The sequence below is a fragment of the Anomalospiza imberbis genome, unplaced genomic scaffold (assembly GCF_031753505.1).
Source record: "Anomalospiza imberbis isolate Cuckoo-Finch-1a 21T00152 unplaced genomic scaffold, ASM3175350v1 scaffold_314, whole genome shotgun sequence".
Classification (NCBI taxonomy): Eukaryota; Metazoa; Chordata; class Aves; order Passeriformes; family Viduidae; genus Anomalospiza; species Anomalospiza imberbis.
Window position 1 is genome coordinate 53673 of NW_027099935.1, and position 59073 is coordinate 112745.

At 57.5% G+C, this 59073-nt stretch overlaps 1 protein-coding gene across 1 annotated transcript; it reads left to right on the forward strand.

The window, feature by feature from the left end:
* Nucleotides 1–8373: 8373 nt before the first annotated feature.
* LOC137466606 (protein Wiz-like) lies at nt 8374–45830 on the forward strand (the record flags this gene model as incomplete). The annotated part of the gene is given in 11 exon segments (XM_068178285.1): nt 8374–8459; nt 12293–14565; nt 16399–16950; nt 28792–28862; nt 28864–28957; nt 31460–31924; nt 35420–35977; nt 38756–39244; nt 40986–41384; nt 43386–43578; nt 45573–45830. Coding segments are annotated over 11 exon segments (5334 nt in total), but the record flags the coding sequence as incomplete, so codon positions are not given.
* Between the last annotated feature and the right edge of the window lie 13243 nt (nt 45831–59073).

Sequence of the window (59073 nt, forward strand, 5' to 3'; positions counted from 1 at the left end):
CCCAAGGACTTTTGGGGTTGGGAACTCTTCCCAAATCTGTTTGGGGTCAGGAACTCTTCCCAAATCTGTTTGGGGTTGGGAACTCTTCCCAAGGACTTTTGGGGTCGGGAACTCTTCCCAAATCTGTTTGGGGTTGGGAACTCTTCCCAAAGACTTTTGGGGTCGGGAACTCTTCCCAAAGACTTTTGGGGTCGGGAACTCTTCCCAAATCTATTTGGGGTCGGGAACTCTTCCCAAATCTGTTTGGGGTGGGAACTCTTCCCAAATCTATTTGGGGTCAGGAACTCTTCCCAAGGACTTTTGGGGTCAGGAACTTTTTCCAAATCTATTTGGGGTCAGGAACTCTTCCCAAGGACTTTTGGGGTCGGGAACTCTTCTCAAATCTGTTTGGGGTCGGGAACTCTTCCCAAATCTGTTTGGGGTTGGGAACTCTTCCCAAATCTATTTGGGGTTGGGAACTCTTCCCAAAGACTTTTGGGGTTGGGAACTCTTCCCAAGGACTTTTGGGGTCGGGAACTCTTCCCAAAGACTTTTGGGGCCGCGGGGAACCCCCAAATCCGCCTTTGGGGTCAGACCTTGACCCCGTGACCACGACACTGCTCCTCAAGTTGCCCCCACCCCTTCGTGCTCAGCGGCGTCCGGAGCCGATTTTTGGCTTCCTTCTCCCAAAATTTCGGCGGCGCCTCGGAGCAGCTGCCGTGCCCGTCCTGTGGGGCTATAAATAACATCCCAAATCATCCCAAATCCAAATCCCCTCCCCGGTGCCGGAACGGGGCCACGGTTTAAAAATAAACCCGGGAGGGAAACGCCGCCAGAGGTTTGGGATTTCCCAAAGTAGGACAAGGACTGGGTTTAACTCCCCAGTGGGCCCTAAAATCCTGAATTTTGGGCCATGAAATCCTGAATTTTGGGCCCTAAAAATCCCCATTTTTGGGCCCTAAAATCCTGAATTTTGGGCCATAAAATCCTGAATTTTGGGCCATGAAATCCTGAATTTTGGGCCCTAAAATCCTGAATTTTGGGCCCTGAATCCTGAATTTTGGGCCCTAAAATCCTGAATTTTGGGCCCTAAAATCCCCATTTTTGGGCCCTAAAATCCTGAATTTTGGGCCATGAAATCCTGAATTTTGGGCCCTAAAATCCTGAATTTTGGGCCCTAAAATCCCCATTTTTGGGCCCTAAAATCCTGAATTTTGGGCCATGAAATCCTGAATTTTGGGCCCTAAAATCCCCATTTTTGGCCCTAAAATCCTGAATTTTGGGCCATGAAATCCTGAATTTTGGGCCCTAAAATCCCCATTTTTGGGCCCTAAAATCCTGAACTTTGGGCCATAAAATCCTGAATTTTGGGCCCTAAAAATCCCACTTTTTGGGCCCTAAAATCCCCGGTTTTAGGCCATGAAATCCTGAATTTTGGGCCCTAAAAATCCGACTTTTTGGGCCCTAAAATCCTGAACTTTGGGCCATAAAATCCTGAATTTTGGGCCCTAAAAATCCCACTTTTTGGGCCCTAAAATCCTGAACTTTGGGCCATGAAATCCTGAATTTTGGGCCCTAAAATCCCCATTTTTGGGCCATGAAATCCTGAATTTTGGGCCATAAAATCCTGAATTTTGGGCCCTAAAAATCCCACTTTTTGGGCCCTAAAATCCCCGGTTTTAGGCCATGAAATCCTGAATTTTGGGCCCTAAAAATCCCCATTTTTGGGCCCTAAAATCCTGAATTTTGGGCCATGAAATCCTGAATTTTGGGCCCTAAAATCCCCATTTTTGGGCCATAAAATCTCTGTTTTGGGGCTATAAAATCCCGATTTTTGGGCCATAAAACCCCGGTTTTAAAATGGTAAAATTCCAGTTTTTGGGGCAAAAATTCCCAGTTTTTAAATTGTAAAATTCCAGGTTTGGGCAGTAAAATCACAGTTTTTGGGCCTTAAAAGCTTTGGTTTTTGGGCTGTCACATCCTGATTTTGGTCTGTAAAATCCCAGTTTTTAACCCATAAAATCCTGAGTTTTGGGCTGTAAAATCATGGGATCGTGTCCTGGAGTTTGGGGTTGGGTCCTGAAATCCAGAATCATGTCCTGGATCCTGGGATCATGTCCCAGAGTTTGGGATCACCTCCTGGAGTTTGGGATCTTGTGCTGGAGTTTAGGATCAGGTCCTGGATCCAGGATCACATCCAGCAGTTTGGGGTTGTGTCCTGGACCTCAGGATCGCGTCCTGGAGTTCGGGATCGTGTCCTGAGATTTCGGATCATGTCCTGGATCCCAGGATCCCGTCCTGGAGTTTGGGATCGCATCCAGGATCCCAGAATCACTTCCTGGAGCGTGGGAGCACATCCTGGAGCTCGGGATCGTGTCCTGAGATTTTGGATCATGTCCTGGATCCCAGGATCCCGTCCTGGAGTTTGGGATCGTGAACTGGATCCCAGGAGATCCCCTCCATCCTGGCCCTGGCTCTCCTCCCTCCAACGCCTCCCTTCTTCCCGCGGGAAAAGCTTTCCCTGGAGCTCCCCCGTCCCACCCGGAGCTGCCCAAACCCCGGAGCAGCCCCAAAACCCTCGGAAAACTCCGGCAGCGCTGCGAGCTCCGGCTTCCGGGGCCGGTGCCAAGGCAAACATTCCCGCTGGGAATCCTCCCCCTCATTTTTGGGATGAAATTCCATCATTTTGGGGCATTTCTCGCCTCGTTGGCACTGCTGGAGTTTTTCCAGGAGCTTTTCCAGCTTTTCCGTCTCTGCTGCTTTTTCCCCGCGAGCTGCAGGTGCCAAACCACGGCCGGATTTGATTTTTTTTCCCCTGATTTTTGAGCTTTCCAGGGATTTTTGACGTTTGTTTTTCGCTGACTCACGGCTCCCGTGTGATCCCTGAGCTGACGAGATTCCCATCCCGCCGGATTCCCGGGATTCCCCTGGAATTCTCGGGCACCCATCCCCCTCCCCTGCCCTCCCCCCCCCCCCACAGAACTTCTCCAGATTTTCTCCCAGATTTTTCCTGGGATCTGGAGCGGGGTCGGGACGTCATTCCCCCTCCGTGGAATCTCCCACATCCACGGATCTCCCTCTTCCCTCCGGGTTTCTCCCTCCTGTGATGTTTCTCCTCCTCCTCCTCCGGATCGGGTCGGTCCCGAGGGGCCTCCAAACCCTTTTGGGGACATCCCAAATTTTCCTGGGAACGTTTCCCGGCTGCGGCGGGAAGGGCGCGGCCGCTCCTCCGGCAGCCGGCCCGGCCTCTCCTGGAGCCGGCCCCAGGTTGGGCCTCTTTTCTTGGAAAAGCAGCGGAGCAGCTGTTCCCGGGAAGAGGAGCCGGGAGAAGTTCGGGAGGGACGAATCCATCGGAGTTTTTGGGTCCTTTCTGGGGAATTTGTGGCACCTGGAAGGGCCGCGTTGTCCCGGGAATGTCGAAGGGAGACGAGGCCTGGATCCCATCGGCGTTGGATTCGGCCCCGGAGGGATTTTTCCAGCCCCTGGTGAGCGGTGGGATGAGGAACCTCCTCCCTTTTTCCATGGATTTCCTCCAAAATCGGAGCTCGGGAGGCTTGGAGCGGCTTCGGCCGGCAGGGATCATCCCAGGAACATTCCAGAGCTCGTCTGGGATCGATTCCATGATGTCACCAGATCTTCTGCGGATCCTCTCCAACGGGGACATTTTGGGGTTTATTTGGGATCGATTCCATGATGTCACCAGATCTTCTGTGGATCCTCTCCAACGGGGACATTTTTGGGTTTATTTGGGATCGATTCCATGATGTCACCAGATCTTCTGTGGATCCTCTCCAACGGGGACATTTTGGGGTTTATTTGGGATCGATTCCATGATGTCATCAGATCTTCTGTGGATCCTCTCCAACGGGGACATTCCAGAGCTTATTTGGGATCATTCCGGGATGTCACCAGATCTCCCATGGATCTGCTTTGATGGGGACATTCCGGGGCTGATTTGGGATCATTCTGGGATGTCACCAGATCTCCCATGGATCCACCTCATCCCAGTCCTCCAATGGGGACATTCCAGAGCTCATTTGGGATCATTCCGGGATGTCACCAGATCTCCCATGGATTTGCTCTGATGGGGACATTTTGGGGATTATTTGGGATCATTCCATGATGTCACCAGATCTCCCATGGATCTGCTTTGATGGGGACATTTTGGGGTTTATTTGGGATCATTCCATGATGTCACCAGATCTCCCATGGATCTGCTTTGATGGGGACATTCCAGAGCTTATTTGGGATCATTCCATGATGTCACCAGATCTCCCATGGATCTGCTTTGATGGGGACATTCCGGGGCTGATTTGGGATCATTCCGTGATGTCACCAGATCTCCCATGGATCTACTTTGATGGGGACATTCCGGGGCTGATTTGGGATCATTCTGGGATGTCACCAGATCTCCCATGGATCCACCTCATCCCAGTCCTCCAATGGGGACATTCCAGAGCTCATTTGGGATCATTCCGTGATGTCACCAGATCTCCCATGGATTTGCTCTGATGGGGACATTCCGGGGATTATTTGGGATTATTCCGGGATGTCACCAGATCTCCCATGGATCCTCTCCGATGGGGACCTTCCAAAGCTCCTTTGGGATCATTCCATGACATCACCGGCTCTCCATGGCTCCGTGTCTCCGATGGGGACGTTCCAGGACGATCCCGTGGATCTGGGTCAATCCCAGCTTTCCATGGGAATTTATTTCGGGTGGATTGGAGAGGGCGGAACTTCCATTTCCCCTTTCTTGTGGAATTTCCGTGTTTTTCTCCGTCCGTCGCGCTCGTTCCCCGGGAACGTCGGGATTACCGACCCTGGGCGCCTTTGCCTGCCCGAGGGTTGGGTTGGACCCGCCCTGGGAGCTCCTTGGAGCTGGAAGAGCCAAATTTGGGGCCGTTGGATGGATTTGGGGCCGGGCTGGGATGTGGGGAATGGAATTCCCACTTCCCCGCGTTTCCAGAGGGAATTTGGGAAGTCAAACAGCTCCGACGGTGCCGGGGACCGGAAACTCCCAATTTTTGCGCATCTCATGGTCCTGGGTGACCAGGGGAGGGTTGGGCTTGATCTTGGAGGTCTCTTCCAACCGTGACCATTCCGGGATTCTTCCTTGGCAACCTTAATTATTCCATGGCTAAAAATTTCCATCATGGAATTCCTCATGGTGCTGGTAACGACCCCAAATCCGCGCCGTCCGTGGCAGGAATCCCTGTGGTTGGGTTGGGTTGGGTTTGGATGGATTGGGTTGGGTTTGGTTTGAGTTGGGTTGGGTTGGGATGAGTTGGTTTGGGTTCATTTTCATGGAGTTGAGTTGGGTTGAGTTGGGTTGGTTTTGGTTGAGTTGGATTGGGTTCATTTTCGTTGGGTTGGGTTTGGTTGGGTTGGTTTGGGTTGTTTTTCATTGAGTTAGGTTTGATTGAGTTGGGTTGGGTTTGGATGGGTTGAGTTGAAGTGGATTGGGTTGAGTTGGGTTGGTTTTGGTTGAGTTGGGTTGGGTTAATTTTCATTGTGTTGGTTTTGGTAGAGTTGGTTTGGGTTCATTTTTGTTGGGTTGGTTTTGGTTGAGTTGGGTTGGTTTTGGTTGAGTTGGGTTGGGTTAATTTTCATTGGGTTGGTTTTGGTTGAGTTGGGTTGGTTTTGGTTGAGTTGGTTTGGGTTAATTTTCATTGAGTTGGGTTGAGTTGGGTTGAGTCGGGTTGGGTTCATTTGGGTTGGGTTGAGTTGGTTTGGGTTTGGTTGAGTTGATTTTGGTTGAGTTGATTTTGGTTGAGTTGGGTTGCGTTTGTTTTCGTTGGGTTGATTTTGGTTGAGTTGATTTTGGTTGAGTTGGTTTTGGTTGAGTTGGTTTTGGTAGAGTTGGTTTGGGTTAATTTTCATTGAGTTGGGTTGGGTTGAGTTGGATTGGTTTTGGTTGAGTTGATTTTGGTTGAGTTGGTTTGGGTTTGTTTTCATTGGGTTGGGTTGGGTTGAGTTGGGTTGGTTTTGGTTGAGTTGGTTTGGGTTAATTTTCATTGAGTTGGGTTGGGTTGAGTTGGATTGGGTTTGGTTGAGTTGATTTTGGTTGAGTTGGGTTGGGTTTGTTTTCATTGGGTTGGGTTGGGTTGAGTTGGGTTGGTTTTGGTTGAGTTGGTTTTGGTTGAGTTGGGTTGGGTTTGTTTTCGTTGGGTTGGGTTGGGTTGAGTTGGGTTGGGTTTGGTTGAGTTGGTTTTGGTTGAGTTGATTTTGGTTGAGTTGGGTTGGGTTTGTTTTCGTTGGGTTGGGTTGGGTTGGGTTGGGTTGAGTTGGAGGCCAACTCCCCGGTGGCCACCCAGCCGCTCTCCCGGCCCTGGGACGGAATTTTGGGTGCCGTCGTTGGGTTTGGAGGGATTTGGGAATCCCTCGTGTCGCTTGGGGAAGTCGAGTCACAAATTCCCGCCCAACTTCCGCCATTTTGGGTTCTCAGGAATCAATTTTGGTCTCACCCAAGTCCCTGTCCGGGATTTTGATGGAAACCATCCCAAAAAACCACATCTTGGGGTCAAACTCCGGGATTTTGGGAATGTTGGGGTCAAACTCCGGGATTTTGGGAATGTTGGGGTCAAACGCTGGGATTTTGGGAATGTTGGGGTCAAACGCCGGGATTTTGGGAATGTTGGGGTCAAACTCCGGGATTTTGGGAATGTTGGGGTCAAACTCTGGGATTTTAGGAATGTTGGGGTCAAACTCCGGGATTTTGGGAATGTTGGGGTCAAACTCTGGGATTTTGGGAGAATTGGGGTTAAAATCTGGGATTTTGGGACAGTTGGGGTCAAACTCTGGGATTTTGGGAGAATTGCAGTTAAACTCCGGGATTTTGGGAATGTTGGGGTCAAACTCTGGGATTTTGGGAATGTTGGGGTCAAACTCTGGGATTTTGGGAATGTTGGGGTCAAACTCCAGGATTTTGGGACTGTTGGGGTCAAACTCCGGGATTTTGGGAATGTTGGGGTCAAACTCCAGGATTTTGGGAATGTTGGTGTCAAACTCCGGGATTTTGGGAATGTTGGGGTCAAACGCCGGGATTTTGGGAATATTTGGGTTAAACTCTGGGATTTTGGGAGAATTGGGGTTAAAATCTGGGATTTTGGGACAGTTGGGGTCAAACTCTGGGATTTTGGGACAGTTGGAGTTAAACTCCGGGATTTGGAGAGAATTGGGGTTAAACTCTGGGATTTTGGGAATGTTGGGGTCAAACTCTGGGATTTTGGGAATGTTGGGGTCAAACGCCGGGATTTTGGGAATATTTGGGGTCAAACTCTGGGATTTTGGGAATGTTGGGGCTGTTCCCCGTTTTTTGTGGTTCCATCCTGGCCACCTCTCCCCAGAGCTGGGACAACGGGATCACAGAACAGGGATTTTGGGAATGCGGAACTGGGATTTTGGGAATGTAGAGCAGGGATTTTGGGAATGCGGAGCGTGGATTTTGGGAATGCAGAACTGGGATTTAGGGAATGTAGAGCGGGGATTATCAAATGTGGAGTGGGGATTTTGGGAATGTGGAACCGGGATTTTGGGAATGTAGAGCGGGGATTTTGGGAATGCGGAGCGGGGATTTTGGGAATGTAGGGCAGGGATTTTGGGAATGCGGAGCGGGGATTTTGGGAATGTAGGGCAGGGATTTTGGGAATGCAGAGCAGGGATTTTGGGAATGCGGAGCGGGGATTTTGGGAATGTAGAGCGGGGATTTTGGGAATGCGGAGCGGGGATTTTGGGAATGCGGAGCGGGGATTTTGGGAATGTAGAGCGGGGATTTTGGGAATGCAGAACTGGGTTTTTGGGAATGCGGAGCGGGGATTTTGGGAATGCGGAGCGGGGATTTTGGGAATGCGGAGTGGGGATTTTGGGAATGCGAAGCGGGGTTTTTGGGAATGCAGAGCAGGGATTTTAGGAATGCGGAGCAGGGATTTTGGGAATGCGGAGCGGGGATTTTGGGAATGTGGAACCGGGATTTTGGGAATGCGGAGCGGGGATTTTGGGAATGCAGAGCAGGGATTTTAGGAATGCGGAGCGGGGATTTGGGGAATGCGGAGCGGGGATTTTGGGAATGCGGAGCGGGGATTTTGGGAATGTGGAACCAGGATTTTGGGAATGCAGAACTGGGATTTTGGGAATGCGGAGCGGGGATTTCGGGAGCGTGGCTCCGTGCCGGGGCTCTCCCCGGGCCGGGCTAACGGGTTCTCCGGCAGCTTTCCCGTTAAACCGCTTAGGAAGGCTCATCCCTCGGGTGCCGCTGCCGGCGCTGAGTCCTCGCCGGGCCAGGCTGGGAAATCCGGCGCTAATCCGGGCTCGGGCGTGCCGGGAGAAGCTCTGGGAGCGCCGCCGGCCCCCCGGGGCCGCGCCTTTCCTGGGAAACCATCCCGGCCCCGCTGACCCCGGCGCTCTCCGTGTTTTCCAGATGAGCCCGACCCCGCCCTCTCCGGAGCCGTCCCGGCCGCGGCTCACCGGACACAGCTGGGGTGAGTTCCCGAGGGACACGGAGCAGCCGGAGCGGCCAGGGGCTCCCAGGCCATCCCAGTTCCCCTGGAGTGATCCCAGTTCCCTTTGGAGTGATCCCAGTTCCCTTTGGAGTGATCCCAGTTCCCCTGGAGTGATCCCAGTTCACCCTGGAGTGATCCCAGTTCACCCTGGAGTGATCCCAGTTCCCTTTGGAGTGATCCCAGTTCCCTTTGGAGTGATCCCAGTTCCCTTTGGAGTGATCCCAGTTCCCCTGGAGCCATCCCAGTTCACCCTGGAGTGATCCCAGTTCCCTTTGGAGTGATCCCAGTTCACCCTGGAGTGATCCCAGTTCCCCTGGAGTGATCCCAGTTCCCTTTGGAGTGATCCCAGTTCACCCTGGAGCCATCCCAGTTCACCCTGGAGTGATCCCAGTTCACCCTGGAGTGATCCCAGTTCCCCTGGAGTGATCCCAGTTCACCCTGGAGCCATCCCAGTTCCCTTTGGAGTGATCCCAGTTCCCTTTGGAGCGATCCCAGTTCCCCTGGAGTGATCCCAGTTCACCCTGGAGCCATCCCAGTTCCCTTTGGAGCGATCCCAGTTCCCCTGGAGTGATCCCAGTTCACCCTGGAGCGATCCCAGTTCACCCTGGAGTGATCCCAGTTCCCCCTGGAGTGATCCCAGTTCCCCTGGAGTGATCCCAGTTCCCTTTGGAGTGATCCCAGTTCACCCTGGAGTGATCCCAGTTCACCCTGGAGTGATCCCAGTTCACCCTGGAGCCATCCCAGTTCACCCTGGAGTGATCCCAGTTCACCCTGGAGTGATCCCAGTTCACCCTGGAGCCATCCCAGTTCACCCTGGAGTGATCCCAGTTCACCCTGGAGTGATCCCAGTTCACCCTGGAACGATCCCAGTTCACCCTGGAACGATCCCAGTTCACCCCGGAGTGATCCCAGTTCCCCTGGAGTGATCCCAGTTCCCCTGGAGTGATCCCAGCTCCCCCTGGAGTGATCCCAGTTCACCCTGGAGTGATCCCAGTTCACCCTGGAGTGATCCCAGTTCCCCTGGAGCGATCCCAGTTCACCCTGGAGCCATCCCAGTTCACCCTGGAGTGATCCCAGTTCACCCTGGAGCGATCCCAGTTCACCCTGGAGCCATCCCAGTTCACCCTGGAGTGATCCCAGTTCACCCTGGAGTGATCCCAGTTCCCTTTGGAGTGATCCCAGTTCCCTTTGGAGTGATCCCAGTTCACCCTGGAGTGATCCCAGTTCACCCTGGAGTGATCCCAGTTCACCCTGGAGTGATCCCAGTTCCCTTTGGAGTGATCCCAGTTCACCCTGGAGTGATCCCAGTTCCCCTGGAGTGATCCCAGTTCCCTTTGGAGTGATCCCAGTTCACCCTGGATCCATCCCAGCTCCCCTTGGATCCATCCCAGTTCCCCTTGGATCCATCCCAGTTCCCCTGGATCCATCCCAGTTCCTTTGGATCCATCCCAGTTCCCCTGGATCCATCCCAGTTCCCCTGAAGTGATCCCAGTTCCCCTGGATCCATCCCAGTTCCCCTGGATCCATCCCAGTTCCCCTTGGATCCATCCCAGCTCCACTGGATCCATCCCAGTTCCCCCTGGATCCATCCCAGCTCCCCTTGGATCCATCCCAGCTCCCCTGGATCCATCCCAGCTCCCCTTGGATCCATCCCAGCTCCCCTTGGATCCATCCCAGCTCCCCCTGGATCCATCCCAGCTCCCCTTGGATCCATCCCAGTTCCCCTTGGATCCATCCCAGTTCCCCTTGGATCCATCCCAGCTCCCCTTGGATCCATCCCAGCTCCCCTGGATCCATCCCAGCTCCCCCTGGATCCATCCCAGCTCCCCTGGATCCATCCCAGTTCCCCTGGATCCATCCCAGCTCCCTTGGATCCATCCCAGTTCCCCTTGGATCCATCCCAGTTCCCCTTGGATCCATCCCAGCTCCCTTGGATCCATCCCAGCTCCCCCTGGATCCATCCCAGCTCCCCTGGATCCATCCCAGTTCCCCTGGATCCATCCCAGCTCCCTTGGATCCATCCCAGTTCCCCTGGATCCATCCCAGCTCCCTTGGATCCATCCCAGTTCCCCTTGGATCCATCCCAGCTCCCCCTGGATCCATCCCAGCTCCCCTGGATCCATCCCAGTTCCCCTGGATCCATCCCAGCTCCCTTGGATCCATCCCAGTTCCCCTGGATCCATCCCAGTTCCCCCTGGATCCATCCCAGCTCGCCTTGGATCCATCCCAGCTCCCCCTGGATCCATCCCAGTTCCCCTGGATCCATCCCAGTTCCCCTGGATCCATCCCAGTTCCCCCTGGATCCATCCCAGTTCCCCTTGGATCCATCCCAGCTCCACTGGATCCATCCCAGTTCCCCTTGGATCCATCCCAGCTCCCCCTGGATCCATCCCAGTTCCCCTGGATCCATCCCAGTTCCCCCTGGATCCATCCCAGTTCCCCTTGGATCCATCCCAGCTCCACTGGATCCATCCCAGCTCCCCTGGATCCATCCCAGCTCCCCCTGGATCCATCCCAGTTCCTTTTGGATCCATCCCAGTTCCCCTGGATCCATCCCAGTTCCCCTGGATCCATCCCAGCTCCCCTGGATCCATCCCAGTTCCTTTTGGATCCATCCCAGTTCCTTTTGGATCCATCCCAGTTCCCCTGGATCCATCCCAGCTCCCCTGGATCCATCCCAGTTCCCCTGGATCCATCCCAGTTCCCCTTGGATCCATCCCAGCTCCCCCTGGATCCATCCCAGCTCCCCTGGATCCATCCCAGCTCCCCTTGGATCCATCCCAGTTCCCTTTGGATCCATCCCAGTTCCCCTGGATCCATCCCAGCTCCTTTTGGATCCATCCCCGCTCCACTGGATCCATCCCAGCTCCCCTGGATCCATCCCAGCTCCCCCTGGATCCATCCCAGCTCCCCTGGATCCATCCCAGCTCCCCCTGGATCCATCCCAGCTCCCCTTGGATCCATCCCAGTTCCCCTGGATCCATCCCAATTCCCTCTGGATCCATCCCACTTCCTTTTGGATCCATCCCAGCTCCACTGGATCCATCCCAGCTCCACTGGATCCATCCCAGCTTCACTGGATCCATCCCAGTTCCCCTGGATCCATCCCAATTCCCTTTGGATCCATCCCAATTCCCCCTGGATCCATCCCAGCTCCACTGGATCCATCCCAGTTCCTTTTGGATCCATCCCAGCTCCACTGGATCCATCCCAGCTCCCCTGGATCCATCCCAGCTCTCCCTGGATCCATCCCAGTTCCCCCTGGATCCATCCCAGTTCCTTTTGGATCCATGCCAGCTCCCCTTGGATCCATCCCAGCTCCCCTGGATCCATCCCAGCTCCCCTGGATCCATCCCAGCTCCACTGGATCCATCCCAATTCCCCCTGGATCCATCCCAGCTCCCCTTGGATCCATCCCAGTTCCCCTGGATCCATCCCAGTTCCCCCTGGCAACATCCTGCTCGTGTTTTCCCAAAACCCCGCTTTTCACCCCAAAATTCCCTTCCAGCCCCGCAGACGAGGAACACCCGGAATTCCCGAGGGCTCTTCCGCCACGGCAGGGTGGGAAGGGATGGATCCGTTCCCCTGCCACATTTTTGGGCGTGCCCCACGCCGGTGTTTTCCCAAAACCCCGCTTTTCACCCCAAAATTCCCTTCCAGCCCCGCAGACGAGGAACACCTGGAATTCCCGAGGGCTCTTCCGCCACGGCAGGGTGGGAAGGGATGGATCCGTTCCCCTGCCACATTTTTGGGAGTGCCCCACGCCGGTGTTTTCCCAAAACCCCGCTTTTCACCCCGAAATTCCCTTGCAGCCCGGTGTCCGAGGAGCAGCCGGCGTTCCCGCGGGCGCTGTTCCGGCCGGCGGCCCTGGCCGCGTCCTGGGGCGCGCGGCCGGACGAAGGGACGGACGAAAGCACTTTAGAGCGGCGGCCCGGCCCCGGCGACTCCCCGGAGCCGCGCCCGGTCGCCGCCGGGCCGCCGGACGGCGACCGCGACGAGCCGGACGCCGGCGGCGCCGCGGCGCCGGGATCTCCCGAGCCTCGCCCGGCCGCCGCCGAGGAGAGATACCCCCGAAACGAACCAAAGCACGCGGACGGGCAGAGCCGCAGGGGCGTCCAGAGGTTGGAGTGGATCTCCAGGAGCCCCAGCCCGTCCTTCCAGGACCTCCAGCCGGCGCCGGACGGAGCGGCCGGCTCGAACTTCCGCGCTCCGGCCGGCCGGGAAGCGGCGCCGGCGTTGCGCAGAGCCAAAGCCAAAGCCTCGGAGAGCTGCCGGCGGAGAGCGCCGGCGGCCGAGCCGGACGCGGCCGAGCCGGGCTCCGCGGCCGCGCCCGAGTGGGCGCTGCCGAAGCTGGACGTGGTGGGGAAGCAGTCGTGGACGGTGAACGCCGAGGACACGGTGGAGCGGCTGCTGCCGGAGCCGGCGCCGTGCGGCGCCGTGGCGGTGGAGGTGCGGCCGTACGTGTGCGGCGTGCTGCTGGAGGAGCCGCGCAAGGACGAGGCGCTGGAGCAGGAGGACGACCCCAGCGTCTTCACCTGCATCGAGTGCAGCATCTACTTCCGCCGCAAGGAGCACCTGCTGGAGCACATGCTGCAGCACAACCGCGGCGCCGAGCGCGGCGCCGACGCGCCCGCCGGCCGCTGCCGCTTCTGCTGCGGCGAGTGCGGCTGGGCCTTCGCCGACCCGGCGGCGCTGGAGCGGCACAAGAGGCTGCACCAGGAGTCGCGGGAGAAGATCATCGAGGAGATCCAGAAGCTGAACGAGTTCCCGGACGAGGGCCGCGAGGCGCGGCTGCAGTGCCCCAAGTGCGTTTTCGGCACCAACTCCTCCAAGATCTTCGTGCAGCACGCCAAGATGCACGTCAAGGAGAGGAAGGAGCACGCCAATAGGAGCTCCAGCCTCTTCGGAGAGCTCCGCGACGGCGCCGGGCACGGCCTCTACAAACCCTTCCAAGCCGACGAGCTGCCGGCGGCGCCGCCCGGCAAAGCGCCGAGCGCCTGCGTCCTCTGCGGCTTCCCGGCGCCCAACGAGCACATCCTCAAGGAGCACCTGAGATACGCCCACTCCCACTTCTCCTGGCAACCCGAGAGCTTCGAGGACGACGCCAACCAGCCCGGCACCAGCCGCGATTCCTACAGCCCCGCCCGGCCCGCCCGCTTCGCCGACGCCGAGATTTTCGGCAAAACCGAAAAGGGCTTTTCGGAGCGGCTCTTCCCGCCCCCGTGCCGGGAAGGTCCGTCCCTCTACGAGCCCGCCCCGCCCGCCTTCGGGTTGGGCCACCCCAGGTTGGACAAGAGCGACGGCGCCGCCAAGAAGGAGCTGCAGGGGTTCCACCACGCCAGGAAGGCGGCGCCGTATTCCGCGCTGCACCAAAGTTTCGGCTTTGCCGGCTTCTCCTCGTCCAAAGCCTACTCCCCCTCGGCCCTGCAGCAGCTGAGGAAGAGAGCGGCCACCCAACAGCTGGAAGGCGACGGGGACAACCTCCGCGGCCACCCCGCGGCGCCGGAGGAGCTGCGGCACGGCTGGGCGCCGGCCGGCGACGGCGGTGCCGAGGAGGAGATGGAGCCGGGGCACGGCCGGGCCGCCGTCGCCGTCCCTCAGGCCGCGCTGGACCTCAAGAGGACCTTCGCGGCCACCCTGAGGGCCACGGACCCGGCGGTGGCCTCGGAGGAGCAGCGGCACCAGCTGAGGATGACGGTGCCCGTGGTGGTCCTGGAGGAGATGACCGCCCACCCCAGGGCCGCCAAGAGGCCGCGGGGGAAGCCCCTCAAGAAGAAGCTTCTCCCGCCGCGGGATTTCCTGCTGGAGGAACCTCTCCCCTTGGACGTTCTGCTGCTGGACGCGCCCCTGGAGGGTCCCCTGGAGCTCGAGGACCTCCTGGACTCGGAGGCCACCATGCTGAAGAACGAGGAGAGGAAATGTCCCTACTGCCCCGACCGCTTCCACAACGGCATCGGCCTGGCCAACCACGTGCGCGGCCACCTCAACCGCGTCGGCGTCAGCTACAACGTGCGGCACTTCATCTCGGCCGAGGAGGTCAAGGCCATCGAGCAGAAGTTCTCCTTCCAGAAGAAGAAGAAAAAAGGTAGTTTGTACCGAATTCCTGCCCGTCGGCGCTCCAACGGGGAGGTCTTCTGCTCCCGCCCGGCCTCGGGGACCTGCCTCGTGGGCTGTGGGGTTTGGGGGCTACAAACCCACAGGTCTTGGTGGCCATGGTGGCTGCAAACCCCCCTGGACATCTGACCTGAGCTGGATCTTGGTGGTTTTTTGGGTGGGGTTTTCAGGATTCCTGGTGGTTTCTGGTGGCCCTGGTCCCACCACTGACCACGTGTCCCTGTTTCCAGTGGCCAACTTCGACCCGGGCACGTTCACCCTCACGGGGTGGATCTTGGTTGTTTTTTGGGTGGGGTTTTTTTCGGTTCTTGCTGGTTTTTGGTGGCCCTGGGATGGTTTCTGGTGGCCCTGGTCCCACCACTGACCATGTGTCCCTGTTTCCAGTGGCCAACTTCGACCCGGGCATGTTCACCCTCATGGGCTGGGTTTTGGTGATTTTTTGGGTGGGGTTTTTTGGGTTCTTGCTGGTTTTTGGTGGTCCTGGCGGGGTTTTTTTTTGGGCTTTCAAGCTTCTGGTGGTTTCTGGTGGCCCTGGTCCCACCACTGACCACGTGTCCCTGTTTCCAGTGGCCAACTTCAACCCGGGCACGTTCACCCTCACGGGGTGGATCTTGGTGGTTTTTTGGGTGGGGTTTTTTGGGTTCTTGCTGGTTTTTGGTGGTCCTGGTGGGGTTTTTTTTTGGGTTTTCGAGCTTCTGGTGGTTTCTGGTGGCCCTGGTCCCACCACTGACCACGTGTCCCTGTTTCCAGTGGCCAACTTCGACCCGGGCACGTTCACCCTCATGGGTGGATCTTGGTGGTTTTTGGTGATTTTTTGGGTGGGTTTTTTTAGGTTCTTGCTGGTTTTTGGTGGTCCTGGTGGGGTTTTTTTTGGGTTTTCGAGCTTCTGGTGGTTTCTGGTGGCCCTGGTCCCACCACTGACCACGTGTCCCTGTTTCCAGTGGCCAACTTCAACCCGGGCACGTTCACCCTCATGGGGTGGATCTTGGTGGTTTTTTGGGTGGGTTTTTTTGGGTTCTTGCTGGTTTTTGGTGGTCCTGGTGGGATTTTTTTGGGGTTTTCGAGCTTCTGGTGGTTTCTGGTGGCCCTGGTCCCACCACTGACCACGTGTCCCTGTTTCCAGTGGCCAACTTCAACCCGGGCACGTTCACCCTCATGGGGTGGATTTTGGTGGTTTTTTGGGTGGGTTTTTTTAGGTTCTTGCTGGTTTTTGGTAGTCCTGGGGTGGTTTCTGGTAGCCCTGGTCCCACCACTGACCACGTGTCCCTGTTTCCAGTGGCCAACTTCGACCCGGGCATGTTCACCCTCACGGGCTGGGTTTTGGTGATTTTTTGGGTGGCTTTTTTAGGTTCTTGCTGGTTTTTGGTGGTCCTGGGGTGGTTTTTGGTAGCCCTGGTCCCACCACTGACCACCTTTCCCTCGTTCCAGCGGCCAACTTCGACCCGGGCACGTTCACCCTCATGGGGTGTATTTTGGTGGTTTTTTGGGTGGGTTTTTTTGGGTTCTTGCTGGTTTTTGGTGGTCCTGGTGGGGTTTTTTTTTGGGCTTTCGAGCTTCTGGTGGTTTCTGGTGGCCCTGGTCCCACCACTGACCACGTGTCCCTGTTTCCAGTGGCCAACTTCGACCCGGGGCATGTTCACCCTCATGGGGTGGATCTTGGTGGTTTTTGGTGATTTTTTGGGTGGGGTTTTTTTAGGTTCTTGCTGGTTTTTGGTGGTCCTGGTGGGTTTTTTTTGGGTTTTCGAGCTTCTGGTGGTTTCTGGTGGCCCTGGTCCCACCACTGACCACGTGTCCCTGTTTCCAGTGGCCAACTTCGACCCGGGCACGTTCAGCCTGATGCGCTGCGAGTTCTGCGGCGCGGGCTTCGACACGCGGGCGGGGCTGTCGAGCCACGCCCGCGCCCACCTGCGCGATTTCGGCATCACCAACTGGGAGCTCACCGTGTCCCCCATCCACATCCTCAAGGAGCTCCTGGCCACCGCCCCCGAGCACCCGGCGCTGCTGCGGGCCATGGGGCCCTCCCCCGGCCGCGACCACCGCGATCTCCAGCGGGATCTCCACCCGGATCTCCACCCGGATCACCGCGATCTCCAGCGGGATCTCCACCCGGATCACCGCGATCTCCAGCGGGATCTCCACCGGGATCTGCACCTGGATCACCGCGACCTCCACCAGGATCTCCACCCGGATCACCGCGATCTCCAACGAAATCTCCAACGAGATCTCCACCTGGATCACCGGGATCTCCACCAGGATCTCCACCAGGATCTCCAGCAGGATCTCCACCGGGATCTGCCGAAAGCGGCGCCGTTCCCGCCGCCCTGGGGGGATGAAGTTCTGCAGCCCTACAGGGACGGTGAGCGACCCCAAAAACGGGGAGAAATCGGGAATTCCGGGCGGGTTTGGGGCTTTTGAGGGGATTTGGGATCCAGTTTGGGTTTTTGGGATCCATTTGGGGTTGGGGTTCTGGGTTCCGTTCTCAGATTTGGATTTTGGGGATTTTTTGGGATCGGTTTTGGGGTTTTGGGATCCATTTGGGGTTGGTGTTCTGGGTTCCGTTCTCAGATTTGGATTTTGGGGATTTTTTGGGATCGGTTTGGCGGTTTTGGGGGTTTTTGGGATCCATTTGGGGTTGGGGATGAGTTCTCGGTGTCAGATTTTGGGGATTTTTGTCGGAAAAGCGCCAGGAATTCCGTGGGATCGGCCCAGGATGGAGATTGGGGTGGGGGGTTTGGGGGTTTCGGGGTTTTTGGGATCCATCTGGGCTTTTGGGTTTTCGGGATCTGCCGAAAGCGGCGCCGTTCCCGCCGCCCTGGGGGGATGAAGTTCTGCAGCCCTACAGGGACGGTGAGCGACCCCAAAAACGGGGAGAAATCGGGAATTCCGGGCGGGTTTGGGGCTTTTGAGGGGTTTTGGGATCCAGTTGGGGTTTTTGGGATCGACTTGAGGTTGGGGTTCTGGGTTCGGTTCTCAGATTTGGATTTTGGGGATTTTTTGGGATCGGTTTTGGGGTTTTTGGGATCCGTTTGGGGTTGGGGTTCTGGGTTCCTTTCTTAGATTTGGATTTTGGGGATTTTTTGGGATAGTTTTGGGTTTTTGGGATCCGTTTGGGGTTGGGGTTCTGGGTTCCGTTCTCAGATTTGGATTTTGGGGATTTTTTGGGATCAGTTTTGGGTTTTTGGGATCCGTTTGGGGTTGGGGTTCTGGGGTCCGTTCTCAGATTTGAATTTTGGGGATTTTTTGGGATCAGTTTGGGGTTGGGGTTCTGGGTTCCGTTCTCAGATTTGGATTTTGGGGATTTTTTGGGATCCGTTTGGGGTTGGGGTTCTGGGTTCCGTTCTTAGATTTGGATTTTGGGGATTTTTTGGGATAGTTTTGGGTTTTTGGGATCCGTTTGGGGTTGGGGTTCTGGGTTCCGTTCTCAGATTTGGATTTTGGGGATTTTTTGGGATCAGTTTTGGGTTTTTGGGATCCGTTTGGGGTTGGGGTTCTGGGTTCCTTTCTTAGATTTGGATTTTGGGGATTTTTTGGGATCGGTTTTGGGTTTTTGGGATCCATTTGGGGTTGGGGTTCTGGATTCCGTTCTCAGATTTGGATTTTGGGGATTTTTTGGGATCAGTTTGGGGTTTTTGGGATCCATTTGGGGTTGGGGTTCTGGATTCCGTTCTCAGATTTGGATTTTGGGGATTTTTTGGGATCGTTTTGGGTTTTTGGGATCCGTTTGGGGTTGGGGTTCTGGGGTCCATTCTCAGATTTGGATTTTGGGGATTTTTTAGGATCGGTTTTGGGGTTTTTGGGATCCGTTTGAGGTTGGGGTTCTCAGTTCCGTTCTCAGATTTGGATTTTGGGGATTTTTTGGGATCAGTTTTGGGTTTTTGGGATCCATTTGGGGTTGGGGTTCTGGGTTCCGTTCTCAGATTTGGATTTTGGGGATTTTTTGGGATCAGTTTTGCGGTTTTTGGGATCCATTTGGGGTTGGGGTTCTGGGTTCTGTGCTCAGATTTGGATTTTGGGGATTTTTTGGGATCAGTTTTGGGTTTTTGGGATCCATTTGAGGTTGGGGTTCTGGGTTCCGTTCTCAGATTTGGATTTTGGGGATTTTTTGGGATCAGTTTGCGGTTTTTGGGATCCATTTGGGGTTGGGGTTCTGGGTTCCGTTCTCAGATTTGGATTTTGGGGATTTTTTGGGATCAGTTTTGGGGTTTTTGGGATCCATTTGGGGTTGGGGTTCTGGGTTCCGTTCTCAGATTTGGATTTTGAGGATTTTTTGGGATCAGTTTTGGGGTTTTTGGGATCCTTTGGGATCCGTTTGGGGTTGGGGTTCTGGGTTCCATTCTCAGATTTGGATTTTGGGGATTTTTTGGGATCAGTTTTGGGTTTTTGGGATCCATTTGGGGTTGGGGTTCTGGGTTCCGTTCTCAGATTTGGATTTTGGGGATTTTTTGGGATCAGTTTGGGGTTTTTGGGATCCATTTGGGGTTGGGGTTCTGGGTTCCGTTCTCAGATTTGGATTTTGGGGATTTTTTGGGATCCGTTTGGGGTTGGGGTTCTGGGTTCCGTTCTCAGATTTGGATTTTGGGGATTTTTTGGGATCCGTTTGGGGTTGGGGTTCTGGGTTCCGTTCTCAGATTTGGATTTTGGGGATTTTTTGGGATCAGTTTTGGGTTTTTGGGATCCATTTGGGGTTGGGGTTCTGGGGTCCATTCTTAGATTTGGATTTTGGGGATTTTTTGGGATCAGTTTTGGGTTTTTGGGATCCATTTGGGGTTGGGGTTCTGGGTTCCGTTCTCAGATTTGGATTTTGGGGATTTTTTGGGATCAGTTTTGGGGTTTTTGGGATCCATTTGGGGTTGGGGTTCTGGGTTCCGTTCTCAGATTTGGATTTTGGGGATTTTTTGGGATCAGTTTTGGGGTTTTTGGGATCCATTTAGGGTTGGGGTTCTGGGGTCCATTCTCAGATTTGGATTTTGGGGATTTTTTGGAATCGGTTTTGGGGTTTTTGGGATCCGTTTGGGGGTTTGTGTTTTCGGGATGAGCTTTTGACTTTGGGATAAATTTGGTCGTTTTGGGATTAGTTTGGGGGTTTGGGTTTCGGGATTGGTTTTTTGGCGTCGCATTTTGGGGATTTTTTTTTTTTGGGGATAAACTCGGTGGATTTGGGATCACTTCGGGATCCATTGGGGAGCGGAAGGAGGAGCCCCTCTGGGTCCATGGTTTGGGATTTTGGGCATTTGCCATTGGAAATCCAGGACATTTCAGTTCCAAATCCACAAAATCCGGGTGTTCCCAATTCCCATACCCAAATTCCCCCTTTTCCCCCCCCCCAAAAAAAAATCCCCTTCCCCCCGAAATTCCCCCTATTTCCCGCCAAAACCCCCCAATTTCCCCCTTTCTCCCCCCCAATTCCCTTATTTCCCCACAAAATTGTCCAAATTCCCCTTTTCCCCTTCCAAATCCCCCGACTGCCTCCCCAAATCCCCCAAATTCATCTTTTTTCCCCCCCAAAATTACCCAAATTCTCCCCAAATTCCCCTTCCCCCCCCACCAAATCCCCCAATTCCCTAAAGAAATTCCCCCCAAAACCCTCCAGTTTCTCCCCAAACCCCCCAACCTCCCCCCAGAATTCCCAAACTTCCCAAAAATTTCCCTTTTTCTCCCCCCCCCCCCCCAAAATTCCTCAATTTCCCCCCCCCAAAATTCCCGCATCCCTCCCCCGAACTCGGCGCTCGGCCGCTCTCCCCTGGCCGCTCGGGCCGCGCCGCTCTCGGCGCTCTGCCCTGCGGCCTGGCGGGCGCCCCGCGTGCGCCGTGCCCAAGATGGCGGCCTCCACCTCGGCCTCGGCCGCCGCCTCCCCGCCGCCCAAAGTCACCAAAGCGGCGGCGGCGCCGCGGCCCCGCGACCGCGACCGCGGCGGGGACGGCGACCCCGAGCCCCCGGCCGCGCCCGAGCCGGGTGAGCGCCCCTTTTCCCCCCCTCCGCCGGCCCCGCCCCGCCGCGCCCGGGCCCACCCGCGCCCCCCCACCCCCCCCCCCACCCTCACCCGCCGCCGTCTCCCCTCACGGTTCCGCCCCGCAGCGGCCCCCGCTCCGGCCGGGCCGCGGTTCGGGGGAAGGCGGCGGGAGAGCCCCGCGGGGCTCCGGGAGGCCGCGGCCGAGGAGCCGCCGCCCTCCTTTGTCCCGGCCCCGGCCCCGCTTTGTCCCCGCGGGACCCCCGGGATGCGCTCCCGGGATGGGCCCGGGGCCGCCGAGCGGGGGGCGCCCGGGGCCGCTCGGGGTCTCTGTTCTGGGGGGCGCTCGGTTCGGACAGCCCGCTTCGGGTCGCACAGCCCGGGTCGGGTCGGGTCGGGTCGGGGCTCCCGGCCCGGGGGAGGAGGGGGCGGCCCGGGGCGGCCAGGCCGGTCCCGGGACCCCGGGGTGTCACCGGGAGCCCCGGGGTGTCACCAGCCCGGAGCACCCAGGGTGTCCCCAGCCCTGTCACCGGGAACCCCGGGGTGTCACCGGGAGCCCCGGGGTGTCCCCAGCCCTGTCACCGAGAGCCCCGGGATGTCACCGGCCTGGAGCACCCAGGGTGTCCCCAGCCCTGTCCTGTCACCGAGGTGTCCCCAGCCCTGTCACCGAGAGCCCCAGGGTGTCCCCAGCTCTGTCCTGTCACCGAGGTGTCCCCAGCCCTGTCACCGAGAGCCCCGGGATGTCACCGGCCTGGAGCACCCAGGGTGTCCCCAGCCCTGTCACCGGGAGCCCCGGGGTGTCACCAGCCGTGTCACCGGGATGTCCCCAGCCCTGTCACCGGGATGTCCCAGTGTGTCCCCAGCCCTGTCACCAGACTGTCCCCAGCCCTGTCAGTCACTGCGATGTCCCCAGCCCTGTCACCGAGATCCCCAGGGTGTCACCGGCCTGGAGCACCCAGGGTGTCCCCAGCCCTGTCACCGGGAGCCCCGGGGTGTCCCCAGCCCTGTCACCGAGAGCCCCGGGGTGTCACGGGGAGCCCCGGGGTGTCACCAGCCCTGTCCTGTCACCGAGGTGTCCCCAGCCCTGTCACCGAGAGCCCCGGGATGTCACCGGCCTGGAGCACCCAGGGTGTCCCCAGCCCTGTCACCGGGAGCCCCGGGGTGTCACCAGGAGCCCCGGGGTGTCACTGGCCTGGAGCACCCAGGGTGTCCCCAGCCCTGTCACCGGGAGCCTCGGGGTGTCCCCAGTCCTGTCCTGTCACCGAGGTGTCCCCAGCCCTGTCACCGGGAACCCCGGGGTGTCACCGAGATCCCCGGGGTGTCCCCAGCCCTGTCACCGGGAGCCCCAGCGTGTCCCCAGCTCTGTCCTGTCACCGAGGTGTCCTCAGCCCTGTCACCGGGAACCCCGGGGTGTCACCGAGATCCCCGGGGTGTCCCCAGCCCTGTCACCGGGAGCCCCAGCGTGTCCCCAGCTCTGTCCTGTCACCGAGGTGTCCTCAGCCCTGTCACCGGGAACCCCGGGGTGTCACCGAGAGCCCCGGGGTGTCCCCAGCCCTGTCACCAAGAGCCCCGAGATGTCCCCAGCCCTGTCACTGAGATCCCCGGGGTGTCACCAGCCCGGAGCTCCCGGGATGTCCCCAGCCGTGTCACCGGGAGCCCCGGGGTGTCCCCAGCCATGTCACCGGGATGTCCCCAGCCCTGTCACCGGGATGTCCCAGTGTGTCCCCAGCCCTGTCACCAGACTGTCCCCAGCCCTGTCAGTCACTGCGATGTCCCCAACCCTGTCACCGAGGGACTCAGGGATGTCCCCAGCCCTGTCCCCAGGAGCCCTGGGGTGTCCCCAGCCCTGTCACCGAGCAGCTCCAGGGATGTCCCCAGCCCTGTCCCCAGGAGCCCCAGTGTGTCCCCAGCCCTGTCACCAGACTGTCCCCAGCCCTGTCAGTCACTGCGATGTCCCCAACCCTGTCACCGAGGGACTCAGGGATGTCCCCAGCCCTGTCCCCAAGAGCCCTGGGGTGTCCCCAGCCCTGTCACCGAGCAGCTCCTGGGATGTCCCCAGCCCTGTCAGTCACTGCGATGTCCCCAGCCCTGTCACTGAGGGACTCAGGGATGTCCCCAGCCCTGTCCCCAAGAGCCCTGGGGTGTCCCCAGCCCTGTCACCGAGCAGCTCCTGGGATGTCCCCAGCCCTGTCAGTCACTGCGATGTCCCCAGCCCTGTCACTGAGGGACTCAGGGATGTCCCCAGCCCTGTCCCCAGGAGCCCTGGGGTGTCCCCAGCCCTGTCACCGAGCAGCTCCAGGGATGTCCCCAGCCCTGTCCCCAGGAGCCCCAGAGTGTCACCAGTTCTGTAACCAGAATGTCCCCAGCCCTGTCACCGGGAGCCCCGAGATGTCTCCAGCCCTGTCACTGAGAGCCCTGAGATGATGTCCCCAGGCTGGTCCCTGGTGTGTCCCCAGCCCTGTCACCAGGATGTCCCCAGCCCTGTCACTGCGATGTCCCCAGCCCTGTCACTGCGATGTCCCCAGCCCTGTCACCAGGATGTCCCCAGCCCTGTCACTGCGATGTCCCCAGCCCTGTCACCAGGATGTCCCCAGCCCTGTCACCAGGATGTCCCCAGCCCTGTCACCAGGATGTCCCCAGCCCTGTCACTGTGATGTCCCCAGCCCTGGCACTGCGATGTCCCCAGCCCTGTCACTGCGGGGCTCCCGGGGTGTCCCCAACCCTGTCACCAGGATGTCCCCAGCCCTGTCACTGCGATGTCCCCAACCCTGTCACCGAGGGGCTCCCGGGGTGTCCCCAGCCCTGTCACTGCGATGTCCCCAGCCCTGTCACTGCGATGTCCCCAGCCCGGTCACTGCGATGTCCCCAGCCCTGTCACTGCGATGTCCCCAACCCTGTCACTGCGATGTCCCCAGCCTTGTCACTGCGATGTCCCCAACCCTGTCACTGCGATGTCCCCAACCCTGTCACTGCGATGTCCCCAGCCCTGTCACTGCGATGTCCCCAGCCTTGTCACTGCGATGTCCCCAACCCTGTCACTGCGATGTCCCCAGCCCTGTCACTGCGATGTCCCCAGCCCGGTCACTGCGATGTCCCCAGCCCTGTCACTGCGATGTCCCCAACCCTGTCACTGTGATGTCCCCAGCCCTGTCACCGAGGGGCTCCCTGGGTGTCCCCAGCCCTGTCACTGCGATGTCCCCAGCCCTGTCACCAGGATGTCCCCAGCCCTGTCACCGAGGGGCTCCCGGGGTGTCCCCAACCCTGTCACCAGGATGTCCCCAGCCCTGTCACCAGGATGTCCCCAGCCCTGTCACTGTGATGTCCCCAGCCCTGTCACTGCGATGTCCCCAGCCCTGGCACTGCGATGTCCCCAGCCCTGTCACCAGGGTGTCCCCAGCCCTGTCACTGCGATGTCCCCAGCCCCGTCACCGGGAGCCCCGGGGTGTCCCCAGCCCTGTCACTGCGATGTCCCCAGCCCTGTCACTGTGATGTCCCCAACCCTGTCACTGCGATGTCCCCAGCCTGGTCACCAAGGGGCTCCCGGGGTGTCCCCAGCCCTGTCACTGCGATGTCCCCAGCCCTGTCACTGCGATGTCCCCAGCCCAGTCACTGCGATGTCCCCAGCCCTGTCACTGCGATGTCCCCAGCCCTGTCACTGCGATGTCCCCAGCCCAGTCACTGCGATGTCCCCAGCCCTGTCACCGAGGGGCTCCCGGGGTGTCCCCAGCCCTGGCACTGCAATGTCCCCAACCCTGTCACTGTGATGTCCCCAGCCCTGTCACCGAGGGGCTCCCGGGGTGTCCCCAGCCCTGGCACTGGGAGCCCCGGGATGTCCCCAAGAGCCCCGGGATGTCCCCAGCTCGTCCCTGGCCCTTCTTGTGCCACCTCTCGCTGTCCCCTCCCTGCAAGGACCCGTCCTCCCTCAGGGACATGCCACCAGCCCCCCGGTACTGTCCCCCCTGGGGACCTGTCCCCACCCCTGTCCCCTCCCCTTGGGGACCTGCCACCTTCTGTGTCCTGTCCCCTCCCCTTAGGGACCTGTCCCCTGTCCTGTCCCACCTGTGCTGGGACCTGTCCCCACCCCTGTCCCCTCCCCTGCAGGGATTTGTCACCTTCTGTGTCCCCTCCCTGCTGGGATTTGTCACCTTTTTGTCCCCTCCCCGCAGGGAGATGCCACCACTCTGTGCTGTCCCCTGCTGAGAGATGCCACCATCCTGTCCCCTCCCCTGCAGGGATCTGTCACCTTCTGTGTCCCCTCCCCTTAGGGACCTGTCCCCTGTCCTGTCCCACCTGTGCTGGGACCTGTCCCCACCCCTGTCCCCTCCCCTGCAGGGATTTGTCACCTTCTGTGTCCCCTCCCTGCTGGGATTTGTCACCTTTTTGTCCCCTCCCCGCAGGGAGATGCCACCACTCTGTGCTGTCCCCTGCTGAGAGATGCCACCATCCTGTCCCCTCCCCTGCAGGGATTTGTCACCTTCTGTGTCCCCTCCCCTTAGGGACCTGTCCCCTGTCCTGTCCCACCTGTGCTGGGACCTGTCCCCAGCCCTGTGCTGTCCCCTGCTGGGATTTGTCACCTTCTGTGTCCCCTCCCCGCAGGGATTTGTCACCTTCTGTGTCCCCTCCCCGCAGGGATTTGTCACCTTCTGTGTCCCCTCCCTGCTGGGATTTGTCACCTTTTTGTCCCCTCCCCGCAGGGAGATGCCACCACTCTGTGCTGTCCCCTGCTGAGAGATGCCACCATCCTGTCCCCTCCCCTGCAGGGATCTGTCACCTTCTGTGTCCCCTCCCCTTAGGGACCTGTCCCCTGTCCTGTCCCACCTGTGCTGGGACCTGTCCCCACCCCTGTCCCCTCCTCTGCAGGGATTTGTCACCTTCTGTGTCCCCTCCCTGCTGGGATTTGTCACCTTCTGTGTCCCCTCCCCTTAGGGACCTGTCCCCTGTCCTGTCCCACCTGTGCTGGGACCTGTCCCCACCCCTGTCCCCTCCCCTGCCGGGATTTGTCACTTTCTGTGTCCCCTCCCTGCTGGGATTTGTCACCTTCTGTGTCCCCTCCCTGCAGGGATTTGTCACCTTCTGTGTCCCCTCCCCTCAGGGACCTGTCCCCACCCCTGTGCTGTCCCCTGCAGGGACCTGTCACCTCCTTTAGGACCTGTCACCTTCTCTGTCCCCACCCCGCAGGGAAATGTCACCACCCCTGTCCCCTCCCTGATGTCACCACCCCTGTCCTCTCCCTGATGTCACCACCCCTGTCTCCTCCCTGATGTCCCCACCCCTGTCCCCTCCCTGATGTCACCACCCCTGTCCCCTCCCTGATGTCACCCCCCCTGTCCCCTCTGTGATGTCACCACCCTGTCCCCTCCCTGATGTCACCCCCCTGTCCCGTCCCTGATGTCACCACCCCTGTCCCCTCTGTGATGTCCCCACCCCTGTCCCCTCTGTGATGTCACCACCCCTGTCCCGTCCCTGATGTCACCACCCCTGTCCCCTCTGTGATGTCCCCACCCCTGTCCCCTCTGTGATGTCACCACCCCTGTCCCCTCCCTGATGTCACCACCCCTGTCCCCTCCCTGATGTCACCACCCCTGTCCCCTCCCTGATGTCACCCCCCTGTCCCGTCCCTGATGTCACCACCCCTGTCCCCTCTGTGATGTCCCCACCCCTGTCCCCTCTGTGATGTCCCCACCCCTGTCCCCTCTGTGATGTCCCCACCCCTGTCCCCTCTGTGATGTCACCACCCCTGTCCCCTCCCTGATGTCACCACCCCTGTCCCTCCCTGATGTCACCACCCCTGTCCCCTCTGTGATGTCCCCACCCCTGTCCCCTCTGTGATGTCACCACCCCTGTCCTCTCCCTGATGTCCCCACCCCTGTCCCCTCTGTGATGTCACCACCCCTGTCCCCTCCCTGATGTCACCACCCCTGTCCCCTCTGTGATGTCACCACCCCTGTCCCCTCCCTGATGTCACCACCCCTGTCCCCTCCCTGATGTCCCCACCCCTGTCCCCTCCCTGATGTCACCACCCCTGTCCCTCCCTGATGTCACCACCCCTGTCCCCTCCCTGATGTCACCACCCCTGTCCCTCCCTGATGTCACCACCCCTGTCCCCTCTGTGATGTCCCCACCCCTGTCCCCTCTGTGATGTCACCACCCCTGTCCTCTCCCTGATGTCCCCACCCCTGTCCCCTCTGTGATGTCACCACCCCTGTCCCCTCCCTGATGTCACCACCCCTGTCCCCTCTGTGATGTCACCACCCCTGTCCCCTCCCTGATGTCACCACCCCTGTCCCCTCTGTGATGTCACCACCCCTGTCCCCTCCCTGATGTCACCACCCCTGTCCCTCCCTGATGTCACCACCCCTGTCCCCTCTGTGATGTCCCCACCCCTGTCCCCTCTGTGATGTCACCCCCCTGTCCCCTCTGTGATGTCACCACCCCTGTCCTCTCCCTGATGTCACCCCCCTGTCCCCTCCGTGATGTCACCACCCCTGTCCTCTCCCTGATCCCACCTGGAACACCCCAAATCCCACCTGGACCACCATAAATCCCACCTGGACAATCCCAAATCCCCTCTGAAACACCCAAATCCCACCGGCAACACCCCAAATCCCACCTGGAACATCCCAAATCCCACCTGGACCCCCCCCAGATCCCACCTGGAACACCCCAAATCCCTACAGAACATCCCAAATCCCACCTGGAAGACCCCAAATCCCACCTGGAACACCCCAAATCCCACCTGGAACACCCCAAATTCAATCTGGAACATCCCAAATCCCACCTGGAACACCCCAAATCCCACCTGGAGCATCCCAAATCCCACCTGGAACATCCCAAACCCCACCTGGAACACCCCAGATCCCACCTGGAGCATCCCAAATCCCACCTGGAACCCCCAAATCCCACCTGGAACATCCCAAATCCCACCTGGAGCACCATAAATCCCACCTGGAACCCCCAAATCCTCTCTGGAACACCCCAAATCCCACCTGGAACACCCCAGATCCCACCTGGAACATCCCAAATCCCACCTGGAACCCCCAAATCCCTACAGAACACCCCAAATCACGCTGGAATACCCCAAATCCCCTCTGGAAGACCCCAAATCCCTATGGAACACCCGAAATCCCACCTGGAACACCCCAAATCCCACCTGGACCACCCCAAATTCAATCCGGAACACCCCAAATCCTTCCTGGAACACCCCAAACCCCACCTGGAACACCCCAAATCCCACCTGGACCACCCCAAACCCCACCTGGACCACCATAAATCCCACCTGGACCACCCCAAATCCCACCTGGACCACCATAAATCCCACCCGGAACACCCCAAATCCCACCTGGACCCCCCCAAATTCAATCTGGTACACCCCAAATCCCACCTGGACCCCCCCAAACCCCACCTGGACCCCCCCAAATCCCACCTGGACCCCCCCAAATCCCACCTGGAACACCCCAAATCCCACCTGGACCACCATAAATCCCACCTGGACCCCCCCAAATCCCACCTGGAACACCCCAAATCCCACCTGGACCCCCCCAAATGCCCTCTGGACCCCCCCAAATCCCACCTGGACCCCCCAAATCCCACCTGGACCACCATAAATCCCACCTGGAACAGCCCAAATCCCACCTGGACCACCATAAATCCCACCTGGACCCCCCCAAATCCCACCTGGACCACCATAAATCCCACCTGGACCCCCCCAAATCCCACCTGGACCCCCCCAAATCCCACCTGGACCCCCCCAAACCCCACCTGGACCCCCCCAAATCCCACTTGGACCCCCCCAAATCCCACCTGGACCCCCCCCAAATCCCACCTGGAACACCCCAAATCCCACCTAGCATTCCCCAAATCCCACCTGGACCACCCCAAATTCAATCCGGAACACCCCAAATCCTTCCTGGAACACCCCAAATCCTTCCTGGACCCCCCCAAATCCCACCTGGACCCCCCCAAACCCCACCTGGATCCCCCCAAATCCCACCTGGACCCCCCCAAACCCCACCTGGACCACCATAAATCCCACCTGGACCCCCCCAAACCCCACCTGGACCCCCCCAAATCCCACCTGGACCCCCCCAAACCCCACCTGGACCACCATAAATCTCACCTGGACCCCCCCAAACCCCACCTGGACCACCATAAATCCCACCTGGACCCCCCCAAACCCCACCTGGACCCCCCCAGATCCCACCTGGACCCCCCCCAAATCCCAAATCCCTGATTCCCAGCTGCTCCCTGCAGTGCTGGCTCCTGACGAGGACGAGTTGGTGGCCATGGAAGTGACGTCCCCTCCTCCCATCCCCAAAAAATCCGGGAGCTCGGCGCTGGAGCCGCCCCCCGCCCCGCCTCGGGACCAAGCTCAGCCCGGAGCCCCCCGGCGGCAAAGCCGAGCCCCAGGACTCCAAAGGTGAAGATTTTTCCCGGGATTTTCCCAAATTCTCCCGAGACTGGATCCCTCGGACCCCACCCAGGGGCGTTTGTGGGGTTAATTAACGTGGGGGTTAACGAGGGGGGAATGGAGTCCCAAAATCGGGGCTGGGAAGGGTTGGAATTTTTTGGGATCGGCTCCCAGGGTTCCTCTCCTGTTCTCCAGGCTCTGAGATCGGATTTATCCCGATTTTTTCCCATTTTTCCTGGTTTTTCCCCATTTTCCAGCCCCCATCCTGACCCCGTGCAAGGAGGTGCCTGCTCCGATCCCAAAACCGGGGCTGGGAAGGGTTGGAATTTTTTGGGATCAGCTCCCAGGGTTCCTCTCCTGTTCTCCTGGCTCTGAGACCGGATTTATCCCGATTTTTTCCCATTTTTTCCTGGTTTTTCCCCATTTTCCAGCCTCCATCCTGACCCCGTGCAAGGAGGTGCCTGCTCCGATCCCAAAACCGATCCCAAAACCGGGGCTGGGAGGGGTTGGAATTTTTTGGGATCGGCTCCCAGGGTTCCTCTCCTGTTCTCCAGGTTCTGAGACCGGATTTATCCCGATTTTTTCCCATTTTTCCTGGTTTTTTTCCCCATTTTCCTGCCCCCATCCTGACCCTGTGCAAGGTGTGCGGCGCCTGCTCCGATCCCAAAACCGATCCCAAAACCGGGGCTGGGAGGGGTTGGAATTTTTTGGGATCGGCTCCCAGGGTTCCTCTCCTGTTCTCCAGGTTCTGAGACCGGATTTATCCCGATTTTTTCCCATTTTTTCCTGGTTTTTTCCCCATTTTCCAGCCCCCATCCTGACCACCTCTGAGGTGTGCGGTGCCTGCTCCGATCCCAAAACCGATCCCAAAACCGGGGCTGGGAGGGGTTGGAATTTTTGGGATCGGCTCCCAGGGTTCCTCTCCTGTTCTCCAGGCTCTGAGACCGGATTTATCCCGATTTTTTCCCATTTTTTCCTGGTTTTTCCCCATTTTCCAGCCCCCACCCTTAATTTCCCTGATCCCGAGGGATTTTTATCCCTAATTTTCCTGATCCCAAGGATTTTTAATCACTAATTTCCGTGATCCCGAGGGATTTTTAACCCCTAATTTCCCCAATCCCGAGGGATTTTTAACCCCTAATTTCCCCGATCCCAAGGGATTTTTGATCCCTAATTTCCCAATCCCAATGGATTTTTAACCCCTAATTTCCCTGATCCCGAGGGATTTTTAACCCCTAATTTCCCTGATCCCGAGGGATTTTTGATCCCTATTTTCCCTGATCCCGCGGGATTTTTAACCCCTAATTTCCCTGATCCCGAGGGATTTTTAACCCCTAATTTCCCTGATCCCGAGGGATTTTTGATCCCTAATTTCCCTGATCCCGAGGGATTTTTAACCCCTAATTTCCCATTTTTCCCCCATTTTGCAGCCCCCAGCCTGACCACCTGCGAGGTGTCTGGATGGGATCTGATCCCGAGGGATTTTTAACCCCTAATTTCCCTGATCCCGAGGGATTTTTAACCCCTAATTTCCCATTTTTCCCCCATTTTCCAGCCCCCAGCCTGACCATCCCGAGGGATTTTTAACCCCTAATTTCCCTGATCCCGAGGGATTTTTAACCCCTAATTTCCCGTTTCCCCCCCATTTTCCAGCCCCCAGCCTGACCACCTGCGAGGTGTCTGGATGGGATCTGATCCCGAGGGATTTTTAACCCCTAATTTCCCGTTTCCCCCCCATTTTCCAGCCCCCAGCCTGACCACCTGCGAGGTGTGCGGCGCCTGCTCCGATCCTGTCTGGATGGGATCTGATCCCGAGGGATTTTTAACCCCTAATTTCCCATTTTTCCCCCATTTTCCAGCCCCCAGCCTGACCACCTGCGAGGTGTGCGGCGCCTGCTCCGATCCTGTCTGGATGGGATCTGATCCCGAGGGATTTTTAACCCCTAATTTCCCATTTTTCCCCCATTTTCCAGCCCCCAGCCTGACCACCTGCGAGGTGTGTGGATGGGATCTGATCCCGAGGGATTTTTAACCCCTAATTTCCCATTTTTCCCCCATTTTCCAGCCCCCAGCCTGACCATCCAGAGGGATTTTTAACCCCTAATTTCCCATTTTTCCCCCATTTTCCAGCCCCCAGCCTGACCATCCAGAGGGATTTTTAACCCCTAATTTCCCATTTTCCCCCCCATTTTCCAGCCCCCAGCCTGACCACCTGCGAGGTGTCTGGATGGGATCTGATCCCGAGGGATTTTTAACCCCTAATTTCCCTGATCCCGAGGGATTTTTAACCCCTAATTTCCCATTTTTCCCCCATTTTCCAGCCCCCAGCCTGACCATCCCGAGGGATTTTTAACCCCTAATTTCCCTGATCCCGAGGGATTTTTAACCCCTAATTTCCCGTTTCCCCCCCATTTTCCAGCCCCCAGCCTGACCACCTGCGAGGTGTCTGGATGGGATCTGATCCCGAGGGATTTTTAACCCCTAATTTCCCATTTTTCCCCCATTTTCCAGCCCCCAGCCTGACCACCTGCGAGGTGTGCGGCGCCTGCTTCGAGACCCGCAAGGGCCTCTCCAGCCACGCCCGCTCCCACCTGCGCCAGCTCGGTGTGGCCGAGTCCGAGAGCTCGGGGGCTCCCATCGACCTCCTCTACGAGCTGGTCCGCCACAAGCCCAAGGCCGACGGCGCCGGCCCCGCGCTGGCCAAGAAATCGGCGGGCTCGCCCAAGGAGCCGGGCGCGCCGCGGCCGCCGCTGCTGCTGCTGCCCAAGCCCGACGGCGCCGTCAACAAGGCCATCAAATCCCCGCCGGGCTTCGGCAAGTCCCTGGGCCAGCCGGGCTCGCCCGGGCTCAGGAAGGTGCCGGCCGCGTTGCCCGGCTCGCCCAAAGGGGCCGAGGAGAAGGGGGCCAAGCTGGCCCTGAGCCCGCTGCCCGCCGAGGCCAAGTGGGCGCCCGAAGAGGACGGGCCGCTCAACCTCAGTGAGTGCTGCGGGGGGTCGGGGGGCTTAGTGGGGTCTGCAGGGGGGTCTGGGGGGGTTTGGAGTGGGGTTTGGGGGAGTTTAGTGGGGTCTGGGGGAGTCTGGGGGGGTCTGGGGGTGTTTAGTGCGGTCTGCAGGGGGGTCTGGGGGGTTTGGAGTGGGGTCTGGGGGAGTTTAGTGGGGTCTGGGGGGGTCTGGGGGAGTTTAGTGGGGTCTGCAGTGGGGTCTGGGGGAGTCTGGGGGGGTCTGGGGGTGTTTAGTGCGGTCTGCAGGGGGGTCTGGGGGGTTTGGAGTGGGGTCTGGGGGAGTTTAGTGGGGTCTGGGGGGGTCTGGGGGAGTTTAGTGGGGTCTGCAGTGGGGTCTGGGGGGGTCTGGGGGTGTTTAGTGCGGTCTGCAGGGGGGTCTGGGGGGGGTCTGGAGTGGGGTTTGGGGGTGTTTAGTGGGGTCTGCAGTGGGGTCTGGGGGGGTCTGGGGGGGTTTAGTGGGGTCTGCAGTGGGGTTTGGGGGTGTACTGGGGTCTGCAGTGGGGTCTGGGGGGGTCTGGGGGTGTCTGGAGAGGGGTTTGGGGGAGTTTAGTGGGGTCTGGGGGGGTCTGGGGGTGTACTGGGGTCTGCAGTGGGGTCTGGGGGTGTCTGGGGGTGTATTGGGGTCTGCAGGGGGGTCTGGGGGTGTCTGGGGGTGTTTAGTGGGGTCTGCAGGGGGGTCTGGGGGTGTCTGGGGGGTTTAGTGGGGTCTGGAGTGGGGTTTGGGGGAGTTTAGTGGGGTCTGGGGGTGTACTGGGGTCTGGAGAGGGGTCTGGGGGGGTCTGGAGTGGGGTTTGGGGGAGTTTAGTATGGTCTGGGGGGGTCTGGGGGTGTACTGGGGTCTGCAGTGGGGTCTGGGGGGGTGTGGGGGTGTACTGGGGTCTGGAGTGGGGTCTGGGGGGGTCTGGGGGTGTACTGGGGTCTGGAGTGGGGTCTGGGGGGGTTTGCAGTGGGGTTGGGGGGGTCTGGGGGTGTACTGGGGTCTGGAGTGGGGTCTGGGGGTATCTGGAGTGGGGTTTGGGGGAGTTTAGTGGGGTCTGGGGGGGTCTGGGGGTGTTTAGTGCGGTCTGCAGTGGGGTCTGGGGGGGTCTGGGGGGTTTGGAGTGGGGTTTGGGGGAGTTTAGTGGGGTCTGGGGGGGTCTGGGGGTGTTTAGTGCGGTCTGCAGTGGGGTCTGGGGGTGTCTGGGGGGTTTAGTGGGGTCTGGAGTGGGGTTTGGGGGAGTTTAGTGGGGTCTGCAGTGGGGTCTGGGGGGGTCTGGGGGTGTCTGGAGTGGGGTTTGGGGGAGTTTAGTGGGGTCTGGGGTGGTCTGGGGGTGTTTAGTGGGGTCTGCAGTGGGGTCTGGGGGAGTTTAGTGGGGTCTGCAGTGGGGTCTGGGGGAGTTTAGTGGGGTTTGGGGGGGTCTGGGGGTGTACTGGGGTCTGCAGTGGGGTCTGGGGGAGTCTGGGGGGGTTTGGAATGGGGTTTGGGGGGTCTGGGGGGGCTTAGTGGGGTCTGCAGTGGGGTCTGGGGGGGTCTGGGGTGTCTGGAGTGGGGTTTGGGGGAGTTTAGTGGGGTTTGGGGGGGTCTGGGGGTGTTTAGTGGGGTCTGCAGTGGGGTCTGGGGGGTTTGGAGTGGGGTTTGGGGGGGTTTAGTGGGGTTTTGGGGGGTCTGGGGGTGTATTGGGGTCTGGTGTGGGGTTTGGGGGGGCTCAGTGGGGTCTGGGGGGTTTAGTGGGATTTGTATTGGGCTTTGGGGGGGTTTGGGGGGGCTCAGTGGGGTTTTTATTGGGGTTTAATGAGGTTTTATTGGGGTTCAGTGGGCTGGAATGGGGTTTTTATTGGGGTTTATGGGATTTTTTTGGGGTTTTTTTTGGGGTTTATGGGATTTTTTGGGGTTTTTATTGGGGTTTATGGGATTTTTTGGGGTTTTTATTGGGGTTTATGGGATTTTTTGGGGTTTTTATTGGGGTTTATGGGATTTTTTGGGGTTTTTTTGGGGTTTATGGGATTTTTTGGGGTTTTTATTGGGGTTTTGTTGGATTTTTTGGGGTTTTTATTGGGGTTTATGGGGTTTTTTGGGGTTTTTTTTGGGGTTTATGGGATTTTTTGGGGTTTTTATTGGGGTTTTGTTGGATTTTTTGGGGTTTTTATTGGGGTTTATGGGGTTTTTTGGGGTTTTTTTTGGGGTTCAGTGGGCCGGAATGGGATTTTTATTGGGGTTTATGGGATTTTTTGGGATTTTTATTGGGGTTTGGTGGGATTTTTTGGGTTTTTTTTGGGGTTTTGTTGGATTTTTTGGGGTTTTTTTGGGGGTTCGGTGGGATTTTTTTTGGGTTTTTATTGGGGTTTATGGGATTTTTTGGGGTTTTTATTGGGGTTCAGTGGGATTTTTTGGGTTTTTATTGGGGTTTATGGGATTTTTTGGGGTTTTTATTGGGGTTTATGGGATTTTTTGGGGTTTTATTGGGGTTCAGTGGGATTTTTTTGGGTTTTTATTGGGGTTTTGTTGGATTTTTTGGGGTTTTTATTGGGGTTTATGGGATTTATTATGGTTTTTATTGGGGTTTACGGGATTTTTTGGGTTTTTATTGGGGTTTATGGGATTTTTTGGGGTTTTTTTTGGGGTTTATGGGATTTTTTGGGGTTTTTATTGGGGTTCGATGGGATTTTTTGGGGTTCAGTGGGCTGGAATGGGGTTTTTATTGGCGTTTGGTGGGATTTTTGGGGTTTTTATTGGGGTTTTGTTGGATTTTTTTGGGTTTTTTTTGGGGTTTATGGGATTTTTTGGGTTTTTATTGGGGTTTTGTTGGATTTTTTGGGTTTTTTTGGGGTTCAGTGGGATTTTTTGGGTTTTTATTGGGGTTTTGTTGGATTTTTTGGGGTTTTTTTGGGGTTTATGGGATTTTTTAGTTTTTTTTTCTGCTCCATCCGCTGCGAGTTCTGCGGAGAATTCCTGGGGAGCCTCAACTTCGTTTTCTGGGAATTCCCTCATCCCAAAACCCCACCAGCTCCTTTTAACCCCTTCCATCCCTTTTAACCCCTTCCATCCCATTTAACCCCTTCCATCCCTTTTAACCCCTTCCCTCCCTTTTAACCCCTTCCATCCCATTTAACCCCTTCCCTCCCATTTAACCCCTTCCATCCCTTTTAACCCCTTCCATCCCGTTTAACCCCTTCCCTCCCATTTAACCCCTTCCATCCCATTTAACCCCTTCCCTCCCATTTAACCCCTTCCATCCCTTTTAACCCCTTCCATCCCTTTTAACCCCTTCCATCCCATTTAACCCCTTCCATCCCTTTTAACCCCTTCCATCCCATTTAACCCCTTCCATCCCATTTAACCCCTTCCATCCCTTTTAACCCCTTCCATCCCATTTAACCTCTTCCATCCCATTTTCCCGTGTTCCCAGCCTCGCTGCCCTGTGAATCCCCTCATCCCCCAAACCCCACCAGCTCCTTTTAACCCCTTCTCTCCCATTTCCCCGCCTCCCCAGCCTCGGGCTCCGAGCCGTGCCGCGACATCCGCTGCGAGTTCTGCGGGGAGTTCTTTGAGAACCGCAAGGGGCTCTCGAGCCACGCGCGCTCGCACCTGCGCCAGATGGGCGTGACCGAGTGGTACGTGAACGGCTCCCCCATCGACACGCTCCGCGAGATCCTCACCCGCCGCCGCTCGGGACACCCCAAGCCCCTGGCCAAGAGCCTGCTGGGCGGGCTGGCCCCGCTGGAGCCGCCGCGGCCGCCGCCGGAGCTGCACCTGCCCGGGCTGGGCAAGAAGGTGCCGGCGCCGCTCAGCCCCCCGGGGCCGGCCCCCGGCGCGGCCTCGCCGCCGCCCACGGCCAGGAAGATGTTCCCGGGGCTCTCGGCGCCATCCCTGCACAAGAAGCTCAAGCAGGACCAGCTCAGGGTGGAGATCAAGCGGGAGCTGATGGCCGGGGCGGCCGTGGGAGGAGGAGGAGGAGGAGGAGGAGGAGCCGGGATCCATCCCGGGGAGGCGCCGGCGCCGCCGGACCCGGCCTGGGCGGCGCACGAGGAGATGGCGCCGCTCAACCTCTGTGAGTGGTTCTGGGGCTTGTCCCGGGGATTTGGGGGGTTCAGGGATCCATCCCAGGAATTTGGGGTGTTCAGGGATCCATCCCAGGGATTTGGGGAGCTGGGATCCATCCCAGGGATCCATCCCAGGGATTTGAGGAGCTGGGATCCATCCCAGGGATTTGGGGTGTTCAGGGATCCATCCCAGGGATTTGGGGAGCTGGGATCCATCCCAGGGATTTGGGGGGGTTTGGATCCATCCCAGGGATTTGGGGGGGTTGGATCCATCCCAGGGATTTGGGGAGCTGGGATCCATCCCAGGGATTTGGGGGGGTTGGATCCATCCCAGGGATTTGGGGTGTTCAGGGATCCATCCCAGGGATTTGAGGAGCTGGGATCCATCCCAGGGATTTGGGGTGTTCGGGGATCCATCCCAGGGATTTGGGGAGCTGGGATCCATCCCAGGGATTTGGGGGGGTTTGGATCCATCCCAGGGATTTGGGGGGGTTGGATCAATCCCAGGGATTTGGGGTGCTCAGGGATCCATCCCAGGGATTTGGGGGGGTTTGGATCCATCCCAGGGATTTGGGGAGCTGGGATCCATCCCAGGGATCCATCCCAGGGATTTGAGGAGCTGGGATCCATCCCAGGGATTTGGGGTGTTCAGGGATCCATCCCAGGGATTTGGGGAGCTGGGATCCATCCCAGGGATCCATCCCAGGGATTTGAGGAGCTGGGATCCATCCCAGGGATTTGGGGTGTTCAGGGATCCATCCCAGGGATTTGGGGGGGGTTGGATCCATCCCAGGAATTTGGGGTGTTCAGGGATCCATCCCAGGGATTTGAGGAGCTGGGATCCATCCCAGGGATCCATCCCAGGGATTTGAGGAGCTGGGATCCATCCCAGGGATTTGGGGTGTTCAGGGATCCATCCCAGGGATTTGGGGAGCTGGGATCCATCCCAGGGATTTGGGGGGGTTTGGATCCATCCCAGGGATTTGGGGAGCTGGGATCCATCCCAGGGATTTGGGGAGCTGAGATCCATCCCAGGGATTTGGGGAGCTGGGATCCATCCCAGGGATTTGGGGTGTTCAGGGATCCATCCCAGGGATTTGGAGGGGGTTGGATCCATCCCAGGGATTTGGAGGGGGTTGGATCCATCCCAGGGATTTGGGGAGCTGGGATCCATCCCAGGGATTTGGGGTGTTCGGGGATCCATCCCAGGGATCCATCCCAGGGATCCATCCCAGGGATTTGGGGTGCTCAGGGATCCATCCCAGGGATTTGGGGGGGTTGGATCCATCCCAGGGATTTGGGGGGGTTGGATCCATCCCAGGGATTTGGGGTGCTCAGGGATCCATCCCAGGGATTTGGGGGGGTTGGATCCATCCCAGGGATTTGGGGTGCTCAGGGATCCATCCTAGGGATCCATCCCAGGGATTGGGGGGGCTGGGATCCATCCCAGGGATTTGGGGTGCTCAGGGATCCATCCCAGGGATTTGGGGTGCTCAGGGATCCATCCCAGGGATTTGGGGAGCTGGGATCCATCCCAGGGATCCATCCCAGGGATTTGGGGAGCTGGGATCCATCCCAGGGATTTGGGGTGCTCAGGGATCCATCCCAGGGATTTGGGGAGCTGGGATCCATCCCAGGGATTTGGGGGGGTTGGATCCATCCCAGGGATTTGGGGTGTTCAGGGATCCATCCCAGGGATTTGAGGAGCTGGGATCCATCCCAGGGATTTGGGGTGCTCAGGGATCCATCCCAGGGATTTGGGGTGCTCAGGGATCCATCCCAGGGATTTGGGGTGCTCAGGGATCCATCCCAGGGATCCATCCCAGGGATTTGGGGAGCTGGGATCCATCCCAGGGATTTGGGGGGCTCTGAGCTCATCCTGGGGATTTAGGGACCCCCGATCCCATCCCAGGGGCTTCCTTCCCTCCCTGATCCCTGAATTTCCCCCTCCAGCCTCCCGAGCGGACCCGGGTGCGCGACATCCGCTGGCCTGGGGCTCATCCCGGGGATTTAGGGACCCCAGATCCCATCCCAGGGGTTCCCTTCCCTCCCTGATCCCAGAATTTCCCCCTCCAGCCTCCCCGGCGGACCCGGTGCGCGACATCCGCTGGCTTGGGGCTCATCCCGGGGATTTTGAGGCTCTAAAATCCCATCCCAGGGGTTCCCTTCCCTCCCTCATCCCAGAATTTCTCCCTCCAGCCTCCTGGGCGGACCCGGGTGTGCGACATCCGCTGGCCTGGGGCTCATCCCGGGGATTTTGGGGCTCTAAAATCCCATCCCCGGGGTTCCCTTCCCTCCCTGATCCCTGAATTTCTCACCCTCCAGCCTCCCAGGCTGGCTTGGGGCTCATCCCAGGGATTTAGGGACCCCAGATCCCATCCCCGGGGTTCCCTTCCCTCCCTCATCCCAGAATTTTCCCCCTTCCAGCCTCCCAGGATGGCTTGGGGCTCATCCCGGGGATTTAGGGACCCCAGATCCCATCCCAGGGGTTCCCTTCCCTCCCTCATCCCAGAATTTCTCCCTCCAGCCTCCCGGGCGGACCCGGTGCGCGACATCCGCTGGCCTGGGGCTCATCCCGGGGATTTTGGGGCTCTAAAATCCCATCCCAGGGGTTCCCTTCCCTCCCTCATCCCAGAATTTCTCCATCCAGCCTCCCGGGTGGACCCGGGTGCGCGACATCCCCGAGGTTTTGGGACACTCTGAGCTCATCCCGGGGATTTTGGGACCCCAGATCCCATCCCAGGGGTTCCCTTCCCTCCCTGATCCCAGAATTTCTCCCCCGGCAGCCTCCCGGGCGGACCCGGTGCGCGACATCCGCTGCGAGTTCTGCGGGGAGTTCTTTGAGAACCGCAAGGGGCTCTCGAGCCACGCGCGCTCGCACCTGCGCCAGATGGGCGTGACCGAGTGGTCGGTGAACGGCTCCCCCATCGACACGCTCCGCGAGATCCTCAGGAAGAAATCCAAACCCTGCCTCATCAAGAAGGAGCCGCCGGCGCCGCCGGGGCTGGAGCCGGGCGCCGCCGGGCCGGGCGAGGACGGCATGGAGCCCAAACCCCCGCCGCCGGGGCCGGCTCCGGGCAAGGCGCTGCCGCCGGGGCTGGCCCTGGGCAAGCCGGGCTCGGGGCTGGCCCTGGCGCCGCTGGGCTCCAAGAACGCCGGCGCTTTCCTGGCCGCCAAGAGGCCGCTGGGCGAGGAGAGGCTGGGCGGGCACGGCGAGGCCAAGCACAAAGCCTTCGAGCTGGGCTTCAAGGCCAAGGCCCTGCACGACAAGGCCTGTGAGTGCCCGGCGATTTTGGGGTGGTTTTGGGGTGATTTTGGGGTTTTTGGGGTGGTTTTGGGGTTTTTGGGGTGGTTTTGGGTATTTTGGGGTGCCACGGCGAGGCCAAGCACAAAGCCTTCGAGCTGGGCTTCAAGGCCAAGGCCCTGCACGACAAGGCCTGTGAGTGCCCGGCGATTTTGGGGTGGTTTTGGGGTGTTTTTGGGGTGGTTTTGGGGTGGTTTTGGTGTTTTTGGGGTGGTTTTGGGGAGTGCCTTCGAGCTGGGCTTCAAGGCCAAGGCCCTGCACGACAAGGCCTGTGAGTGCCCGGCGATTTTGGGGATTTTGGGGTGATTTTGGGGTGATTTTGGGGGTTTTGGGGTGGTTTTGGGGTGGTTTTGGGGTGATTTTGGGGTGGTTTTGGGATGGGCTAGGAGTGCCTTCGAGCTGGGCTTCAAGGCCAAGGCCCTGCACGACAAGGCCTGTGAGTGCCCGGCGATTTTGGGGATTTTGGGGTGATTTTGGGGTGGTTTTGGGGTGCCACGGCGAGGCCAAGCACAAAGCCTTCGAGCTGGGCTTCAAGGCCAAGGCCCTGCACGACAAGGCCTGTGAGTGCCCGGCGATTTTGGGGATTTTGGGGTGATTTTGGGGTGGTTTTGGGGTGCCACGGCGAGGCCAAGCACAAAGCCTTCGAGCTGGGCTTCAAGGCCAAGGCCCTGCACGACAAGGCCTGTGAGTGCCCGGCGATTTTGGGGTGGTTTTGGGGATTTTGGGGCTGTTGGGATGATTTTGTGATGTCTTTTGGATACTTTTTGTGATGTTTTTGGCATCGGATGGAGCTCACGTTCTTTCCCATTCTTTCCCGTTCTTTCCCATTTTTTTTTCCATTTTTTCCCATTTTTTTCCCATTTTTCCCCTATTTTAACCCCATTTTCCCCTTTTTTTCCCATTTTTCCACATTCTCCCTGCTGTGAGCTCTGCGGGCTGTACTTGGAGAACAGGAGGGCTCTGGCCAGCCTGCGCCACCTTCAGCAGTGCCCATACCCCATTTTCTCCATTTTTAATCCCATTTTTATCCCATTTTTTCCCGTTTTCTCCCATTTTAACCCCGTTTTCCCGTGTTTCCCAGCAGCAGAAGCCTGCTGCGAGCTCTGCGGGCTGTACTTCGAGAACAGGAAGGCCCTGGCCAGCCTGTGCCACCTTCAGCAGTGCCCATACCCCATTTTCTCCGTTTATAATCCCGTTTTTATCCCATTTTTTCCCGTTTTTTTCCCCATTTTAACCCCGTTTTTTCCCGTTTTCCCCCATTTTAACCCCGTTTTCCCGTGTTTCCCAGCAGCAGAAGCCTGCTGCGAGCTCTGCGGGCTGTACTTCGAGAACAGGAGGGCTCTGGCCAGCCTGCGCCACCTTCAGCAGTGCCCATACCCCATTTTCTCCATTTTTATCCCATTTTTTGGGTGTTTTTATCCCATTTTTTCCCGTTTTTTCCCCATTTTAACCCCGTTTTTTTTCCCGTTTTCTCCCATTTTAACCCCGTTTTCCCGTGTTCCACAGCAGCAGAAGCCTGCTGCGAGCTCTGCGGGCTGTACTTCGAGAACAGGAAGGCCCTGGCCAGCCTGCGCCACCTTCAGCAGTGCCCATACCCCATTTTCTCCATTTTTAATCCCGTTTTTATCCCATTTTTTCCCTTTTTTCCCCATTTTAACCCCGTTTTTTCCCGTTTTCCCCCCATTTTAACCCCGTTTTCCCGTGTTTCCCAGCAGCAGAAGCCTGCTGCGAGCTCTGCGGGCTGTACTTCGAGAACAGGAAGGCCCTGGCCAGCCACGCCCGGGCGCACCTGCGGCAGTTCGGCGTCACCGAGTGGTGCGTGAACGGCTCGCCCATCGAGACGCTGCGCGAGTGGATCCGGCACCGGCCCCACAAGGCCGGCGCCTACCGCAGCTACATCCAGGGCGGCCGGCCCTTCTCCAAGAAGTTCCGGAGCTCGGCGCACCCCCGGGAGCCCCGCGGCGCCCTGGCCGTGCCCTTCCTGCCCAAGGGCGGGCTGGCAGCCGAGGCGGCGCTCGGCGACTGCGCCAAGGGCCCCGACGGCGCCGAGCGGGCGCTGGGCTCGCCCCTGGGGCTGGTCAAGGTGGAGGAGCAGAGGGGCAACTTCAGCAGTGAGTGCTGCGGCAGGCGCTGCGGGCATCGGGGTGGGGGAAATGTGGGGTCTGGGGCGGGGGAAAATGGGAAATGTGGGGATTGGAGTTGGGAAATGTGGGGTTTGGGGCGGGGAAAATGGGAAATGTGGGGTTTGGGGTGGGGGAAATGGGAAATGTGGGGTTTGGGGTTGGGCTGGGGCTGGTCAAGGTGGAGGAGCAGAGGGGCAACTTCAGCAGTGAGTGCTGCGGCGGGCGCTGCGGGCATCGGGGTGGGGGAAATGTGGGGTCTGGGGTGGGGGAAATGGGAAATGTGGGGATTGGGGTGGGGGAAATGGGAAATGTGGGGTCTGGGGTCAGGAAAATGGGAAATGTGGGGTTTGGGGTGGGGGAAATGGGAAATGTGGGGTCTGGGGTGGGGGAAATGGGAAATGTGGGGTTTGGGGTTGGGCTGGGGCTGGTCAAGGTGGAGGAGCAGAGGGGCAACTTCAGCAGTGAGTGCTGCGGCGGGCGCTGCGGGCATCGGGGTGGGGGAAATGTGGGGTCTGGGGTGGGGAAAATGGGAAATGTGGGGTTTGGGGTGGGGGAAATGGGAAATGTGGGGTTTGGAGTTGGGAAATGTGGGGTTTGGGGTGGGGGAAATGGGAAATGTGGGGTTTGGAGTTGGGAAATGTGGGGTTTGGGTTGGGGAAAATGGGGTTTGGGGCAGGGGAAATGGAAAATGTGGGGTTTGTGCTGAGGAAAATGGGGTTTGGGGCGGGGAAAACGGGAAATGTGGGGTCTGGGGTGGGGAAAATGGGTAATGTGGGGTTTGGGGTTGGGAAATGTGGGGTTTGGGGCGGGGGAAAACGGGAAATGTGGGGTTTGGGGTTGGGAAATGTGGGGTTTGGGGCAGGGAAAAAGGGAAATGCGGGGTTTGGGGTTGGGAAATGTGGGGTTTGGGGTGGGGGAAATGGGAAATGTGGGGTCTGGGGTGGGGAAATGTGGGGTTTGGGGTGGGGGAAATGGGAAATGTGGGGTTTGGGGTGGGGAAAATGGGAAATGTGGGGTTTGGGGTGGGGGAAATGGGAAATGTGGGGTTTGGGATGAGGAATGTGGGGTTTGGGGTTGGGAAATGTGGGGTTTGGGGTGGGGAAAATGGGAAATGTTGGAGTTTGGAGTTGAGAAATGTGGGGTTTGGGATGGGAAATGTGGGGTCTGGGGTGGGAAAAATGGGAAATGTGGGGTTTGTGGTGAGGAAAATGGGGTTTGGGGTGGGGAAAATGGGAAATGTGGGGTTTGGGGTTGGGAAATGTGGGGTTTGGGATGGGAAATGTGGGGATTGGGGTGGGGGAAAATGGGAAATGTGGGGTTTGGGGTGAGGAAATGTGGGGTCTGGGGTGGGGAATTGGGGTCAGGATTGGGGAATTGGGGTCAGGATTGGGGAATTTGGGGAATTGGGGTCAGGACTGGGGAATTGGGGTCGGGATTGGGGAATTTGGGGAATTGGGGTCAGGATTGGGGAATTGGGGTCAGGATTGAGGAATTGGGGTCAGGATTGGGGAATTTGGGGAATTGGGGTCAGGATTGGGGAATTGGGGTCAGGATTGGGGAATTTGGGGAATTGGGGTCAGGACTGGGGAATTGGGGTCAGGATTGGGGAATTGGGGTCAGGATTGGGGAATTGGGGTCAGGATTGGGGAATTGGGGTCAGGATTGAGGAATTGGGGTCAGGATTGGGGAATTTGGGGAATTGGGGTCAGGATTGGGGAATTTGGGGAATTGGGGTCAGGATTGAGGAATTGGGGTCAGGATTGGGGAATTTGGGGAATTGGGGTCAGGATTGGGGAATTGGGGTCAGGATTGGGGAATTTGGGGAATTGGGGTCAGGATTGGGGAATTTGGGGAATTGGGGTCAGGATTGGGGAATTGGGGTCGGGCCTGGGGTCCGGAAACGCCACCAGAGCCGTGACCGGCGCCCACCCAGTCCTTCCCCCCTCCCCCGTCTCCGCCCTCCCATTCCCGAATTCCCGCCCTTCCCAGAGTTCGAGCGGCGCCAGGCGCGGCCCCTGGAGCCGCCGCCGCCCCGGGACGCCGAGGGCGGCGCCGACTTCCCGCGGAAGCTTCCGGAGCCGCGGCCGCCGCCGCGCGTGCGCCCGGTGCCCGCGCTGGTGCCGCGCCCGCCGCAGACCTCGCTGGTCAAGTTCGTGGGGAACATCTACACCCTCAAGTGCAGGTGGGAAAAATCGGGATTGGGAACGCTCCCCCGGGATTTTGGCGGCTTTGCCCAAATTCCCAGCCTTCTCCCGGGCGTTTTTCCCGGTTTTCCCCGCTCTCCCCTCCCTGTCCTTGGCTCTTCTCCCCGCCTTTTCCTGCGTTTCCCCCCTTTCCCCCGGCCTATCCCTATTTTTGGCTGTTTTCCAAACCCTTTTCCTCAGTTTTCCGCTCTTTCTCTCCCCGCCCGTCCCATTTTTTGAGGGCTTTTCCCCCCTTTTCCTGCTTCCCCCTCCTTTCCCTCCTCTCCCGTCGCATTTTTTTTTGGGATTTCCTCCCTTTCCCTCTTCCCCCAACCCCATTTTTTTGGGGCTTCCTCCCCAGAATCTGGGGATCCCTCCCAAAATCGGGGAATTCCTGCCAAAATCGGGGAATTCTTGCTGAAATCCGGGAATTCACCTCAAAATCTGGGAAGTCCTCCCGAAATTTGGGAATTCCTGCTGAAAATGGGGAATTCCTGCCAAAATCGGGGAATTCCTGCTGAAATCGGGGAATTCCTGCCGAAATCGGGGAATTCCTCCCGAAATTGGGGAATTCCTCCTGAATTCTGGGAATTGCTCCCGAATTTGGGCAATTCCTCCCGAATTCTGGGAATTGCTCCCGAAATTGGGGAATTCCTCCTGAAATCTGGGAATTCCTCCTGAAATTGGGGAATTCCTCCTGAAATCTGGGAATTGCTCCCGAAATTGGGGAATTCCTCCCGGAATTGGGGAATTCCTGCCGGGATCTGGGGACTCCCTCCCGGAATTGGAGAATTCCTGCTGGGATCCTGGGACTCCCTCCCGAAATTGGGGAATTCCTGCCAAAATCTGTGAGTCCCTCCCGAAATTGGGGAATTCCTCCCGAATTCTGAGAATTCCTCCCGAAATTGGGGAATTCCTCCCGAAATTGGGGAATTCCTCCTGAAATCTGGGAATTCCTCCCGAAATTGGAGAATTCCTCCCGAAATTGGGGAATTCCTGCCGGGATCCGGGGACTTCCTCCTGAAATTGGGGAATCCCTCCCGAATTCTGGGAATTCCTCCCGAAATTGGAGAATTCCTCCCGAAATTGGGGAATTCCTGCCGAATTCTGGGAATTCCTCCCAAATTCGGGGAATTCCTCCCGAAATTGGGGAATTCCTCCTGAAATTGGGGAATTCCTGCTGGGATCCGGGGACTCCCTCCCGAAACTGGCGAATTCCTCTTGAAATTGGAGAATTCCTCCCGAAATTGGGGAATTCCTCCTGAATTCTGGGACTTCCTCCCGAAATTGGGGAGTTCCTCCTGAAATCTGGGAATTGTTCCCGAAATTGGGGAATTCCTCCTGAAATTGGGGAATTCCTCCTGAAATTGGGGAATTCCTGCCGAATTCTGGGAATTCCTCCCAAATTCGGGGAATTCCTCCCGAAATTGGGGAATTCCTCCCGAAATTGGGGAATTCCTCCCAAAATTGGGGAATTCCTCCCGAAATCTGGGAATTCCTCCCGAAATCTGGGAATTCCTCCCGAAATTGGGGAATTCCTGCCGGGATCCGGGGACTCCCTCCCGAAATTGGGGAATTCCTCCCGAATTCTGGGACTTCCTCCCAAAATTGGGGAATTCCTCCCGAAATTGGGGAATTCCTCCCGAAATCTGGGAATTGCTGCCGGGATCTGGGGAGTCCCTCCCGAAATTGGGGAATTCCTCTTGAAATTGGAGAATTCCTCCCGAAATTGGGGACTCCCTCCCGGAATTGGGGAATCGCTGCCGGGATCTGGGGAGTCCCTCCCGAAATTGGGGAATTCCTCCTGAATTCTGGGACTTCCTCCCGAAATTGGGGAATTCCTCCCGAAATTGGGGAATTCCTCCCGAAATTGAGGAATTCCTCCCGAAATTGGGGACTCCCTCCCGGAATTGGGGAATCGCTGCCGGGGTCCGGGGAGTCCCTCCGGGGTTCCGGGAGCTCCGGCTGAAAGCCGGGTCGTGCCGCCCGGCAGGTTCTGCGAGGTGGAGTTCCAGGGCCCGCTGTCCATCCAGGAGGAGTGGGTGCGGCACCTCCAGCGCCACATCCTGGAGATGAATTTTTCCAAGGCGGATCCGTGCCGGAGCGAGGCCCCCCCGGAGCCGCCGGCCCTGGCTGAGGCTCCCTGAGTTTTTCTTTTCCCGCCCCCGAATCCCGGGGAGGGGAAAAGAGACGGAAAACACCAAAAGCGACGACGGCGACGACAAAAAACCGACGACGACGACCCCCACAAAACCAGCCCAAGATCCCCGGGAATTCCGGCGGGATCTCCCGGCGCGGGCGGATTCCGGGAGCGGCGGCGCCGGCCCCGGGCGGGGCACCCACAAGCACTACACGGATCCTCGGCGTTCCCCGCGATCCCGCGCGGATCCTCGGCGTTCCTGGAATTCCGCGTGGATCCTTGGACGTTCCTGCGGTTCCGCGCGGATCGTCATAGTTCCTGGAATTCCGCGCGGATCCTTGGACGTTCCTGCGGTTCCACGTGGATCGTCATAGTTCCTGGAATTCCGCGCGGATCCTTGGACGTTCCTGCGGTTCTGCGCGGATCCTCGGCGTTCCCGCGCGGATCCTTGGACGTTCCCGCGATTCCGCGCGGATCCTCGGCGTTCCCGGAATTCTACGCGGATCCTCAGCGTTCCCGCGATTCCACACAGATCCTTGGACGTTCCTGCGATTCCGCGCAGATCCTCGGCGTTCCCGCGCAGATCCTCGGTGTTCCCGCGATTCCGCGTGGATCCTTGGACGTTCCCGCGATTCCGCGTGGATCCTCGGACGTTCCCACGATTCTGCACGGATCCTCGTCATTCCCGCGATTCCGCGTGGATCCTCGGCGTTCCCATGCGGATCCTCGGTGTTCCCATGATTCCGTGTGGATCCTTGGACGTTCCCGCAATTCCGCGTGGATCCTCGGCGTTCCCGCGATTCCGCGTGGATCCTCGGCGTTCCCGCGATTCCGCGCAGATCCTCAGCGTTCCCGCACGGATCCTCGTCATTCCTGCGATTCCGCGCGGATCCTCAGCGTTCCCGCTCGGCTCCTCGGCGTTCCCGGAATCCCGCGCGGATCCGGGAGGAGGAAGAACAAAATTCCCTTTATTTCATCCCAAAGAAGCGGCGGGCGGGCGGGCGCCTCGGGGGAGGGAATTCCCGGAATTCCCGGAATTCTTCCCGGGGCGGGGGGAGCGCCGTGGATTCTGTGCCCTGGCAGAACTGTAAATTCCCGGGTTTTTGCCCCGTTTTTTTTTTTTTCGTTCCGTTTTTTCGTCGCCGTTCCCCGCGCTCCGGGGCTGCGTGATCCCGAAATTCCCGCTTCTCCCGAGCAAATCCCGCGGGGATCCTCCCCCTTCTTCCTCCCGCCGCCGATCCCCAAAAAATTCCCCCCGGCGGCGGGAGCCGGGAAATCCCGCGGGGGGAATCCCCAAAACGCCGGGAGGATTCGGCTCCGGGTTTTTTTCCCTCTCCTCCCCCCAAAATTCCCATATTTTTATTTTTATTTTTATTTTTATTTTTATTTTTATTTTTATTTTTATTTTTCGGTTTTTATTTTTCCCTCCCCACCGTTGATCCCGGCTGTATTCCCGTTTCCTCCCCGCTCCGTCCCCGGCTTTTTTTTTTTTTTTAAACTCTAGATTTGGGTAGGAAGCAAAGGAAAAAAGGGGGGGAAAAAAAAAAAAAAGAGGAAAAAAAAGAAAAGAAAAAAAAAAAAGATCCATTTCTATTTGGGAATCCCGAAACTTCCGGATTTCGGAAGGAATTTTAACGGAGAAATATTTTGTTTTTTTTTCTTCCCTGTTTTTTGGGTTTTTTTTTTGGGGTTTTTTTTTGGTTTTTTTGGTTTTTTTTTGGTTTTTTTTCCTCCCCGTTATTATTATTATTTTTTATTTTTTTTTTATTTCCACGTTTTTCGGGACGTTTCCGGCGATTCCTGTACCCGGGACTGGGGAACGATGGATTAAATTCTACTGGAGATGAATTCCCCGGGAAAAAAACGGAGTCTCTGGATGCCTGGAATGTGGGGATCCGGGGGAATTCCGGGGAAATCCGGGGAAATTCGGGGAAATTTGGGGGAAATTTGGGGAGAAATTGGGGAAATCCAAGAGGATTTGGGGAAATCTGGGGGAAATCCAGGAGGATTTGGGGGAATCCAGGGAATTCCAGGGGGATTTGGGGGAAATCCAGGGAAATTTGGGGGAAATTTGGGGAGAAATTGGGGAAATCCAAAGGGATTTGGGGAAATCTGGGGAAATTCCAGGAGGATTTGGGGAAATCCAAGGAAATTTGGGGAAATTTTGGGGGAATCCAGGGAAAATTCGGGGAATTTTGGGGAAATTCGGGGGAAATCCAGGGAAATTTGGGGGAATCCAGGGAAATTTGGGGGAATCCAGGGAAATTTGGGGGAATTCCAGGGGGATTTGGGGGAATTTGGGGGAAATCCAGGGGGATTTGGGGGAATTCCAGGAAAATTTGGGGGAATTTGGGGAGAAACTGGGGAAATCCAAGAGGATTTGGGGAAATCTGGGGGAATTCCAGGAGGATTTGGGGAAATCCAAGGAAATTTGGGGAAATTCCAGGGGGATTTGGGGAAATTTGAGAGAAATCCAGGAGGATTTGGGGGAATCCAGGGAAAAATCGGGGAATTTTGGGGAAATTCGGGGGAAATCCAGAGGGATTTGGGGGGAATCCAGGGAAATCCGGGGAAATTTGGGGAGAAATTGGGGAAATCCAAGAGGATTTGGGGAAATCTGGGGGAGTTCCAGGAGGATTTGGGGAAATCCAGGGAAATTTGGGGGAATCCAGGGAAATTTGGGGAAATTTGGGGGAAATCCAGGGGGATTTCGGGGGAAATCCAGGGAAATTTGGGGGAAATTTGGGGAGAAATTGGGGAAATTTAAGAGGATTTGGGGAAATCTGGGGGAATTCAAGGAGGATTTGGGGAAATCCAGGGAAATTTGGGGAAATTCGGGGGAAATCCATGGGGATCTGGGGGAAATCCGGGGAAATTTGGGGGAAATCCGGGGAAATTTGGGGGAAATTTGGGGAGAAATTGGGGAAATCCAAGAGGATTTGGGGAAATCTGGGGGAAATCCAGGAGGATTTGGGGAAATCCAGGAAAATTTGGGGGAATTCCAGGGAGATTTGGGGGAATTCCAGGAAAATTTGGGGGAATTTAGGGAGAAACTGGGGAAATCCAGTGGGATTTGGGGAAATTTGGGGGAATTTGAGGGAAATTTGGGGAAATTTTGGGGAAATCCAGGGAAATTTGGGGAAATCCGGGGAAATTTGGGGAAATCCAAGGGGATTTGGGGAAATTTGAGAGAAATCCAGGAGGATTTGGGGGAATCCAGGGAAAATTCGGGGAATTTTGGGGAAAATCCAGGGGGATTTGGGGGAAATTTGGGGGAAATCCAGAGGGATTTGGGGGAAATCCAGGGAAATTTGGGGGAAATTTGGGGAGAAATTGGGGAAATCCAAGAGGATTTGGGGAAATTTGGGGGAATTCCAGGAGGATTTGGGGAAATCCAAGGAAATTTGGGGAAATTCCAGGGGGATTTGGGGAAATCCAGGAGGATTTGGGGGAATTCCAGGGAAATTTGGGGAAATTTGGGGGAAATACGGGGAAATTTGGGGGAAATCCGTGGGGAATTTGGGGGAATTCCAGGAAAATTTGGGGGAATTTGGGGAGAAACTGGGGAAATCCAAGAGGATTTGGGGAAATCTGGGGGAATTCAAGGAGGATTTGGGGAAATCCAGGGAAATTTGGGGAAATTCGGGGGAAATCCAAGAGGATTTGGGGGAATCCAGGGAAAATTCAGGGAATTTTGGGGAAATTCGGGGGAAATCCAGGAGGATTTGGGGGAATCCAGGGAAATTTGGGGGAATTCCAGGGGGATTTGGGGAAATTTGAGAGAAATCCAGGAGGATTTGGGAGGGAACCCATGGAAAATCCGGGGAATTTTGGAGAAATTCAGGGGAAATCCAGGGGGATTTGGGGGAATTTGGGGGAAATCCAGGGGGATTTGGGGGAATTCCATGGAAAATTTGGGGGAATTTGGGGAGAAACTGGGGAAATCCAAGAGGATTTGGGGAAATTTGGGGGAATTTGAGGGAAATTTGGGGAAATTTTGGGGAAATCCAGGGAAATTTGGGGGAAATCCGGGGAAATTTGGGGAAATCCAAGGGGATTTGGGGAAATTTGAGAGAAATCCAGGAGGATTTGGGGGAATCCAGGGAAAATTTGGGGAATTTTGGGGAAATCCGGGGGAAATCCAGGGGGATCTGGGGGGATTCCAGGGAAATTTGGGGAGAAATTGGGGAAATCCAAGAGGATTTGGGGAAATCTGGGGGAATTCAAGGAGGATTTGGGGAAATCCAGGGAAATATGGGGGAAATCCAGGGAAATTTGGGGGAATTCCAGGGAAATTTGGGGAAATTTGGGGAAATACAGGGAAATTTGGGGCAAATCCGTGGGGATCTGGGGGAAATTTGGGGGAATTCCAGGGGGATTTGGGGGAATTCCAGGAAAATTTGGGGGAATTTGGGGAAATTTGGGGGAAATCCAAGAGGATTTGGGGAAATCTGGGGGAATTCCAGTGGGATTTGGGGAAATCTGGGAAAATTTGGGGGGAAATTGAGAGAAATCCAGAGGGATTTGGGGAAATCCAGGGAAATTTGGGGAAATTTTGGGGGAATCCAGGGAAAATTCGGGGAATTTTGGGGAAATTCGGGGGAAATCCGGGGAAATTTGGGGGAATCCAGGGAAATTTGGGGGAATTCCAGGGGGATTTGGGGAAATTTGAGAGAAATCCAGGAGGATTTGGGGGGAACCCAGGGAAAATCCGGGGAATTTTGGGAGAAATTCAGGGGAAATCCAGGGGGATTTGGGGGAATTTGGGGGAAATCCAGGGGGATTTGGGGGAATTCCATGGAAAATTTGGGGGAATTTGGGGAGAAACTGGGGAAATCCAAGAGGATTTGGGGAAATTTGGGGGAATTTGAGGGAAATTTGGGGAAATTTTGGGGAAATCCAGGGAAATTTGGGGGAAATCCGGGGAAATTTGGGGAAATCCAAGGGGATTTGGGGAAATTAGAGAGAAATCCAGGAGGATTTGGGGGAATCCAGGGAAAATCCGGGGAATTTTGGGGAAAATCCAGGGGGATTTGGGGGAAATTTGGGGGAAATCCAGAGGGATTTGGGGGGATTCCAGGGAAATTTGGGGGAAATTTGGGGAGAAATTGGGGAAATCCAAGAGGATTTGGGGAAATTTGGGGGAATTCCAGGAGGATTTGGGGAAATCCAAGGAAATTTGGGGGAAATCCAGGGGGATTTGGGAATTTTGGGATTTGGGAATTTGGGAATTTTGGGATTTGGGGATTTGGGGATTTGGGATTTCGGGAATTTTGGGATTTCGGGATTGGGGATTTTGGGATTTGGGAATTTTGGGATTTCGGGAAACTGGGAATTTTGGGATTTGGGAATTTTGGGAATTTGGGATTTCGGGATTTGGGAATTTCGGGATTTGGGGATTTCGGGATTTCAGGATTTGGGGATTTCGGGAATTTGGGGATTTCGGGGATTCCGGGGATTTCGGGAATTTTGGGGATTTCGGGATTTGGGGATTTGGGATTTCGGGAATTTGGGGATTTCGGGAATTCGGGATTTCGGGAAATTCGGGATTCCGGAATTCCGGGGATTTGGGGGTCACTCCTCCCTCGCGCGCCCCCGGCGCTGTCCCCCACGTTCCCCACGTGACCAACACGTGACAGGCGCCACACGTGACCGGCACGTGACTGCCGGTGACACCGAGCGGCCGCTGAGGGCGCCCCAGGGGGCGTGGCCACAGCGGAGGCAGCCAATAGCAGCCGGCGCTGCTGCGAGGGGGCGTGGCAAAGGGAGCGCCCCTTTACGCGATAGGTCCTCAGCCGGCGCGGCTGACCAATGGGGGAAGCAGAGCTGCTGAAACCACGCCTCCTCATCAAGCTGACTTTCATTTCAACCAATCGCAGCGCGGGGAGCGCGGTGAACGACAGCGGCCGGCGGCCAATGGGAGGCGGGAACCGCGCGGGCGAATCAGCGCGGGGGAGGCGGAGCGGCGCGGCCAATCAGCGCTCGGGGGCGGGGCCCGCGCGGCGCCGTTACCGCCCGGGAAAGGGGAGGAGGCGCCGCCCATCATGAGCTACGGTGAGGGGAGGGGGCGGCACCGGGACGGGAGCGACCGCGGGCACCGGGACGGGCCCGGGCCGGCGGGGTCCGTGAGGGGCGGAGGGTCCGTCAGGGTCCCTGAGGGGCGGCGGGGTCCGTGAGGGGCCGGTGGGGTCGGTGAGGAGCGGAAACGTGAGGGGCGGGGGGAACCGTGAGGGGCCGGCGGAACCGTGAGGGGCCGGTGGGGTCGGTGAGGGGCGGGGGGAACCGTGAGGGGCCGCTGGGGGTCGGTGAGAGCGGGAAACGTGAGGGGCGGGGGGAACCGTGAGGGGCCGGTGGGTCCGTGAGGGGCCGGTGGGGGTCGGTGAGGAGCGGGAAACGTGAGGGGCGGGGGGAACCGTGAGGGGCCGGTGGGTCCGTGAGGGGCCGGTGGGGTCGGTGAGGAGCGGGAAACGTGAGGGGCGGGGGGAACCGTGAGGGGCCGGCGGAACCGTGAGGGGCCGGTGGGGTCGGTGAGGGGCGGGTGGGTCCGTGAGGGGCCGGTGGGGTCGGTGAGGAGCGGGAAACGTGAGGGGCGGGGGGAACCGTGAGGGGCCGGTGGGGTCGGTGAGGAGGGAGAACCGAGAGGGCCACTGGGGTCCGTGAGGGGTCGGTGGGGCCGGTGCGGCCGGTGAGGGGCCGGTGGGGTCGGTGAGGAGCGGGAACCGTGAGGGCCGGGTGGAACCATGAGGGGCGGCGGGGTCTGTGAGGGGCAGGAACCGTGAGGAACGGGTGGAACCGTGAGAGGGGCAGGATCCGTGAGGGGCGGCGGAATCCGTGAGGGGTGGCGAGAACCGTGAGGGGTGGCGAGAACCGTGAGGGGCCGGCGGAACCGTGAGGGCCGCTGGGGTCGGTGAGGGGCAGGAACCGTGAGGGGTGGCGAGAACCGTGAGGGGCGGCGGGATCCGTGAGGGGCCGCTGGGGTGGGTGAGGAGCGGAACCGTGAGGGGCCGGTGGGGTCGGTGAGGGGCCGCTGGGGTCGGCGGGATCCGTGAGGGGCAGGAACCGTGAGGGCCGGTGGGGTCCGTGAGGGGCCGGTGGGGTCGGTGAGGGGCCGGTGGGGTCGGTGAGGGGCAGGAACCGTGAGGGCCGCTGGGGGTCAGTGAGGGGCCGGCGGAACGGTGAGGGCCGGTGGGGTCGGTGAGGAGCGGGAACCGTGAGGAACGGGTGGAACCGTGAGGAACGGGTGGAACCGTGAGGGGTGGTGAGAACCGTGAGGGGCCGGTGGGGTCGGTGAGGAGCGAGAACCGTGAGGGGCGGAGCGGGAACCGTGAAGAGCGGCGGGCGGGGCGGGAACCCCGAGGGGAGAGCGGGGAGCGATCCCTGAGGGGACCGGGAGAGATCGAGAGGGACCGGGAGTGACCGAGAGACACCGGGGATGTCCCTGAGGGACCGGGATGTCCCTGAGGGACCGGGAGAGACCGAGAGACACCGGGGATGTCCCTGAGGGACCGGGGGGACACCGAGAGACACCGGGGATGTCCCTGAGGGACCGGGGGGACACCGAGAGACACCGGGGATGTCCCTGAGGGACCGGGGGTGACCGAGAGACACCGGGGATGTCCCTGAGGGGACCGGGAGTGACCGAGAGACACCGGGGATGTCCCTGAGGGACCGGGGGGACACCCCCGAGAGACACCGGGGATGTCCCCTGAGGGGACCGGGGGGGACACCGAGAGACACCGGGGATGTCCCTGAGGGGACCGGGGGTGACCGAGAGACACCGGGGATGTCCCTGAGGGACCGGGAGTGACCGAGAGACACCGGGGGAACCGAGAGGGACCGGGGATGTCCCTGAGGGGACCGGGGGTGACCGAGAGACACCGGGGATGTCCCTGAGGGACCGGGGGTGGACCGAGAGACACCGGGGATGTCCCTGAGGGACCGAGAGGACACCGGGGATGTCCCTGAGGGACCGGGGGGACACCGGGACATGAGGGGAACCCCCGAGAGACCGGCGGTGACCGTGAGGGCCACCGGGACCGAGGATGTTCCTGAGGGGAAGGGCGGGAGGGCTCGGCCGGAGCCGCCGGGGGCACCGGGAACCGGAGGGGCACGAGCGGCACCGGGGACAGCCCCAATTCCTGGGAGCTTGCTCCCCAAACCGGGATTCTCGCTCCCCAAACCGGGATTCTCGCTCCCCAAACCGGCATTTTTGCTCCCCAAACCGGGATTTTTGCTCCCCAAAACAAGGATTTTTGCTCCCCCCAAACCGGGATTCTCTCCCCAAACCGGGATTTTTGTTTCCCAACACCGGGATTTTCGCTCCCCAAACCGGGATTCTCGCTCCCCAAACCGGGATTTTTGCTCCCCAAACCGGGATTTTTGCTCCCAACACCGGGATTTTCGCTCCCCAAACCGGGATTCTCCTCCCCAAACCGGGATTTTCGCTCCCAAAACCGGGAGTTCTGCTCCCCCAAACCGGGAGTTCTGCTCCCCAAACCGGGATTTTTGCTCCCCAAACCGGATTTTTTCTCCCAAAACCGGGATTTTTGCTCCCAAAACCGGGATTCTCGCTCCCCAAACCGGGAGTTCTGCTCCCCAAACCGGGATTTTTGCTCCCCCAAACCGGGATTTTTCTCCCAAAACCGGGATTTTTGCTCCCAAAACCGGGGATTCTCTCCCCAAACCGGGGATTTTCGCTCCCAAAACCGGGAGTTCTGCTCCCCAAACCGGGATTCTCTCCCCAAACCGGGATTTTCTCTCCCCAAACCGGGATTTTTGCTCCCCAAACCGGGATTCTCTCCCCAAACCGGGATTTTCTCTCCCCAAACCGGGATTTTTGCTCCCCAAACCGGGATTCTCTCCCCAAACCGGGATTTTTCGCTCCCAAACCGGGATTTTTGCTCCCAAAAACCGGGATTTTTTGCTCCCCAAACCGGGATTTTTGCCCCCCAAACCGGGATTTTTGCCCCCCAAACCGGGATTTTTGCCCCCAAAACCGGATTTGCTCTCCCAAAACCGGGATTTGCTCTCTCAAAACCGGGATTTTTGCCCCCCAAACCGGGGATTTTTGCTCCCCACACCGGGATTCTCTCCCCAAACCGGGATTTTGCTCCCAAACCGGGATTCTCTCCCCAAACCGGGATTTTTGCTCCCAAACCGGGATTTTCGCTCCCAAGACCGGGATTTGTCGCTCCCCAAACCGGGATTTTTGCTCCCCAAGCCGGGATTTCTCCTGCTTTTCCCCATTTTTCCCCGTTTTTCTCCTGCTTTTTACCATTTTCCCCCATTTTTCCCCGTTTTTCTCCTGCTTTTCCATTTTTTCCCATTTTTCCCCATTTTCCTCCTGCGTTTCCCCATTTTTCCCCGTTTTTTCTCCTGCTTTTTACCATTTTCCCCATTTTTTTCCCTGTTTTTCTCCTGCTTTTCCCATTTTTTCCCCATTTTCCCCCATTTTTTCTCCTGCTTTTCCCATTTTTCCCCATTTTTCCCATTTTTCCCCGTTTTTTCTCCTGCTTTTCCCCATTTTTTTCCCATTTTTCTCCTGCTTTTTCCCCATTTTTTCCCATTTTTCTCCCGCTTTTCCCCATTTCCCCCCGTTTTTTCTCCTGCTTTCCCATTTTTCTCCCGCTTTTCTCCCCATTTTTCCCCCGTTTCCTTCTGCTTTTCCCCATTTTTCCCCGTTTTTCTCCTGCTTTTCCCCATTTTTCCCCATTTTCCATTTTTTCCCGTTTTTCTCCTGCTTTTCCCCCATTTTTCCCCATTTTCCTCCTGTTTTTCCCCATTTTTTCTCCTGCTTTTCCCCATTTTTTCCCCCGTTCTTTCCCACTTCCCCCTGTTCTTCCTATTTCTCCTCCCAGTTTTCCCAATTTTTTCTGAGTTTTTCCCATTTTCCCTCGTTTTTTCCTTTTTTTTTCCCCTCTGTTTTTCCCGTTTTTTCCCCTTTTCCCCGTTTTTCCCCCCCCTTTTTTCCCGTTTTCTCCCATTTTCTCCCCATTTTTTCCCATTCTTTCCCATTTCCTCCCATTTTTCACAATTCTTTCTCATTTTTTCCCATTTTCCCTGTTTTTCCCATTTTCCCTATTTTTCCCATTTTTCCTGTTTTTCTGGTGTTTTTCCAATTTTTCCTCTATTTTTCCCCTTTTTTTCCACGTTTCTCCTGTTTTCTCCCACTTTCCCAGTTTTCTCCAATTTTTTCCCATTTTCCTCCAGTTTTCTCCCATTTTCTCCATTTTTTTCCCATTCTTTCCATTTCCCCCCATTTTTCACAATTATTTCTCATTTTTTCCCATTTTCCTTGTTCTTCCCATTTTTCCTTTCCGGGTTTTTCCAATTTTTTTCCGTGTTTTTCCCTTTTTCCCAGTTTTTTCCTGTTTTTCTGGGGTATTTTTCCAATTTTTCCCTTTTTTCCCAGTTTTCTCCCATTTTTCCCCGTTTTCCCCCAGTTTTCTCCCATTTTCTCCCATTTTTTCCCATTCTTTCCCATTTCCCCCCATTTTTCCACAATTATTTCTCATTTTTTCTCATTTTCCTGGTTCTTCCCATTTTTCCTTTCCGGGTTTTTCGAATTTTTTCCTGTTTTTTTTCCCTTTTTTCCCAGTTTTCTCCCATTTTTCCCCGTTTTCCCCCAGTTTTCTCCCATTTTTTCCCATTCTTTCCCATTTCCCCCCGTTTCTCACAATTCTTTCTCAATTTTTCCATTTTCTCCCTGTTTTCCCCAATTTTCTCCCATTTTCCCCATTCTTCCCCATTTTTTCCCTTTCCCCCCGATTTTTCCCATTTTCCCCCCCAATCTTTCCCAATTTTTCCCAAATTTTCCCCCCTTTTCCTTCTTTTTTTCCCCTCTTTTCCCCCACTCTCCCCCGGTTTCCCCCCGATTTCTCAGCAGGAATTTCCCTTCCCAGGGCTGGGAATTCTTCTGGGTTGGGATGGAAATTTGGGATCTGGGGCTCCTGGGGCCGATTCCCGGCGGATTTGGGGGGAATTTGGGGGATTTCGGGAGCCTAACCGGGATTTTCCTGTTTTTTAGGGTACGGAGATTGGAATTCGGGCTCGAGCAGAGGCAAGTGTGGGAATTTCCTCCCCCCGGATCCCCCCGGATCCCCCTGGATCCCGGCCCCGAGCCCTCGGGAAGCTCCCACCTCTCCTTTCCCAAATTTTTGTCCCAAATTCCCAACGGATCCAACCAAAAAAACCCAAAAAAAATCTGAGTTTTTGGAAACAGGGAAACGGCCCCGAGTTCAAAATGTGGGGATTTTTGGGATCCCTTCAGCCGTTCCCTGGGAACGACCCCGAATTCCCTGGGATCGACCCCAAATTCCCTGGGAACGACCCCAAATTCCGTGGGAACGACCCCAAATTCCTTGGGAACGACCCCAAATTCCCTGGGATCGACCCCAAATTCCCTGGGAACGACCCCAAATTCCCAAGAAACGACCCCAAATTCTGTGGGATCAACCCCAAATTCCCAAGGAACGACCCCAAATTCCGTGGGGAACGACCCCAAATTCCCTGGGATCGACCCCAAATTCCCAAAGAACCAAATTCCCTGGGATCGACCCCAAATTCCCAAGGAACGACCCCAAATTCCCTGGGGAACGACCCCAAATTCCGTGGGATCGACCCCAAATTCCGTGGGATCGACCCCAAATTCCCAGGGAACGACTCCAATTTCCTTGGGAACGACCCCAATTCCCTGGGATCGACCCCAAATTCCTGGGATCGACCCCAAATTCCCAAGGAATGACCCCAAATTCCGTGGGATCGACCCCAAATTCCCAGGGAACGACTCCAATTTCCTTGGGAACGACCCCAAATTCCCTGGGATCGACCCCAAATTCCCTGGGATCGACCCAAATTCCCAAGGAACGACCCCAAATTCCCAAGGATCGACCCCAAATTCCCAAGGAATGACCCCAAATTCCGTGGGATCGACCCCAAATTCCCTGGGAACGACTCCAATTTCCTTGGGAACGACCCCAAATTCCCTGGGATCGACCCCAAATTCCCAGGGAACGACCCCAAATTCCCTGGGATCGACCCCAAATTCCCAAGGAACGACCCAAATTCCCAAGGATCGACCCCAAATTCCGTGGGATTGACCCCAAATTCCCTGGGATCGACCCCGAATTCCGTGGGAACGACCCCAAATTCCGTGGGAACGACCCCAAATTCCCTGGGATCGACCCCAAATTCCCTGGGAACGCCCCCGAATTCCCTGGGAACGAGCCCAAATTCCCTCGGAATGACCCAAATTCCCAAGAAACGACCCCAAATTCTGTGGGATCGACCCCAAATTCCCAAGGAATGACCCCAAATTCCCTGGGATTGACCCCAAATTCCGTGGGAACGACCCCAAATTCCTTGGGAACGACCCCAAATTCCCTGGGAACGCCCCCGAATTCCTGGGAACGAGCCCAAATTCCCTCGGAATGACCCCAAATTCCCAAGAAACGACCCCAAATTCTGTGGGAACGACCCCAAATTCCCAAGGAACGACCCCAAATTCCCTGGGAACGACCCCAAATTCCGTGGAATTGACCCCAAATTCCGTGGGAACGTCCCCAAATTCCCAAGGAATGACCCCAAATTCCCTGGGATCGACCCCAAATTCCCCTGGGATCGACCCCAAATTCCCAGGGAACGACTCCAATTTCCTTGGGAACGACCCCAAATTCCCTGGGATCGACCCCAAATTCCCAGGGAACGACCCCAAATTCCCAGGGAACGACCCCAAATTCCCAAGGAACGACCCCAAATTCCGTGGGATTGACCCCAAATTCCCTGGGATCGACCCCAAATTCCGTGGGAGCGACCCCAAATTCCCGGTAAATCCTGGGACTCTCCCGAAATTCCACTGCATCCCGAATTCCCAGTAATTCCTGGTGAACGCCGGTAAATCCCAAATTCCCGGTAAATCCCGGTGAATCCCAAATTCCCGGTAAATCTCGGAGCACTCTGGAATTCCCAGTGAATCCTAGTAAATCCCAGTGAATCCCGAATTCCCAGTAATTCCCGGTAAATCCCGGCAAATCCTGAATTCCCGGTAATTCCTGGTAAACCCCTGTGAATCCCGAATTCCTGGTAAATCCCAGTGAATCCCGAATTCCTGGTAAATCCCAGTGAATCCCGAATTCCTGGTGAATCCCGGTTAATCCCAGTAAATCCCGGTGAATCCCAAATTCCCGGTGAATCCCTGTGAATCCTGAATTCCTGGTAAATCCTGGTAATTCCTGGTAAACCCCTGTGAGTCCCGAATTCCTGGGTAAATCCCAGTGAATCCCGAATTCCCGGTGAATCCCGGTTAATCCCAGTAAATCCCGGTGAATCCCAAATTCCCGGTGAATCCTGGTGAATC